This window comes from Bidens hawaiensis, unplaced genomic scaffold (assembly GCF_021521415.1).
Source record: "Bidens hawaiensis isolate Kalapana, Puna unplaced genomic scaffold, B.hawaiensis_p1.1 tig00003393_1, whole genome shotgun sequence".
Classification (NCBI taxonomy): Eukaryota; Viridiplantae; Streptophyta; class Magnoliopsida; order Asterales; family Asteraceae; genus Bidens; species Bidens hawaiensis.
This window is the reverse complement of record NW_027491189.1, coordinates 442,800-514,888: the sequence shown is the minus strand read 5'-3', so window position 1 is coordinate 514,888 and position 72,089 is coordinate 442,800. Positions and strand designations below refer to the sequence as shown.

At 37.1% G+C, this 72,089-nt stretch overlaps 1 protein-coding gene and 2 pseudogenes across 1 annotated transcript; 1 reads left to right on the top strand and 2 right to left on the bottom strand.

Annotated features, from left to right (window-relative positions):
- Positions 1–1,377: 1,377 nt before the first annotated feature.
- Positions 1,378–1,755, bottom strand: LOC143623352 (uncharacterized). Its single transcript, XM_077094284.1, has one exon. It carries the CDS (start codon positions 1,753–1,755, stop codon positions 1,378–1,380), a length of 378 nt encoding a protein of 125 aa, XP_076950399.1.
- A 32,028-nt stretch (positions 1,756–33,783) lies between these two features.
- Positions 33,784–62,873, top strand: LOC143623351 (uncharacterized; annotated as a pseudogene).
- A 3,881-nt stretch (positions 62,874–66,754) lies between these two features.
- On the bottom strand, positions 66,755–68,789 carry LOC143623355 (UDP-glycosyltransferase 75C1-like; annotated as a pseudogene).
- Positions 68,790–72,089: the final 3,300 nt, after the last annotated feature.

Here is a 72,089-nt window from a genome sequence, read left to right as displayed (position 1 = left end):
TGTAATGGATACCTCTCCTTTTAAAGAGAAGGAAATTGGTAATTCCGAAGGCCCCTTTATGTCATCCTCCTTCAATATCCATCATTGCGTACGGGCGTCAAGCATCCCCGTCTCCTCATGAAGAGGAGGCTGCAGTACATCATCCGCATTTGTCCTTACGCCAAAATTCAACGCTTAACGACACGGATGTACGTTTTGAGTATTTGCGGGAAAGCCTTCCTCATACGGAGAGAGAACGCTAACGCAACCGCATTCGCCAAGAGTTGCTGAACTCTTATTCTTACTGTATGGCGAATGCTGTTTCTACCAGCCAGGAGATATGCCGAGACTGGTTGAGTATGAATGAGGCGTGGGATGACCTTGAAGATAAAGTGGCTGAAGCTAAGAAAGAAGCCCTCGGGGCTATGGATGAGGCCAAGGAGAGCCGTCATGCTCTAGAAGCGGAGAAGGCTAATCGCTCTACCGCTGAGGAAGCCAAACTGTTCTCCAACAGCAGCTGGATGAACATGATGAATTGATAAAAACTTTGGAGGCTGAATCAGCAGCCAAAGACGAACGCCTTACCAACCTTGCCACCAAGAGCCGAGAACAGGCCGGAATGTGCTGGCCATAAGATGGAGCTTGTTCGAGCTAAAGCGGACAAAAATGGTTGTTGGCGGAAGGAGTTCCCCAGATAATTTTACCTCTCTGTATTGTCATAATCATATGTGACACTTGCTTATATCTATACTTACCAGGTTATTGCCCATATCCGAGCAGGTGATGAACTCGGGAACTGTGTTGCCATACTTCTAAATGCATCTTCCCAAGCCGGCCGTCTAACAAGATTCCAGGAAGGTTTCAAATTTGCAGAAGAAGGCAAACTTCCAGAGGAATTTGTTTTGCACGGCCAGGATACTGCCTAGATTCTTATTGAGAAAACCAATATTTTTGATAACTTGAAGTTTTCTATTGAAGGGCAGATAACCGAGCTTGCGGATAAAGAAGACGGTGTAGACTAGTTGAAAGCTCTTCTTGAGACTGAAGAGGAAGATGAAGAATCGCAAGGTGATGCGGAAGGTGAAAACGCAGAAGGTGAAGATGTGGCATCATAGATATAGATTTATCTTCTCTGTAATTATCATCTTTTTCTGTAATCCCTTTTGATAAATAATAAGAAGTTTGTGTTATCCAGTACACTTACTCTTATGCTTCATAATATAAGTTTTTGTAGGATCTTCTTACTTGTCAATAAAGGATTGCATACGAATGAAAACACGTATTCCATGATAATAAAATTTTCATAAATTGGGCGTAAGCCGGATGAAATTACAAAAGATAACATTGCATATTTTTCCACTAATCTATGTTAGCACTCAGGCCAAAAAAGAAAACGTACTATATGTAGCACTTCTTTAACTGAGCCCCGTTCCAAGTTCTAGGAACCTCAGTTCCGTCCAAATTTTCTAACTTGTAAGCACCTTTAGATAACATTTGTTTAACCTTGTAAGGTCCTTCCCAAGTTGGGGACAACTTGCACGGAGGTTCCTGTCCGAAAGCCTCGTTGTTGTGGAAGACAAAATCTCCCGCATCAAATTTGCATTTTTGGACCCGCGAGTTGTAATATTTCTGCAATTGGCGTTTATAATTGTGCTCGCTGATCGATGCCAGTTCCCTCCTCTCTTCAAGAAGGTCAAGATTCATCCGGAGTTCATGATCATTATCATCGATCAACAAAACTCTTGTTGATGGAATCCTGATTTCGTCTGGGATCATGGCCTCAGTGCCATAGGTTAAACTAAAGGGCGTCTCAGAATTACTAGAATTCTTTTAAGTGCGGAAGGTCCAAACTCCAAAGTACATAGGGCAGTTCGTCAACCCAGCCCGTCCGTTTAGTTCCTAACCTCGCTTTGATCCCTTCCTTAATTGTTCGGTTGGTCCGTTCAACCTGACCATTTTCTTGCGGATGAGCTACAGATGTAAAGTTTTGAATGACTTGAAGTTCTTTCAGCCATTCTTGTAGTCCGCTATCTGCAAACTGGGTCCCATTGTCACTTACCAGTTCATGCGGAAGACCAAACCGGCAAATGATGAATTCCCAAAGGAATTTCTTAACGCTTGAAGCCGTTATTGATGCAACTGGTTTGGCTTCCACCCATTTGGTGAAGTAATCAATGGCCACTATAAAAAATTTGACTCGTCCAGGGGCTTCTGGGGAAGGTCCCATAATGTCAATAGCCCATTTCTGGAATGGCCAAGCAGACGTCACCGGTATCAACTCATTTTTTGGACGCAGGGTGTTGGGAGCATGCATGACGCTGACAAGAATCGCATTTTCTGATTTCTTGTACGGCGTCTAACTGCATTCCTGGCTAATAGTACCCTGCGTTCATGATCTTTGCTACCATCATCCTTGGGCACTCGTGTAAGCCACAGATAACCTCATGAATTCTCTTATCAGATAGTTCGCATCTTCCGCATCTACACAACGTAATAACGGGCCCAGGAAGGATCTCCGGTATAAAACGTCAGCATTCATCTGGCAATTCAAGGCTTTGTGTTTTATCTTAAGAGCCTCGACTTTTTCTGCCAGGAGGGCCCCAGATGATAGATAAGCTTTGATCGGTGTCATCCATGATTCGACGCCCGTTTGAATTACCAGAACTTGATTTTGTGGAACAGACGGGTGGTCAAGGACTTCGACACGAATGTCCTTAGCAAAGTGCTCAAAATTTGTTGAAGCCAACTTGCTAAGGGCATCCGCTGACTTGTTCTCGCTCCTCTTGATGTGGATAACGTTAAAAGAGGGAAATTGACGGATTAACTCTTTTGCTTGCTACAGATAAGAAGCCATGGGATCATTTTTTTTGCTTCGTAAGTTCCGTTAATCGGTCCCGCAATCAGCATAGAATCCGCCCGTGCTTCCAAAAGCTTCACCCCAAGCTTTTTGGCTATCCTCAGGCCTACCAGAAAAGCTTCATATTCCGCCTCGTTGTTAGTACTTTTGAAGTCTAACTTTATGGCGTACGTAAATTTGTGGCCTTCGGGATTGACTAGCCTAAGGCCTGCGCTAGATCCCTCACTGCTTGAAGCTCCATCCGTGAACAGTAACCAAATTTGTCCTTGTTCAGGAGGTGCTTGGGGTTACTGCTCAATCAAATATTCTTTTTCTTTGTGTTGCGGAACCTCAGTGATGAAGTCCGCCAACACATGTCCTTTAATTGCTGGCCTGGGTTTATTTTCTATCACATGTTCACCCAGCTCGATGGCTCACTTCGCGAGTCGCCAGACAATTCTGGTTTACTCAGAACGTTTTTGAGTTTGTATCCAGTTAACATATTGATGGGATGCCCCTGAAAGAATATGCGGAGACGTCGAGCAGCATAAACCAGTGCTAAGACTAGCTTTTCAAGCATTTGATATCTGGTCTCCGGGTCTGACAGCGTCCTAGTGACATAGTAAATTGGAGTTTGAACGTTCGTTCTATCTGTCAGAAGTACGGCTCCAATGGCGATGTCAGAGGCGGACAGGTATAGTGTCAAAGGTTCTCCCGCATATGGTGCTGTCAGAGTAGGCAACTCCATTAAGCACTTTTTGACCTCCAGGAAGGCTTGTTCAGCTTCCGCGGTCCATTTGAAGCGTGCCTTCTTGAGGCAATTTCTCAATGTTGAGACAAACGGATAGGACTTGGCTGCATGATTTTCTAAAAAGCGATTCAGGGCAACCATTCGACCGTTAAGTGTCTGAAACTCTTTGAGGGAAGAAAGAGAAAGCATGCAGGCTACTGCTTGAATTTTATCTGGATTAGCCTTGAAACCCGCACCAGTGACAATTACTCCAAGAAATTTTCCTTCTTCCATCCCGAATGAACATTTGGCTGGATTAAGCTTCACGTTGATACCCCTTAAGGTTTTAAATGTCTCTTCTATGTCTATCCACATCTGATCTTCTTCAATGCTTTTTATTACCAAGTCGTCCATGTAGACTTCCAGGTTTCGGCCAATCTGGTTCTTAAATGCTTGATACATTAGCCGCTGATACGTGGCACCCGTGTTCTTTAATCCAAAGGGCATCATTTTATAGCAAAATGCTCCCTGGTCAGTACGAAACGCTGTTTTATCCTCATCACCCGCCGCCACGCGGATTTGGTGATAGCCTTTGTAGGCATCGAGGAAGCACTTAATCTTGAATGGGGCCACATCGTCTACATTGAGATCAATATCCGGCAATGGGTAACAGTCTTTCGGACACGCCTTGTTCAAATCTTTGAAGTCTATACACATCCGCCACGTTTTGTTACTCTTTGGAACAATGACCGGATTAGCCACCCATGTTTGGTACTTAATCTCTCGGATGATTCCAGAACGAAGAAGATCTTGCACTTGCTCATTCATCGCTTTTGTCTGTTCTGGACCCATCTTCCGCTTTTTCTGGACAATTGGTGTAAACATCGGGTTTACACTTAATTTGTGTTCCGCAATACTCCGCGGGCTGCCAAACGAAGATGTCCATATTCTTGGTCAATAACTTCTTTAAGATATCTCAGAGATAGCAGGTCCAATCACAACTGTCTGATCGGGGAACTTCTTATTTAACACCCAATTTTCCGGCTCGGTCCTCTGAGTTTGCTATGGAACTTTGCTGGGCTTTGAGCTTTCTGTCACGAACTAGTGTCGATTGACATGAATGATGGCTACGCCGGTGCGGGTTGGAACCCCTACCGCACCATGAGCTGTGGACAGGTGGGCATTGAAGTCGCCAATTGCTTCCCACCCCAAAATAATTTCATGCTTGGAAGTTGCTGGTAAGACCAAAAACTCAACTTCCCCGGTTCTTGAATGAGTTCCATCACTGAGCGTGACTGGAAAAGATATAACCCCTCTTGGGTGCATCACCTCTCCTCCAAAACCAGATAGTGGAGCATGAATAGGTTTTAACCATTCATTGTCTTAATCATCGAGTTGTTCGAAGCACTATTCGTACATAATGTCAGATGTATTACCAGTGTAGAAGAAGACATACTGTGATCTGTAATGACCAAAGAGAGCGGTGATAATCAAGGGGTTCTTGTTACATGGTCCGCCTTTAATTCTTGGGAAGATCACAGGTTCATTCTTCCAATCTTCATCCGAAAACTCTCTCCTCTTCCCGCCGACTTTATGTCCTCCTTGAATCATGTGGACATTTAAGTCTTTGACTTGTTTTTTGGATGGGCCCTAGTTAACTCGTTTCGGGAAAGGTGTTGTTGCTATGCATGCTATGAACTTTGGCTTTTCAGCAAAGGCTGCTGGGCAATATGGTTTAGTAAAGTCTTCCTCCGCATCACTGTGATACTGAGTATGGCGGACTACATCTCGCGGACGACTGATCTCCTCCCGCGAACGCAGTCTGCTATCACAACTGTAAAAACTGTAACCACCTGGGTGATAAGTTGAATCATAACAGTCGAGCTCATCTACGTAAGACGGAATCCGCATGTCCATACGAGGACGGGGACGTAACCTCCGTATTTCAACAAAATCTTGTTCCGCTTGTTGATTGTAACGGATCCGACTTCCTCTCACCGTTGGTGGAGGAGAAAGAGATCTTCTGGGAGATTCATCATAAGTCAGAGAGCAGGCATGGAAACGTTCGTTGCGCACTCTACGCTCATATTCGGCTGCCATATTCTCTTGTTGAATGCGGAGCCACTCCTCTGGAAACAGTGGTCCCCTAGATCTGGAATTATGGCGATGAGTTCTCGCCAGATCAGAATCTCCAGAATCATCTTCCAGACCAAATTCTGAACGAGTCCGGCGAGTCTCCCTCATAATTCGTCCGAGGTAATCCAAATTCGAACCTTTGGGTGCTGTGACATGTCCTAAATTGGTAGGAGTTAGTCCGACTGGTGCTGTAACACGCTCGAGGGTATGACCTCCTGGTGTTATATCAGCAGTTCGTGAACCAGGAGCCGTGATACGTGCAAAAACACTTGAAGCAAAACCTTCAGGTAATTCTGTACCAGTAACACGTGAAGCAGGCGCAGGAGTTCCCGTCGGCCCTTCAGGAATTTGAATCATATGGTATCACGAACCAAAAACACAGAATTATTGTTGTTCTAACAAAAGCACGAATGGCACCAATGAAGAAAAACGGATCTGCTCCCCTTGACGGGTCTTAGATCCAATGAGTCTACATGGTAGGATATGGATAACACTCAATACGATACGAGCACAATTCCCTAAAGTTCAGTGACGTGAACCTGCAAAACCAACACCGTAAGCTCGTTTCGGGAAGGACAAGAGGGGGGTCTTCCCGTAACCACCCTTCGGCGTGAGAATAAGTACAATTCTGATGAAGATAAAGTACTAAAGTATTTTGAGGTAGATAGTAGAAAGTGAATGAATACCTCATGAAGATTGAGAAGGTATTTATAGCCGAAGGGTGTTGGGAAATGATTGGGCCAGCTGTCCCTTTCCAGAAGATGCTCTCGTAACCGTCTGGACACGTGTCTCTATGTGAAAGGTTGGGTTATACATTGCATGTGCATGTGTATAACAACCTAGACACACGTTCTTATGTGATAGGTTGGTGAATAACCCTGGCCATGTGCACGGTTATAACGGCCTTGCCAGGTGTCCTTTATTCATTAGCTGAGAGATCACGTATTGCCCAAGAAAGCATCTTGGTAAATCTTCTAGAAAGTACTTAGTTAACTACAGCTGTCCTGATGGCATTGCCTCTGGATCTTTTTAGCGGATGAGGGTTTTATCATGCGGATGACATATGAGGGTGCCTAGATGTTTCCGCTCATGACATAAGGATATTCTTTCCTTATATTGTTATGCGGGTGATCCATATGTCCCGCGGGTGAATCATAGAAAACTTCCCATTGACCCGCGGGTGATACTTAAGGGTATTTGGGTCTTTTTGGTACCCTACCTCTATAAAATCTTTTATATATACATTTCCATTTTAAAGAAAATATATTTATGACATGTAATTATTATATTAATATTTTTTATATATTAAGTATATTTAGAATATAATTTATGCCATTAATAATTCAATCAATGGAGATTGACCAATTAATACGGTATGTTATATTTATAATAAATAATATATTTAGAACCGAGATATTTTTTTTCTTTTCCATCAATAGAAGGGAGTGATTTTGGCGGGAATTTGATAGTGAAAATTAACCTCGGAATGTCATGTGTCCAGAATTGTTTTCTTTTATTAGTATAGGTAGATATTAAGTTAGTTTACATTGTATATAAGTTTTGTTATTATTTGAACTCTTGAGCAAGTTGTATTATTTTCTTTCTTCGTTCACAACGGGTTGTGAAGAGTCAATCTTCTAGAGAGATCATATTTCAACCATTTGGTACAAGCCACTCGCTAGAATATACCCCAGGAGTATAAAATTGTCAATAAAAAATATATGGTTTCTGTCCAAACATCGGGTAAGCCACGAAATCAATGAAGTTTGCCCTAATTTATGAACTTGTGTTAGATTTGTTATCACATGTAACAGCCTTCATTTTAAAAGACTTATTGACTTAATTTAATCATGGAATTCGGTCCGAAATTATTTTCTTTAAATTGTAAAATCAAAATTTTACTTGCAATATTTGCGTATCAATATATATTGTTCGAATAATTGGATCAAAGACACGATATTCTGTGAGAACTCCTTGCGACTCTTTCAATATTATTAATAACGAAAACCACACAAAATACAATGATCATATACCTCTATTTATACTAATCAAAACTTGTTTCATACTCCAACTCAACTCCTAATACTACTCAAATAAATAATAAAACAAACTTTATCTTTAACTCTAATAATTATCTCCTAACAATAACAATTTAATTTATTCTCTAATCTTTATTCATCAGATTATCTATTCGATTTACCCATTCTAATTATGGGTTGTCATAATTAACCCTTGTAAAATCACGATTATATCCTTCATATGATACTAACAAAAATATCATGGTTTAGTTTAAAGAGTAAGTCTAACATTTCAACCTTCGACACTTGTACAAAATATAAATATGATTTTAGAATGTGGTTATTCTTGAAACGTTATGATTGCGTCCCTTTTTAAGAGATTTACTTAAGGTATTATAGCACCACAAGTTATTATTGAAAGTAAATAAGTTACTATTAAAAGTGTATAAGATCATATTTTTCTACAAATCCATCTTATGATCCATTGCATGGGTAATGGCCTTGATCAATTCAAGATCAGCTGCTCCAGAATCAACACAAAACAATGTTGAAATATCACGAACATCAAATTCTAGAAGTTTAATGAGTTCGTGAAATATATCATCCCTCTTAGCTTTCCCTTAAAAAATCTGCTTCCTATTCAGGTCAATAACATCAAGAGTGAAGTTATCGTTAAAAACTTGCTCTCTCACTTTATCAATTATTTCTTTTTAGGAAACAGAGGACGAAGTAGAAGAGGAGGGAGACGTTTTTGTTCTATAAAAAGAAAGGTTTGAAAAGTGTGAAATTGATCTGGTTTGGTAGTATCCTTTTTATATAGCTAAATAACATAATTATATTAACTGCTTTTAAATAATTAAGTTGAAAAATACAATATTTTCAAAGAAGAATATGAACCATCGAATTCATAATTACAATGAGTAACATAAAAACCGGTGTAAGTATGTTAAACTTTTTAAATGGTTTACAAGAAACCGACATATTTTGTGAGTACTTTTTAAAATTATGTACAGTGGTTTTTTTAAAAAACTAGTGTATTTTATACTTTAAATAAGAAAACAACATTTAAATTAAAAAACAATGTAACATGTTGAACTTTTAAACACAATGTACATGTAACCGATATAAAAAGTTATAAAAACGTACTTCACACTCGCGATGTAAAAAAACTTTTTTAATAGTTCGCGCTAAATAGTTAACCATCAAAAGTGTATGAATTGGTATAATCAACCTCATATTTTATTGAGGATTGTATTGACTTTTATAATCACATTTACAATAATCACTCCATAATCTTAGGAGGAAAATAAAAGAAATAAAATAAATACAATTAATGTAAAATAGTTTCTATGATTATCTAATACCCCCTTCAATCGGAAAGGTTGCGGTCCAAGACGTAACATAGTACGAAAGGCTTCAAATGGTACAAGCGAGAGACTTTTGGTGAAGATGTCAGCCACTTTAAGATTGGTAGGAACAAACCATTTATAGAACATGCCAGCAGTAACCAGCTCTCGGATAAACTGGTAATCGAGGTCAATGTGTTTGGCACGTTTATGAGAGACCATATTTGACTCACAAAGAGAGCACTCTTATTGTCACAAAGAAGAATGGGCGATAAGGCGATAGGGCATTTAACTGTTGTAGTAAGTGAGTAATCCAAACGACTTCGGCTGCAGTATTTGCCATTGCCGATACTCAGATTCACAACTAGACCGAGATATGGTGGGTTGTTTCTTGGCACTCCACGACACAAGATTACCACCCAAAAAAATATTATAACATAGGTGGATCATCGTGTTTCAAGACATCGTGCCCAATCGGCATAAGATAACCAACCACGGCATCAGATAACCAACCAGAGAAGTTCTAAGCGGGCGGCTAAAGGTTAGCCCAAATGAGACAGTTCCTTTCACATAATGAAGTATTATTTTAACGGACTGAAAATGATCATTAGTTGGAGCATGTAGAAATTGGTAAACGTGATTGACGGCGTAAGAGAGGTCAAGCCTAGTGATGGTCAAATATCGTAGAGCACCAATGAGTGACCGATATAAAGTAGGATCCGAATAAGGTTCCCCAGTGGTGACAAAAGTCACGTGTAGTGCCAGTGGTATACCAACCGGTTTGGAATCAAAGAGAGCAACACGTTTGAGGATGTTAGTGGCATATTTAGCTTGTGTCAAAAAAAGACTAGTGTCCGTGTAAACAACCTCCAAACCAAGAAAGTAATTTAAATCACCAAGATCTTTGACAGAAAACTCAGCATTGAGCTTGGAAATAAATATACCAATGATCAACTCGTGATTACCAGTAAGAATTAGATCATCCACATAGACCAACAGGTACACGGTGCAAGCAGCCTGACGAATAATGAAGTATCTGTCTCACACCCCGAACAAAGACGGAGAAACATGCCGGGGTGCAACGGATTGCCCATGAACCCAAGACACTATTAAAGTTACAATATTTAAACAACTCATTAATTTTATTCAATCACCAAAAGTACACATCTTATTCATACAAATAACACAAAATATAAGAATTTAATTGTTCATTCTTCTAATAACCTAAACGGTCTCAAATAAGATACATCTTCAAACTCCAATCAACCAATAATTAAACCTGTAACAATTCATAAAATAATATTTGTCAACATGAATGTTGGTGAGCAATTTCATAGTTTTGAGTATATATAATATGAGGTGAAATCCACAAACGTATATGAGACTATAAATAAAGGCAACAATTGCGATATATAAATCATAAGTAAATGAGGATCATTTGTACTTGGTAACAGCCGACATACTCGGATAATGAGGCCCTATTCTACTAGCACAAGGCTAAAGTAGTTAGGGGTGCATATGATCATACTTATTGAGGCTCCACAACAACATAAAAATAAACACTCGTGCACATAAAGCATATGAAACATATAACACACAATAGAGAAAGTATTTTAAGTATCATACACCCTAGAGTTTATGGTTTGAGGATAGAGTGTTATAAATCATTATTGTTTTGAATAAGTATGCATGTTACCCCCAAAGTATAAAAAGAAAACGAGGGATGAAATGTACTCACGTGAAATAAGTAACTTGAAGGATAGTTTGCAATAAAATGGGGAAGGGTAAGTTCAACGGGCAAGACCTAGATTAAAAAGGGTCTTTAGTTAGTAGATGGTTTTAAAAGCTTTAAAGTAAAATAACTTGACAAATAAAATAAATAATAAAAGTTTGAGAGTTAAAGTGTAAATACATAAGAATAAAGTAATGGTTTTAGAAAAGTAAGTTTACTCGAAATTGGGTCTCGGTATTCTATTCATTAGTTTTTTTACTTAACATTTGTTAAGTAAATATTTTGGTATAATTGAAATATTGCAAAGTTATATAGATACCTTAACGAGATTTTACGAGTGTTCGGATTTGTCGGTTCAAGTCTTGATAATTGGTTAAGCTCAAAGCCAATATTCCAAAGTATTAAATATTATGAGATTACTCAATGAAATCAAAGAAGCTTAACAAAGTGTGTAGTTCTATTAAGAAGAACCTCGACGTCCGTCAAGCGAGTGTTTGGTTTTGTCGGTCCAACCTTGTTATAAGATCATATTGGATCCGACATACCAAGTATTTTGAGAAAACAAGTTAAAATTTGTTTATAATATAGTTTTTGAAGAAAATGAGATTCGGTTGCCCAAACACACTTGTGTGTCTTAAGTGAGTGAACTCGGTTTAGTTCGGTCTTGGTTCAGTCCTTGACTCGGAATAAAACCGAGGATTTTTGCCACATATCCAATACCATAGAACTTTATTAAAATAATTTAGAAATGATGATACTCAAGTTTACATACATCATGTTAAAATAAAGTGTTTAAACAAGAGTTCGGTTTCGGTTCGGTCATTGACTCAGAATAAAACCGAGGATGGTTGCCACATACCTAATACCATATAACTCAGTAAATAAGCTTAAAAATAATAATAATATCCAAGTCTTTCATACTATATGTTAACAATAAGGTATTTAAACAAAAGTTCGGTTTTGGTTCAGATCTTGACTCGGGCTGAAACCGAGAATGGTGGCCACATACCCAATACCATAGAACTTATGAAAATGATTTGGAAACTAAAGTAATTAAAAACTAAACAACATTAGTAAGCTTGCATAAATTAAAGCATAATGTAAAGTGCTTATCAAATACTATAATAGTCCTCCATGTAGTCTTGCCTTGTAGCACAACACTTCAACCAACCGTAACCGGAGAAGTGAAAGCCGAAGGAAACAAGGGGTGTATATTATATATTTGTTGCAACATCAAGCTTTTAAGTAACAAGAATTAGTTAGAAACAAAGATTAGTATTAGTTTGGCCTTGAAGAGTCAAACTATAAGAACTTGAATAATGGATACTTGGATCTTAGTTTGAGAGAATTTGGAGAAGAGGGAGAAACCAAAATGGATGCATGAGGCTTGATTTTATAGTATGAAAAGTATGGTTTACACATAAGAGGTAACTTGAATTTCATTGGTTAAAATGGTCAAACATTGCACAAAACAAATAAGAGGTGTTTGACACAATTAGTTCTTTAAGTTTGTTTTAAGTCGTTTTTAGCCATAAAGAAGTGTTTTAACGTACCTAAAAGGATGTTTTCTTGATCTGACATTTGTATAACATAAACGAACATAAAACCCAACATTTTATTAATAACAAAGGATCCGAAAGACCAAAATGGTTCGGTTTTCCAATACAAAAAAATACAAGTTAACCAAAAATGACGAATGTCACAATCTGCATGACTAAAAGTGAACCCGTAGGATAAAAGAAACGAGCTCAAAAGTTGAAACCATGCGCGTGGAGCTTTTTTTAAACCATGAAAGGCTTTTGATAACTTGCACACATGGTTAGGAAAATCCAGATTAACGAAGCCGGGTGGTTGTTCCATGAAAACAGTTTCATTCAAGTTGCCGTTTAAAAAAACATTTTTAATATCAAGTTGTTGCAACTTCCAGCGATTTAAGACCGCGAGTGAGAGCACTATACGAACAGTGGATGCTTTAACCACAGGACTAAATGTATGCGAGTAATCAAGACTTGGTATTTGCATATAACCTTGTGCCACTAGACGAGCCTTGTACCGTTCTATAGACCCATCAGAATTATATTTAATCCGATAAACCCATTTAGACCCGACAACATTAGTAGCGGGTGGTCGAGGTACCAAGTTCCAGGTGTGATTTTGGTGTAGAGCATGTAGTTCTTCATGCATGGAGGCTAACCACTTGGGATTCTTTGTCGTGATTTTAAACCCACGTGGCACAGTGATAGAAGATAAGGCCACATGTAGGGAATTGGTAGTAAGAGAGGCTAGATCAGTAATATGTTTTGGTTTAAAAATCCCCACCTTAGACCGAGTGGTCATTGGGTGGATAGAGGTGGAAGGCATCAGGTCTGATTGAGGATGAGAAGGTGTGGCAGTTAAGGTGTTTGCATCTGGAGTGGGCTGGACATTTAGCATTGTAGGGGAGGGGTTGGCTTAATGGGCTGGACTAGATGGGGAAGAGTGGTGAACGAGTGAGGTTGGAGTAGGTGGGTCTGGGCAGGGATTTTGGTGTGTTGGTGGAGATGTTGGTGGAACCGTTGGTGTGGGATTGTAGGCTAGAGAATTTGGGTTGCAAAGAGAACGGGAGTAGGATATGTTACGGTTGTGACATGTGTTGGGCTGGAGAAAGAGTTTGAGGCAGTGGAGGTTGGTTGGGTGGTAGATTGGGATTCGAAAGGTGGGGAATGTGGGCTGGTTGGGTTTGGGTTTGTTGAGGTTAGGCCATTGAGTTCTTCTAAGAAGGTTGTAATATCAAGTTCAGATAAACCAGTAACATTGGTTGCACCTTGGAATGGAAATACCATTTCATTAAAGCGGGCATGACGAGTGACATAAACACGAGAGGTAGATGAATCAAGACATCTATATCCTTTGTATTGTGGGCTATACCCAGTAAAAACACGTGGGATACTTCGTGGAGCAAGTTTGTGTTTGGAGTAGTCTCGCAAGTATGGAAATACCTGGCACCCAAATGCTCGAAAATTGGCATATTGCGGTTCTTGATAAAAAATCACTTGAAACGGAGATTTGTTGTTTAATAATGGAGTAGGCAATCTGTTAATAATATAAGTGGCAGAAGTAAAGGCATCCACCCAAAATGAGGCATGGATATGCGCATTGAATAACATAGCCAAGCCCGTTTTAACAATATGTCTATGTTTTCGTTCTGCTCGGCCATTTTGTTGAGGCGTATATGGGCATGAATATCGATGAAAAGTACCATTTATCTTCAAAAATTTTGCGAACTGTGTGATTAAAAAATTCGGTGCCTCCGCCACTTTGAAAAACTTTGATCTTTATTGCACATTGTGTTTGGACAAGATTTATAAAAGCGGGTAGAACCATATATAAACCTGTTTTGGTTTTAAGAGGATAAAACCATGTGAACCTGAAATAATTATCAATAAATACGACGTAATACAAATAACCATCTTTAGATCCAATAGGTGTCGGGCCCCATAAGTCACAATGAACAAGATCCAATGGATTCAAAGATCGTATTAAATTAATATCAAAAGAAAGTCGTTGTCCTTTTGGAAGTTGATAAGAAGTACAAATGTTTGATTTGGGCAAAAATGAAGTAACAAATAAAGCCCTTAATTTATTTAAAAGAAAAATAATATCAAAAGCAACATGGCCTAAACGAGCATGCCATAACTCATATGAAGCTCGGTTTGAAATTGTAAAAACCAGAGCTTGTGGGACTTCTTTCAGAACGTAAACATTTTCACAACTTCCTTTAGCGAGCACCCTTTTTGTCATCTGATCCTGAATTTAAAAGAATTGTTTCAAAGAACATCAACTGGATAGTCAGACGTTAATTTTCCGACAGATAATAGCTTCTTTGTGAGATTAGGGATGACAAGTACATCATGTAATTTGGTACGGTCAAAAATAATAGAAATGCCCGTATGTGTGACAGGAAGGGATTTACCATTGCTAAAAATAACACATGTATTATATTGATAAGGAGAAAACTGATTTAGGGACTCAAAATCAGGTGTCATGTGCGCAGTTGCCCCAGAATCAACATTCCAATCAAGAGTATTACTGGTAACGTGGCATTAGGCATGAAATGCTTTAGCCAAGGGTTCATCAGATGGAGACTTTTATGTGGAATATGTGAGCAAGATGGAGCAGAGTGACATAGTTATTGCATAATTGACAGCTGGCACGATTATTGTTAAGACCTTTACTGTTGAAACCCCCACTGTCACACCCCGACCAAAGGCGGAACATGCCGGGTTGCAACGTGATTGGACAAATACACAAGACACTATTAAAGTGAAAATATTTAATCAACTCATTTATGTCACAAATCAATAAACAACACATCTTGGTCATACAAACAAATTGAACACGAGTAAACTAATATATTGTTCGTTTTACTAATATCCTAATAGTCTTGGGAACGTTTTCCGACAAGTCCTCAAGTCGATAAAAGTCAAACCTGTAACAATGCATAAAATAATATTTTGTCAACACGTATGTTGGTGAGCAATTTCATAGTTTGAGTATATATAATATGAGCGAAATCCACAAACGTATAAGAGACTATAAATAAAAGCATCAATCGTGACATATAAAACATATGTAAATGAGGATCATTTCTACTCGGTAACAACCGACATACTCGGATAATGAGGCCCTATTCTACTAGCACAAGGCTAAGTAGTTAGGGGAGCGTATGATCATACTTAATGAGGCTCAACAACAACAAAAAAATAAACACTCGCGCACGCAAAGCATATGAGGCATATAACACACAAAAGAGCAAGTATTCTAAGTATCATATACCCTAAGGTTTGTGGTTTGAGAAAAGTGTATAATAAATCATTCTTGTTTTGAATAAGTATGCATGTTACCCCCAAAACATAAAAGGGAAAACGGGGGATGAAATGTACTCACCTCGATTGACGAATCGAAAAATAATAAATGATCGAAATGTAGAAAGCTTGTGAACGAAACGAACGAATCCAACTTAAAAGCTAAATGAAAACGAATAAATAAAATATATTAATGAACTTGAACTTTAGTTGAAACTTCATTTGAAATATTGAACGAAAAGGTTCGGTTGTTAATCGGGTTATCGGTTAATTTGTTAACGATTAGGGACTCGTACTTAATTGGTAATTTAAAATAAAATAATATTATTTTATTGGGGCTTTTAAATAACTAAACCAATATTAAAAGAGACAAGACGGGTTTTAAATCAAGGGTTCGGTTTTATAAAAATGAATTGATAATCAAGTTTATAACAATATTATTAATGATAAGATATTAATGATAATAATAATTCTAAAAGATATGTGGGATATATATATAGATATATAAGATAATGATGTTAATAATAATAAAAATAATTATTTTTAATAAAACTAATATAGTATAATAATTATAACAATAATTATTATTAATAATACTAATGTTAATAGTCACATAATAGAAATCTTGGTATTAGTTAAAGTGTTGTTGATAAAAATAATAATAATAATAAATAATATTGATAGTAAATAATGATACCATACTTTATGTTGGTTCGATTTCTAAACGAATTTACAAAATAAGTATAATAATATTATTGTTAATAAATAATGATAGAAATATGATTTTTAATAAATAATAATAATATGGTCTTTATTAATAATAATAACTTAAATATTTATAAGAATAATGATAATAATAATAATAATATTAATGATAAATAAATATAATAGTAAGTTATATGTAATAATACTAATAATAATCTTTACGTAGCGATATTAGTATTAATAGTAACAATAAATTTTATAGTATGAAAATATACTACCAAAACCGGCTAGGACGAGACCCGAACCCGAGACCTCTCGTTCAACAACTTATGTACAAACCAACCAAACCAAAATAACAATTGTTAATTTAAACCCATAAGAAAATAACATATATTCATTTCCCGGGTGTTCATCTTTTCCCCAAGCCAAACCAACTCCATACCCAAACCGACTCATTTCAAAGTATATAACCAAATATATATAACCGGTTATTAACGAATTTAAATCTTAAATTTGATATATGAAAATTAATAACACCGACACCCAAATTAATTTACCTATTAGGTGATCGTGAGGTCGTGGCTCTACACCGAGAAAAACCCGAGCCGAAACCGCCGGAGATTTGTGATCGCGGCCGGAGAGAGAGAGAGAGAGGAAAAAGAGAGCCGAGGGAGAGAGATAGAGAGAGAGACAGAAAGAGAGAGAGAGAGAAAGACGGTGCACGGCGGTACCGGTGGCCGGTTTTCCGGTCACCGGAAAAACGTGAATAGGGAGAGAGCTCGCCGGAATTTCGAGAGAAGAGAATGAGAAGGTGTTGGAGGTCGCGTCGGGGTTGTTTGGGGTTGGAAGCTGCGTCGTCGAAGTCGCCGGAAAAACGGTAAGGAGGTGGTGGTGGCGGCTGGGTGATTTGTTTGTGATGTTAAAGTTAGGTTTAGGTTTTTTTATGGTGGTCGGTGGGAGGTGGTGGCCGGAGATGGCGTCGCCGGAGCTCGCCGGAATCGACGTCGCCGGAAAACGGCTCAAGAGAGGAAGTGGCGGCTGGGATAATAATATGGTTAGGGTTAGGGTTGTTAGTTTATATAGGTGGGTATAAAAGTTACATTTTTGGTCCCTCAAGTTTCAATAATGGTTTAATACGAGCTTAAAGGTTTCTAATGCTTATAACAACTTAATGAAAATTAATTTGAACCCCCCCTTATGTTTTTCTTAACGACACTATAATGTGACAAACATCGTTTTATTTATGAGCGAGATCAAAAATATTATTATATAATAATTAAATAAGTTCTAAAAATGTTGAGTCGATTTTGAAAAAAGGAATAAAAGTTTACAAACTAATACAACGCGAGACTCAAATTTGACGGATGTCACAGTATCACCAACTTTTTAAAAATTTCGTCCCGAAATTAAAATAAATTTAAAGAAAAAGGTAATTACTAACTAATGTTGTATTTAGTAAGATAATTGCATGAAAATTTTAAGCAAACGAATGACGTCAGATCCTTCCATGATTTGAAAAAACGCTACAAATGAGAAACATAATAAAGACACATATATAGGATATACCAGCGGCGTATCCACCATGCCCTTATCATGATTTCGCATCTTTCTCGTTTTTCTGCCATCATTCTCGGGTCTGAGTTATCGCACACAAGTGTACTTACTATGGCTTTCATATGCGGATTTCGATAATTAAGTGTGCACCCAAAATTATCTAGATCGTCGTATGGTCCACATGGTTCTTTGTGTGGTTTAAGAGGCATATTTATTTTGAAATATTTAAATAATAAATATGTAAATAAATTTGTTAAATTTTAACACTATTGATAAAACAGTACTAGCGGTTGAAAATTTCCGGGATTGACTTTTTTTATAAGTAGGAAAATGGGATACATAAATGAAACAATTAAAATCTTAAAGTATAACCAAGGTGAAAATAACTATTTTGGTTTAAATTAGGTAAAGACGATCGAATAATATAAAATTTTTGGGTAAACAATATGAAACGAGATTTGAAGTCAAACGTCCTCAGCGTGAAGGAATAAGTAAATCATTAAAATCCATAGTTTAAAGTCGGGTCACTAAATTAGTATAAAATATGACGAGTGAAAAAAAAATTAATTAAGAGAACTCCGATAAATGGAAGTGAGAAGTCCAATAAATGAAAACGAGAATCCAAATAGTGAAAAGCGAAAGATCCGATAGGTGTAAATGAGAAACCCAATAAGTTAGTACATGAGGTAAGGTTAAACTACGTTACAATTTCAATAATGTCGTGCAATGAGTTTCATACGTGTACAAACTTGAGGTTATAAGTAACTGAGAATTCGATTGCGTGAAATCACGAGAATGAGGTGAGTTTCTTTGGGGTGATGCATACATGTATCAATATAAATAAAATAGCATCTAGTTAACAACCAAAACAATCGATGAAATGTGATAAAACGTGAATACGGCCACTATTGTGAAACCATTTATATAATCGTCATCATAATAACGGTTTCTAATAGCGCCAAAACTTGTAGACAACCACACATAGGCCGTTAATAGATTAGATAAAATGATATAGAATAACATATAGAATCGTGTTTACATAAATGCTCAAATATAAATAACATAGTCATGAAAATATCATTTAAAAGGTAAAAGAGATTTTTTTTTTTAGCGAAAACTAAGGTTATGAAAGTATTGCACAAATTGTTATTGAATAGTTTGCATTCGGTCCCGAAAATCAAAACACAACAATGAAATCTCATGTGCAAAATATTGTCATCGAAACATCTCACCAAATGAAAAGAAAATTCGCAATAATTGTGAGATTCGAATTTAATGTCAAAATATGTAAATCGCGTAGCGTATAGTAGCCTAAAATTGCAAATGTGTAAGGCCCCGAACCCGGTAGCCCTACTTTTGCGTCGGATTTACTCATAAACACAGTTCTTCAAATCAGAGTTTATTAAAACTTTTCGCGGAATATAAAACATCAATCATTTGTTACAAAACGTTAAACCTTTTCTTTGATACCATAACACAAAACTTTATATTTAAAACATCTTTACTTCTTTCTTCAGATGCCAGCCGTTCAATCCATGCCGTGTGTCATCCTCATGCTAACTCTGTAATCAGCTCACCTGCGTGCATACTAAAAGTCAGCTACGCTGAGTGAGTTCTAGTTAATCGAACGTCATACAATACATACACATACATACATATCCGTAGATACATATCCATACTTCACTAGTTACCCTTCTGTTCTACTTACATACTTGCTACCATACATACATACATATCTACAATCACTAACCTCAGTCTACCGAGAGTACGTTCATAGTTCACCGTCTATACCTGTACTCAAGGTCGTGAACACGTACAAAGGTCCGCAGTCCTTACCTATGTTCACCCTTTATGGTACGTGCAAGGTCCGCAGTCCTTCCCTATACCATCCTACATCCACAACACGTACAAGGCCCACAGTCCTCCCCTATGTTGCAACCTAAACCATAGCACGTACGAGGTCCGCAGTCCTCCCCTATGCTACCACAATACAACTACAGCACGTATAAGGTCCACAGTCCTTTCCTATGCTGATGCCTATCTATAATACGTATAAGGTCCGCAGTCCTTAACTACGTTGTCGTCTATTATCTGTAACACGTATAAGGCCCACCGTCCCTATCTACGTTTACATCTATCATCTACTTTACGTATAAGGCCCGCAGTCCTTAACTACGTCATCACCAGCCGAGTCTATGTCCGACAAAAGCTAGAGGGATTTGCCATCCTAACTTACTATGTCGAACGTAGAACTCACATACCATTCGTGTACCTGTATACACCTACTTCACATATACAATAATTACATCATAGCATAAGAACACCCTAGGCGTTCTTTACATCATTCATTAACAACCATACCTCTTGTCGATACGTGCAATATCCGAAGATCGTTCACGCCCCGACAAGTATTCATTTGTAATGTTCATACATCTTCGATGTATAATATTCGTACCTTTATTTTTGACCTGACAGTACGCGCAATATCCGAAGATCGTTCGCGTACCGACAAGCAACCATTCATATCCATCACATATATCACATATGGCATACACTTATCACTTAGGATAAATGTATTAACAACACATCGAGTATGCACACAGCCCCGAAAACATAACACATAAATGGGGCTAGAAACTCACCTGAATACTGTTACGCTCTCCGTTAATAGTTATTCCCCTCTTGAGCTGTGCACGGCTAACTGTATAATATTTACACATATCAATTAACTACTACTACTCGTTTTGTATTTCTATCTATATATGACCCACAACGAACGGGGGTCCGGGGGCAGCGCCCCTGGCAGCGGGGTTCTAGGGGCGGCAGCCCCTAGCGGGGTCCAAGGGGCAGAGCCCCTGGCTGGGGTTAAGCTGCCAGGTCAGCTTGGAAAAATTTTATTTTCGATAACTGCCTTAACACATTTTCAATTAGGTTTTTAATTTATTTTATAAACGAACTTCGCTTCAGGCGAAGTTAAACCTTAGGCGAACTTGGCTTCAGGCGAAGTTATACCTTAGGCGAACTTGGCTTCAGGCGAAGTTAAACCTTAGGCGAACTTGGCTTCAGGCGAAGTTAAACCTTAGGCGAACTTGGCTTCAGGCGAAGTTAAACCTTAGGCGAACTTGGCTTCAGGCGAAGTTAAACCTTAGGCGAACTTGGCTTCAGGCGAAGTTATCCTTAGGCGAACTTGGCTTCAGGCGAAGTTATACCTTAGGCGAACTTGGCTTCAGGCGAAGTTAAACCTTAGGCGAACTTGGCTTCAGGCGAAGTTAAACCTTAGGCGAACTTGGCTTCAGGCGAAGTTATCCTTAGGCGAAGTTACGCTTGAAGGCGAAGTTACGCTTGAAGGCGAAGTTCATCAGGCGAACTTAATCTTGCAGGCGAAGTTGTCGCGCTGCAGATCTGTTTGCCCATAACTCCTTCGTTTCTTAGCCAAATAACTCGATTTTGGTACCCACGGAACCGTATGATCGGCGCCTACAAACCCCAACCATCAAATCGGCCTAAAATCGACGTTTTAGGGGTCCGATTTGGGCAGTTGGGTTTCGGGTCCGGTTAACCCATCCAATCCTAACCATTTTCAGTAATAATAGCTTTGTTAGATTAGTTCTTACCTTACCAACTCAGATCTATCAACAAATCTCGGGTCTCGGCTTCGAATCTAGATCGGTTAGAATGTGTGTGTTTTGAGGGTGTAAGGAGTGTGTGTTAGGGAGTTTGGTGAGAAATGAGATATTTTGGGATTTTGGGGGTATTTATATCCCTGAAATCCCATTCTCATTTAACCTATCTCAATTAACCCAAGTCCATAACCCACTTCCATTACCCGACACTAGCCCGACCCATACCAACTCCTATTCTTTTATTTATTTCCTGATAACCCGAGAAAACTTCCCATCTATTAATAAGTAATATAATTAATATTACCTTTGAAATTTCGGGATGTTACAAAATGAGGTCTTAGTAAGGCTGTTTTATTGTTTATAAGAAAATGAATATAATTATATCAATATATCGTGGTAACGCATTGCTAGGGAAAATATTTAAATCATTATTGAATGTAAATCTTGTAAGTCCAATTTGTTACAAGGATTTGTATACATAAAGTGGTTGTGATAAAAAAAAATTATTTATAAAATAATGCTTGCGATAATAAGAAGTAATAGTTTGCGTAAATCGTTATTGAGCAAAAACTTGTGTAACAACATAAAGTATTTATAAACGCGTCCCAAAAGATTTGAAAAGCCATGGTCATTGAGTTTATGCAATATGGTGAAAGTTGTAATTTATTACTAAATAAACCCCGCATTCAACATTTAAAATGAAACCTCGTAATTATAAAGTCTTTTTTGAGATTTATCACCTTAGGTGGCAATATTTATGATCTTGAAGTCACTCATATAATCGTTTAATAATCTTTTAAAGCAAATCCTCATAATCAAATTTTGTTGTCATGACAATATTACATTTTACAAAGATAATTTATAAAATATGGAGATAACATGCCAACCGTTACTCTTGAAAGAGTTTATAATCTATAAGTGATTATTTGAACACATGAGGTTGTTATAAATACGCTAGTTGTATGTAGGTATACATATATATATATATATATATATATATATATATATATATATATATATATATATATATATATATATATAAATTTAAGGGTAAAGCGGAGCTTGCGTGTGTATGGAGAGGTTTTAGGCATTCGGATGGTGAATGGTTTGGAAATTTGGTGAAGAGTGGGTATGTTTCGGTTGGCTTGCGTAGTTGGATTTTCTTGAGTTGGATTTATGGTGTTTGTTGAGTTTAGGTCGTTTGAGTGGTTTAGGCTTGGATGCTTGTGTGAGTAGTGGTTGGGCTAATAGGTGAGGTTTGTGGCTTATTTGAGTTCGGGTTAAGTTGATGGGTTGGATAATTTTGATCTTGGCTAGTTTGGGTTGAGATTTGATTTATACATGTATTTTGTAAGGAGTGTTTGGGTTGCTATTTGATATCAAACTCTATGGTTGAATGGGAAACATTGTGGCGATATGGTTTGTGACTCGACGTAGCATGGGTTGAAGGGTTTTGAGTCATAGTTGGGTAAACTTTGGTTTGTATAAGTTTCAAGCATTCGTGAATGTGTTTGTCGGTGTCTTTGAAGCATTAAGATGGTCATTTTGATAGGTGTTTTTTTTTTTTGGCGTAGAAGTGTTGGTAGTTAGGGCATTTTGTTGGGTTGAATTTTGTATATCTTGGGCTTGCATAGGGTTTGGGTAGGTGAGGGTATACTTTTGGGTGTCTAGATTTTGTTCATATTGAGGAAAGATTTGAGTGCGCGGGAAAACTTTTGAAGTGTAAGGATGGTTTGATTTGAGACGGTAGTTTGAGATGGGATACGGGTGTTTGGGAACTTGTGGTTGTGTTTAGGGTAATTTTGACTAATAGTAGGTATTAAATTGAAAATATCATAATTTATAAATTGAAATGTCCATGAAAATTTTGATAATTAAAATTACAAGTTAATATATATATATTATAATTAGAAATTTTTTTTATTATTTTTTTTACTTATGAGGAATTTAAAATACGTAAATTGAATGTCAAAATTGGTTATGAGGTCTCAATATTAAATGATGAATGTCGTTTTTGTGAATACAAAGTTGCGAAATATAAATTTTCTTTTACTAAGTTCGTTATTTAATATGGTGTAACAAAAATATTATGGTAAGTTAAAATGACCGGCATTGTAAATCGAGATATCCCGAGCAAACTATTTTTGTCTTTAAAGTAAAATTTATATGAAGTTTTGCATGAGAGTTCCAAGAAGATTACAAGCTATAAGTTTGTGACTTTCTTGGAAGACCATGACAAAACTATCATAAAAGTTTTAAAACACGGAAAATCGTATGATTTAAATTTTTATTTGCGAAAATTTATAACGAACCAAATATTGCATGATGAAAGTTGTTATGAAAATAAATTTGGGTCGCGAAATTTTTTTTACCACGTGTATTATATAACGTAGTATAATTAAAAATGTCGTGAGAAGTTTAAATAATTAAAATTATGAAGTGATCGTCCAAAATTAACAGAATAGTTATAAAATAAAATTTTATAAAATTTTTATACAAGGACTTTAAAGACAATTTAAAGTTTATACAATAGGAAGATTTACATGAAAATTTAAGGTGAAATTTATTATAAAACTTTCTTAATATGATGAAATTTATATAATAAGGATTTTGTATGTAAATAAACTTAATGAAAATAAATAGCATATTAAAAAATCATTATGAATAGATCGAACTAGCTATATATATACAAACATATATTTTTAACTTATATCAAAGAGATCATAATGAACGAAACTTGTAATAAAATCATTGTGAAATCAAAATGAGAAAATTTGTGTAAAACTTTACCATATAAAATCGAGATATAAAAGAATTATTAAAAAAATAAAAAAAAATTATAACATTTATAAATGTAAGCTTGTGATAAGGATTTATAACAAAATAAAGGGAAAATGGTTTAAATTCTCGAAATGTAATAATAATGTTTTATGATTTAAAGGCGGAAAAATCGTGCATGAACCACCATGACTTGATATTCCGACACTAAAAACCTTTATTACAAAAATACCATGTTGGAGTCTAAACGTGTAGCAAAAATAATAAATCAGAATACAGCGTCATGTCAAAACACTAGTCCACGAAATCACCATGGTTCTATTGTCTTAACACCGAAAATTAGAATGGCGGGCGGAACGCTCGCATTCGACTACTTAAAGTGGTCATCTCATATGAGACGATCTTTAAGGAGATTTGAAACAACGGGATCCAAGTTAAGCTCGTGATCCATAAAACACAATAAAAACTAACGTTTTTGCGTATTAAGGCAATGATACCTTGGAGTACTATAAAGTGTGTTTATGTGTATAAATAAAATTAAAAAAAAGTAAGGTAAGGATACCTTAGTAGTTTCGAGTATTTGTGTATATATACAATTTGATGAAATAAATAAGTATATAAATAAACAAGTGTATTGAACAATCAAGTAGGTTAAACACGTATAGGCAAACACGTATAAGGACCCTAAAGTAAAGACTATACTAGGCCATTACGTCTAACCACCTATCTTATAGTCTTGTGGCTCTGAAACCAATCTGTCACACCCCAACCAAAGGCGGAACATGCCGGGGTGCAACGTGATTGGACAAATACACAAGACACTATTAAAGTGAAAATATTTAATCAACTCATTTATGTCATAAATCAATAAACAACACATCTTGGTCATACAAACAAATTGAACACAAGTAAAAAAATATATTGTTCGTTTTACTAATATCCTAATAGTCTTGGTAACGTTTCCGACAAGTCATCAAGTCGATAAAAGTCATACCTGTAACAATGCATAAAATAATATTTTGTCAACACGTATGTTGGTGAGCAATTTCATAGTTTGAGTATATATAATATGAGCGAAATCCACAAACGTATAAGAGACTATAAATAAAAGCATCAATCGTGACATATAAAACATATGTAAATGAGGATCATTTCTACTCGGTAACAACCGACATACTCGGATAATGAGGCCCTATTCTACTAGCACAAGGCTAAGTAGTTAGGGGAGCGTATGATCATACTTAATGAGGCTCAACAACAACAAAAAAATAAACACTCGCGCACGCAAAGCATATGAGGCATATAACACACAAAAGAGCAAGTATTCTAAGTATCATATACCCTAAGGTTTGTGGTTTGAGAAAAGTGTATAATAAATCATTCTTGTTTTGAATAAGTATGCATGTTACCCCCAAAACATAAAAGGGAAAACGGGGGATGAAATGTACTCACCTCGATTGACGAATCGAAAAATAATAAATGATCGAAATGTAGAAAGCTTGTGAACGAAACGAACGAATCCAACTTGAAAGCTAAATGAAAACGAATAAATAAAATATATTAATGAACTTGAACTTTAGTTGAAACTTCATTTGAAACATTGAACGAGAAGGTTCGGTTGTTAATCGGGTTACCGGTTAATTTGTTAACGATTAGGGACTCGTACTTAATTGGTAATTTAAAATAAAATAATATTATTTTATTGGGGCTTTTAAATAACTAAACCAATATTAAAAGAGACAAGACGGGTTTTAAATCAAGTGTTCGGTTTTATAAAAATGAATTGATAATCAAGTTTATAATAATATTATTAATGATAAGATATTAATGATAATAATAATTCTAAAAGATATGTGGGATATATATATATAGATATATAAGATAATGATGTTAATAATAATAAAAATAATTATTTTTAATAAAACTAATATAGTATAATAATTATAACAATAATTATTATTAATAATACTAATGTTAATAGTCACATAATAGAAATCTTGGTATTAGTTAAAGTGTTGTTAATAAAAATAATAATAATAATAAATAATATTGATAGTAAATAATGATACCATACTTTATGTTGGTTCGATTTCTAAACGAATTTACAAAATAAGTATAATAATATTATTGTTAATAAATAATGATAGAAATATGATTTTTAATAAATAATAATAATATGGTCTTTATTAATAATAATAACTTAAATATTTATAAGAATAATGATAATAATAATAATAATAATAATAATAATAATATTAATGATAAATAAATTTAATAGTAAGTTATATGTAATAATACTAATAATAATCTTTACGTAGCGATATTGGTATTAATAGTAACAATAAATTTTATAGTATGAAAATATACTACCAAAACCGGCTAGGACGAGACCCGAACCCGAGACCTCTCGTTCAACAACTTATGTACAAACCAACCAAACCAAAATAACAATTGTTAATTTAAACCCATAAGAAAATAACATATATTCATTTCCCGGGTGTTCATCTCTTCCCCAAGCCAAACCAACTCCATACCCAAACCGACTCATTTCAAAGTATATAACCAAATATATATAACCGGTTATTAACGAATTTAAATCTTAAATTTGATATATGAAAATTAATAACACCGACACCCAAATTAATTTACCTATTAGGTGATCGTGAGGTCGTGGCTCTACACCGAGAAAAACCCGAGCCGAAACCGCCGGAGTTTTGTGACCGCGGCCGGAGAGAGAGAGAGAGAGAGAGAGAGAGAGAGAGAGGAAAAAGATAGCCGAGGGAGAGAGATAGAGAGAGAGAGAGACGGAAAGAGAGAGAGAAAGACGGTGCACGGCGGTACCGGTGGCCGGTTTTCCGGTCACCGGAAAAACGTGAATAGGGAGAGAGCTCGCCGGAATTTCGAGAGAAGAGAATGAGAAGGTGCTGGAGGTCGCGTTGGGGGTGTTTGGGGTTGGAAGCCGCGTCGTCGGAGTCGCCGGAAAAACGGTAAGGAGGTGGTGGTGGCGGCTGGGTGATTTGTTTGTGATGTTAAAGTTAGGTTTAGGTTTTTTTGTGGTGGTGCGGTGGGAGGTGGTGGCCGGAGATGGCGTCGCCGGAGCTCGCCGGAATCGACGTCGCCGGAAAACGGCTCAAGAGAGGAAGTGGCGGCTGGGATAATAATATGGTTAGGGTTAGGGTTGTTAGTTTATATAGGTGGGTATAAAAGTTACATTTTTGGTCCCTCAAGTTTCAATAATGGTTTAATACGAGCTTAAAGGTTTCTAATGCTTATAACAACTTAATGAAAATTAATTTGAACCCCCCCTTATGTTTTTCTTAACGACACTATAATGTGACAAACATCGTTTTATTTATGAGCGAGGTCAAAAATATTATTATATAATAATTAAATAAGTTCTAAAAATGTTGAGTCGGTTTTAAAAAAAGGAATAAAAGTTTACAAACTAATACAACGCGAGACTCAAATTTGACGGATGTCACAGTATCACCAACTTTTTAAAAATTTCGTCCCGAAATTAAAATAAATTTAAAGAAAAAGGTAATTACTAACTAATGTTGTATTTAGTAAGATAATTGCATGAAAATTTTAAGCAAACGAATGACGTCAGATCCTTCCATGATTTGAAAAAACGCTACAAATGAGAAACATAATAAAGACACATATATAGGATATACCAGCGGCGTATCCACCATGCCCTTATCATGATTTCGCATCTTTCTCGTTTTTCTGCTATCATTCTCGGGTCTGAGTTATCGCACACAAGTGTACTTACTATGGCTTTCATATGCGGATTTCGATAATTAAGTGTGCACCCAAAATTATCTAGATCGTCGTATGGTCCACATGGTTCTTTGTGTGGTTTACGAGGCATATTTATTTTGAAATATTTAAATAATAAATATGTAAATAAATTTGTTAAATTTTAACACTATTGATAAAACAGTACTAGCGGTTGAAAATTTCCGGGATTGACTTTTTTTATAAGTAGGAAAATGGGATACATAAATGAAACAATTAAAATCTTAAAGTATAACCAAGGTGAAAATAACTATTTTGGTTTAAATTAGGTAAAGACGATCGAATAATATAAAATTTTTGGGTAAACAATATGAAACGAGATTTGAAGTCAAACGTCCTCAGCGTGAAGGAATAAGTAAATCATTAAAATCCATAGTTTAAAGTCGGGTCACTAAATTAGTATAAAATATGACGAGTGAAAAAAAAATTAATTAAGAGAACTCCGATAAATGGAAGTGAGAAGTCCAATAAATGAAAACGAGAATCCAAATAGTGAAAAGCGAAAGATCCGATAGGTGTAAATGAGAAACCCAATAAGTGAGTACATGAGGTAAGGTTAAACTACGTTACAATTTCAATAATGTCGTGCAATGAGTTTCATACGTGTACAAACTTGAGGTTATAAGTAACTGAGAATTCGATTGCGTGAAATCACGAGAATGAGGTGAGTTTCTTTGGGGTGATGCATACATGTATCAATATAAATAAAATAGCATCTAGTTAACAACCAAAACAATCGATGAAATGTGATAAAACGTGAATACGGCCACTATTGTGAAACCATTTATATAATCGTCATCATAATAACGGTTTCTAATAGCGCCAAAACTTGTAGACAACCACACATAGGCCGTTAATAGATTAGATAAAATGATATAGAATAACATATAGAATCGTGTTTACATAAATGCTCAAATATAAATAACATAGTCATGAAAATATCATTTAAAAGGTAAACGAGATTTTTTTTTTAGCGAAAACTGAGGTTATGAAAGTATTGCACAAATTGTTATTGAATAGTTTGCATTCGGTCCCGAAAATCAAAACACAACAATGAAATCTCATGTGCAAAATATTGTCATCGAAACATCTCACCAAATGAATAGAAAATTCGCAATAATTGTGAGTTTCGAATTTAATGTCAAAATATGTAAATCGCGTAGCGTATAGTAGCCTAAAATTGCAAATGAGGTCTTAGTAAGGCTGTTTTATTGTTTATAAGAAAATGAATATAAAATGATGAATTTACAAAATAAGTATAATAATATTATTGTTAATAAATAATGATAGAAATATGATTTTTAATAAATAATAATAATATGGTCTTTATTAATAATAATAACTTAAATATTTATAAGAATAATGATAATAATAATAATAATAATAATAATAATATTAATGATAAATAAATTTAATAGTAAGTTATATGTAATAATACTAATAATAATCTTTACGTAGCGATATTAGTATTAATAGTAACAATAAATTTTATAGTATGAAAATATACTACCAAAACCGGCTAGGACGAGACCCGAACCCGAGACCTCTCGTTCAACAACTTATGTACAAACCAACCAAACCAAAATAACAATTGTTAATTTAAACCCATAAGAAAATAACATATATTCATTTCCCGGGTGTTCATCTTTTCCCCAAGCCAAACCAACTCCATACCCAAACCGACTCATTTCAAAGTGTATAACCAAATATATATAACCGGTTATTAACGAATTTAAATCTTAAATTTGATATATGAAAATTAATAACACCGACACCCAAATTAATTTACCTATTAGGTGATCGTGAGGTCGTGGCTCTACACCGAGAAAAACCGGAGCCGAAACCGCCGGAGATTTGTGACCGCGGCCGGAGAGAAAGAGAGAGAGAGAGAGAGAGGAAAAAGAGAGCCGAGGGAGAGAGATAGAGAGAGAGAGAGAAAGACGGTGCACAGCGGTACCGGTGGCCGGTTTTCCGGTCACCGGAAAAACGTGAATAGGGAGAGAGCTCGCCGGAATTTCGAGAGAAGAGAATGAGAAGGTGCTGGAGGTCGCGTCGGGGGTGTTTGGGGTTGGAAGCCGCGTCGTCGGAGTCGCCGGAAAAACGGTAAGGAGGTGGTGGTGGCGGCTGGGTGATTTGTTTGTGATGTTAAAGTTAGGTTTAGGTTTTTTTGTGGTGGTGCGGTGGGAGGTGGTGGCCGGAGATGGCGTCGCCGGAGCTCGCCGGAATCGACGTCGCCGGAAAACGGCTCAAGAAAGGAAGTGGCGGCTGGGATAATAATATGGTTAGGGTTAGGGTTGTTAGTTTATATAGGTGGGTATAAAAGTTACATTTTTGGTCCCTCAAGTTTCAATAATGGTTTAATACGAGCTTAAAGGTTTCTAATGCTTATAACAACTTAATGAAAATTAATTTGAACCCCTTATGTTTTTTTTAACGACACTATAATGTGACAAACATCGTTTTATTTATGAGCGAGGTCAAAAATATTATTATATAATAATTAAATAAGTTCTAAAAATGTTTAGTCGGTTTTAAAAAAAGGAATAAAAGTTTACAAACTAATACAACGCGAGACTCAAATTTGACGGATGTCACACCCACTTTAACCGTTTCCTGTATAATGCCTAGAAGAATTGTTGCCCCGATTTATTGTGAAAGACACCACGAGAACTACTGCCCCCCACGAGAATAACGAGTATGTTGAGCATTAAAGGCCGCCTGCGGTGTTGAAGTGCCATGAAGAGTGTGAAGAAATAATTCATGGCTCTCGATTTGTGTAACAAGATCACGAAAGGTCGGGGCGGGTCTGGTTGTTCTAATAGAAGTGGAAATTTTTTCAAAGGATGCACCAAGACCACAAAGGAACCAGTGAAACTTGTCCATCTCCAGAACAGTCTGACCAATAGCAGCCAACTTGTCACATATGGCTTTAAAGCGGCGACTGTAGTCGGTGACAGAGGCTGTGCCTTTTGATAGTTGTCGGAGACTGTCACGCAACGAATAGACCCGCTCAACAAATGAATTAGTGAATGCCTTTTTCAGGACTAGCTAGAGATTACGAGCACCGGTGATACTAAGAACTTCAGCAGCAGCCTCTTCGGTCATAGATGAATTAATAAGGACAACAACACGCTGGTCATTTTCTGCCCAGGTTGATGCTTCAGCATTAGGAACAATCTTGTCAGCCACAATTATGGTGTCCGGCGACTTCGGTGAAGACCTATCAATATGGCCTATGAGTTTGTGAAGTGTAAATATGGGTATCATATGGTTGCTCCATAGGAGATAGTTGGTAGAATCGAGTTTGATGGTGATGAGATGCATGACAATACTCATATTCTATTGAGGATCATATCGCTGATATCATGTAAGAATTGGTATGATCAACCTCACATTCTATTGAGGATTGTATTGACTTTTATAATCCCATTTACAATAATCACTCCATAATTTTAGAAGAAAAATAAAGAAATACAATTAATGTAAAATTGTTTCTATGATTATCTAATAAAAAGCATTAAGCCAATTATACTCTTTGTAAAGTTTTCAAATCATATTTTTGTAATAATATTTACAAGTCAAAAGATTTACTATTAGTAGGCTTATTGATTGCCTGACATGAATTAAATAACACGTCTATATATAAAATTAAGAAATGGCTCATAAAAGTTCTGATGTAAAAATTAAGAACATGACGATGGACTATCTCATCACGACTGTTGATGATGATGCGTAGACGACAATAGCAATGCAAACTCTTATAAAGTTTGCAGATGAGAACGCTCGTTCAAGCCTCGATGCATACCAGGAACAACTTGATAGGTCAATAGTGCAACTTAACAACACTATTGACCTCCTAAATTTGGTTTACTACAGATCTCAAATCCAACAAGATGAAAAGATTAACAAGGCTATGGATGAAGTTAACAAGGATGTCAAAAAAAGAAAACAACTATGAAGATCGATTTCCTGGATAAACTATGAAATGAGGATTTTTGGGGATTTTGTTGTTTTTTCTTGTATTATCTATGTTTATATTTATATGTTTAATTATATGAAATGAAATATGCATATTTAGTATATTCAACCGTTTAGTTTAAAAATTTTTGCTACAATGTATGAATATTTGAAACGGTTTATTTGTAAACATGAAAGTTTCATTATGCTGAAATTATTAACCACTTTAAAATACTCGCCAAAAAACGGTGTTATAGACTTTTTGTTCATTACAACGCTTATTGTTTTCTAAGTAACAATGGGTTTGGAAAATTCTTCTTTTAAAACGGTTCTTCATATTTTATTTCAATGGTTGAACTTCTCACCGTTTTAAATACTAGTTAAAAACAGGTATATAAACTTTGGTTCAATAAACAACGCTAGTATCCTTCTAATTTATAATGGGTTTGAAAAATTCTTCATTTTATAACGGTGTTTAACATATTTTACAACGGTTGGCATTCACATCGTTGTTAGTTTTATTTTTCAACGGTGTTTATAGACGATTCTATAGTAGTGATATGCGTGTGTATGTATATATTATTTTTTGTTTTTTAATGATTTTTAAATAAGCTATTTTCCACATACATAGCACGCTACATCAGCAAAATTGTCACGTAAAAAAAAAATTACGGAGTTAGGATTCGTTAAGTTTGAGAGTGAGAGAAGAAAACAAGTTACAAGTTGGAAGTGGTGAGAGACAAATCGTTATTGTTATCGTTCAATAAGTGAAAGTTGAGAGTATTAAAAACCAACATCTCTATTTTTTTCTTCTTATTTTTTTTACCAAAAGCATATAAAAATCATTGCAAGTTGTATGAGGTTATGGGTTAAGTAAGCATAAGTCTGCATAACTTTGTACCATAACTCTAGCGTGTTAATGTAAGTGTATGCAAAAGAAAGTAAGGATTTGTATCATGCATGTAATTTGCAATATAACAACAGAATAATAATATTTATAACTTGAATGACATATCAGTGTGGTACTCTTATCTGTTAACATAAAGCTAGCTTTTGAAGAGTTAACTATTTACACTGACATGAAGGGTACGGGAGATTATACATGATGTCTATATGTACGTAGCAAAAGACAAAAGTGCATTCATTGCAAGTTACCATAGGATGCTTAGAACATACATACGGTGTTGGCTTTAAAGAGACGGTAAAGGAGTGGCGGGACGGGGGTGGAACATTGCGCATGGGCGGTAAGGCCATATGTAGTGGGCGAGAAAGGACGCGAACACCACCCCCAGCGATATGTGGGCGAACTGGGGCGGGGGCGGGGTTATATTGTCGCCAGCGAGAGATGAAAATAATAATATAATAATAATTATACCGTTGGATAACGGCTAACTAAAAAAATTAAATTAAAAACTTAATATAAATATCAAACCAATTAAACCAATTTTAACATATCATACACAAACTCAAACATAAAAATACCAATCATTTTAATCATTTCATACTTCTTTAAACTCAATGAGTTTCCCGGATTCCACGAATTCTGCCGACATTTAGGATCAATTAATCAACGAGAGTCGAAGAATTCATCATAATTCATCAACAAGTGGCGGAAGAGCATTTAGAGGTCACGAACATGATTCGGGCTGTCGCCAATAACATGGTGTCCGGCTCTACTAGCTATACGCCACCACGTAGACGGTCATATATCCTTCGGGATCGTAAGCAAGCGAACGCTCGTTTGATGAAGGACTACTTCAACGACACACCTACATACAAAGACGTTATGTTTCGACGCCGTTTCCGGATGTCCAAGCGTTTATTTTTGCGCATCGTTGAGATATGGGGCGGGAGTATAAGTATTTTCTACAGAAACCCGAGGCAAGAGGATATTTAGGATTCTCCGCCATCCAAAAGTGTACTTCGGCTCTACGCATCCTCGCATACGGCAACACGACCGATATCAATGACGAGTATTTAAAGATGGCTGAGAAAACAACGAGAGATGCGTTGGAGAATTTTTGCATCGGTAAAATTTAAATTGTTTGTATTAACTATTGTTTTTAATATATATATTAATAATTTATTTGTATAGGAATAATACAATTATATTCTCGTCGTTATCTGAGGATTCCTAATTCAAATGACCTGAGTCATATGTGCGATGTACACGAAAGCAAACATTCTTTTCCAGGCATAATCGGGAGTATAGATTGCATGTATTGGGAGTGGGCCAACTGTCCAACCGCATGGCGAGGTCAATACACTCGTGGTGACCATGGAGTGCCAACGGTTAGTCTTCAAGCCATTTGTTCACATGACCTCTGGATTTGGTCAGCCTACTTCGGCTCAGTCGGGTCCAACAACGACATAAACGTTCTCAACGTGTCACCCGTGCTAGAGTATTACATCAGCCGTAGTATACTGGTCTTACTGTTTTATGCCAACGATACCTTCTATCGTCACGGATACTATTTGGGAGATGGGATATATCCAGAGTACTCGATCATCGTCAAGACGCTTCAAGACCCGATCGAAGAAAAAAGAGATTATTTTAAGAAGAAGCAAGAGTCCGCAAGAAAGGATATCGAGAGGTGTTTCGGGGTTCAAAAAAAATGTTGGCATTATGAGAAAAACCCTTGCTGTGTATGGACGTTGGCAAAAATGAGCGATGCCATGTATACGTGTATCATATTGCATAATATGATTTTAGAAGACGAGGGAAACGTAATATGTCAACACTATATACCAGGAAGCGTTCCAGAACAGTTCCCTGAACCAACCCAAGGCCAACGAACGTATAACATTCACCAGCTCACATCAAGTGATATACATAACCAACTGAACGCGGATTTAGTTCAACATGTGTGGGATAATCGTCCCATTGAGGATGAAGAGGAGGACGAGGAGGAGGACGAAGACGAAGATGAAGACAAATAGATTAGTTTTTTTATTTGTATTTTTATATGTATTTGGTTGTGGTGTGTTTTTTTTATTATAATTTATTTTATTATTGGCGTGTTTTTTTAGTTTTATGTATTTTTGTGTATTTATTTTTTAAAATTTTAATACATTTTTATTTAAGTATTTAAATAAATTGGTTTTTATTTAATTAGTTTAATTATAGAAAGAAAATAATAAAAAAGATATTGTGGGCCCAACTTGTAGCCCCTACACCATTACACCACAAAAACAAATTCTTACCCTTTGCTGACTGGGCGCCACGTGTCACAATTCGTCCCAATTTGTAGCCCCTCCACTACGCATAGCCTAAGGCCATATGTAGTGGGCGTGAGTATGGGCGATTTTTAGGCGCGAAGGGGCTAGAACACCGCCCCGTGGGGCGATTTTTGGGCGATAAGGGGCGGGGGCGAGGTCTTCTCGTCGCCTGAAAGAAAGGGGTGGTGGGGCCGGCATGTATGGATGTGTGTGTGTTATATATACATATATATTATATATATATATATATATATATATATATATATATATATATATATATATATATATATATTACTAGTTCTAGCCCCTACACCATTACACCCCAAAAACAAATTCTCGCCCCTTGCTAACTGGGCGCCACATGGCGCAAAACGCCCCAATTTGTAGCCCCTCCACTACGCATAGCCTAAGGGCTTAGGGTTTTATATAGATGAAGGACGGTATAAGAGAGGTATGGTGGGGCCATAGGATGCTTTTCACTCTCTCTCCCTTATACACATGCATACATATATATGTATATATATATATATATATATAGTGAGATGGTAAAGAACTTTAAACCAAAACGAGACTTTATAGATAATGTAAGGCCCCGTTACCGGTGCCTCACTTTGGACGTTGGATTTACTCATCAACGAGACTTTGGATGATTGGGTGGCATAACCGACAGCTTGATCGGGACGGCACTCGCTAATGCGGATAATTTTATCCATGGCGGCTATCCATTGAAGAGTAGTGATTGCGTCTCCCAAACCAGTCAGCTTTGGCGGGTCACAACCCTTAAAGGACTTATAGTTGCAACCACCTCGGCCTTTCTTCCTATTGTCAACTTTCACAGACTTAACCACACTCGAGGCCTCTCTTTCTTCTTCATCATCTTTCCTACCACCTCCTCCCGCTCCTTCGGCAGTTCTTTCACGGTCTCCAGCGGACCTCTCCGGGTTCAAGTTCTTCACAGCCGTGGCTACTGCTTGGACAATAGCTGCTTGGATTAAGGGATATAGCTGAACCCCTTCATTGTTGTTAAGGTTTCCTCCAGCTGCGCTTCCTTCTTCTTCTTCTGTGTTGGAAGTTGTTTCTACCGAAGGTTGTTGGACACGGCGAGGCCTACCACGATGCCCAGTGCGGCCACCTACTCCAACAACTGCCCTAGATCCAGCTATCGTATTCTGGAAAGGAAAACACAAACGTCGTCACTCAAGGAACTATTTAGTACAAGGATAGTAAGGCTAACAGGTAACAACAGTGGCCAGTTGTGATTAGCTGATCACGTTACTTTTCGTGTCCTATACACTTCCTCTTATGAGTCTATTTGTGCTGGTTCTACTCTAAACAGTTAATAAATCAAACAATCAATTAATCCTATCTCTAACATTCACGTATCCTTTATTCAGCAATTAAGCTAACATTAACATACATATTTAACCATACACTTTACCTTTACCAAGCTTGCTTGAGTGACACATGGCTATCTTGAACTGGCATCTTCTTTCTTTTATTACTTTAATCTCATTATCTGTTCGAGTCTAAGCATGTAGGATGCTTAAATCTCTTGAACTTTGCTCTGATACCAACTTGTAAGGCCCCGTTACCGGTGCCTCACTTTGGACGTTGGATTTACTCATCAACATAGTTCTAATCATCAGAGTTAATAAAAACATTCGCGGAACATAAAAACTTTCATAAAAGATTTCATAACAATCCAAAACTTGTCTTAAACAAACAACTTGTCTTTCAAAAACTTAAGTAATTTAAACATAACACGTCTTGAGTCTTCCGATGCCAGCCTCTTATTTAATACCACGTGTCCCCTCAAGCGAGCTGCCTCATTCTACTCACCCGCGTGCATACTAAAGGTCAGCTACGCTGAGTGAGTTCTAGTTAATACAAATAACATACAATACTTTCTTATATTACATACTTAACCTCTTTTACTTTCTTTCGCACATACATAAGTATATACCTTCGTTCTTACTTTCATACTTTCTTTCTTTCATACTTCATACTTTATATTTCTTTACAAACATAATCATACATTTTAAAGAGCCTTTCGCCCTATAACCTCACAGATACTAGTAGGGTCTGCCACCCTTAAAGAGCCTCTCGCCCTATAACCTCACAGATATTATTAGGGTCTGCCACCCTCTTTCACAGATATTATTAGGGCTGCCACCCTCCTTCACAGATATTATTAGGGTCTGCCACCCTTTACCGTCAATTCCTTTATATCATACTTTCCTTTCTTTTCATAGATTTTAAATACATTCTTACGTACTCGTTAATCTATAACATACATACATCATACATACAACATATATAAACAGTCACTTCTTTTAACTATCCCCCTAACAGTACATGCAATATCCGAAGATCGTTCATGTACCGTCAAGCATTCATTCATAACTTTCACAAATAACATAATAGGCATACACTTACCACTTAGGGTAAGTGTATTAACTAATCACATTGAGTATGCACACAGCCCCGAAAACATAACAAGGAAATGGGGCTAGAAACTCACCTGAACACGGTTACGTTCACCGTTAATTGTTATTCCCTTCTTGAGTTGTGCACGGCTAACTGTATACAATTACACGTATCAATCAACTATCGCTATATATATTGCGTTTCTAGTTCAATTATAACCCACAACGAATGGGGTCCGGGGGCAGCGTCCCTGGCAGCGGGGTTCTAGGGGCAGCAGCCCCTAGCAGGGTCCAAGGGGCAGAGCCCATGGCTGGGGTCGAGCTGCCAGGTCAGTTTGGAAAAATTTTATTTACATTAACTGTCTTAACACATTTTCCATTAGGATTTTAATTTATTTTCTAATTCGTTATCTCATTCTTCGTGACGAATTAAGTCTGATTCGCTATCCGATTCGTTACCGAACTTAACTTACGCGAACTTAATTGTAAGCGAACTTGTATACAAGCGGAGTTATATACAAGCGAACTTAGCATTTAGCGAAGTTAACTACAAGCGAACATATTCACAGGCGAACTTTATACGTGAGAGAACTTAGAGTGGCGAAGTTGTTTAGCAACGAACTTATACCTCGGCGAACTTGGTTTGGCGAACTTGGCCTGGCGAACTTAGCTGCAGGCGAGGTTAGCTGCAGGCGAAGTTGCCCAGCCGCAGCAACTGTTCACTCTAAACCCCTCCCATAATCTTCTCCGTTTAACGTGAAATCCATAGATATGGTATTTAACTACCGCGATCATTCCTATGGTCGTTTTTTGATATGATTTGACCCGAAAACAAGTAAAGTTTGGACCTTTAAGGTCAAAAACGTTCAATACTAGGTTTAAGGGTTTATTAATTGAGCCGTTTTCATTTTCGGGTCCATTACACTCATATTTATTATCAAGTTTACAACTTTATGTTTCGTTTATACCCGATCTATTTTAGACTCAGTTTCAAGGTTAAACGTTAATAAAAACGTAAACTTTAAGGTAAAAGACATGCCTTTATTGCTCGTTTGGATCTCGTTTAACTTGGTTATGAACTCTAGATCTTATATATAGCTTGTGTGATAAAGATCTAATACGAGCTAGCGTCCGTTTGGTCTCAAGTACCTCTCGTCTCTCTCTCGGCCGAATATGGTGTAGGATGTGTGTGTGTTTGGAGTATGTTGAGATTTGGATGGAAAGAAGTGAGGATTTAGGGTTTTAGGATGGTTTAAGGGGTATTTATATCCCTTAAAGCCCATAGACCTAAGGCTCATTATCCTTTTCAATCAATCAATCAATCAATCATGCCCAGTGAAATCCCACCGACAGCAAAGCTATAAGTAGGGTCTGGGGAGGGTGGGATGTAGGCACACCGTACCTCTATCCAAAGGAATTAAGAGGTGGCTTCCAGAGAGACCCTCGGCTCTAAGTACACGTGTATGAAGCAAAATAAAGGAAATCAAAGTTTAACAGTTATATAAAAACTACTACTAATTATAATAATATTAATAATAAGTTCACAGTTTAACAGCTATATAAAAGCTAATAATAATTATAATAATAATAATAATAATAATATATGTAAGGGAAATACCATTATGGTATGTGACCTAAATAAGTAAAGTCTAAGCCCTAAGGTATTCAATTCTCTCTAAAAATCCTTAACTTTAATTCTACTTCTCCACGAATTCCTATCCTCAACCATGTCCTCAGAGAGGTTTAGGTCTATCAAATCATGCCTAATCCTCTCATCCCAAGTCAATTTCGGTCGTCCTCTACCCCTCCTCCCCTCTATAGTAATGTTTTCTACGGATCTAACAGTATTCGTCGTCTGTCTTCTCTTTACATGTCCAAACCATCTCAGTCTCCACTCTCTTATCTTGTCTGCTATGTTTGCCACCCCTAATCTCTCGCGAAACACAACGTTTCTTATTCGGTCTAGCCTTGTGTGCCCACACATCCAACGTAGCATTCTCATTTTTGCTACCTCCATCTTCCGCACTTGTGCCTTCTTGATGGCCCAACAATCTGTTCCATATAGCATTGCAGGTCTAACTGCCACCCTATAGAATTTTCCCTTTAGTTTAGTCGGGAAACTCTTGTCGCACAATATACCTGTGGCTGCTTTCCATCTACACCATCCTACCTGAACTCGGTGGGTCACATCACTGTCTAATTCCCCATCGCTCTGTACAAATGATCCTAAATACTTGAACTTCGTTACCTGCGGGACCACCTGCCCTTCAATTGTGATCTGTGCGTCTTCATTGTCGTTTATCCCACCAAAATCACAGTGGAGGTACTCCGTCTTAGATCGGCTAATCTTTAAACCTTTTGTCTCTAAGGCTGTTCGCCACTCCTCAAGCCTCATGTTTAGATCTTGTTTTTTCTCAGCAAGTAACACAATATCGTCTGCGAACATCATGCAGCACGGGAGAGTCCCCTGAATCGACTTTGACAACTCATCCAAGACTACTGCAAAAAGAAACGGGCTCAACGCTGACCCCTGGTGAAGACCTACCTCTACAGGAAAGAAATCAGTATCCTCCACTGGCGCACGGACACTTGTTTCACTCCTGGTATACATATCCATAATTATCTCTATGTATTTCCTTGGCACTCTTCTACCCTCCAAGCACTCCCAGAGCACCTGTCGTGGCACACTGTCGTAGGCCTTTTCTAGGTCAATAAACACCATATGTAGATCACGCTTCTTCTCCCTATACTTTTTCATTAATCTTCTTATAAGGTGTATTGCTTCTGTGGTGGAACGCCTCGGCATGAAGCCAAATTGGTTGACCGTAACCTGAGTTTCTCGTCTAAGTCTAACCTCAATCACTCTTTCCCATAGCTTCATAGTATGACTTAGTAGTTTGATTCCTCGGTAGTTACCACAACATTGGGCGTCTCTTTTGTTCTTATAGATAGGAACTACAACGCTGCTCCTCCACTGGTCTGGCATCTTACCTGATTTGAGAATACTATTGAACAGAGTAGTTAACCACATGACTCCTTCTTCCCCCAGACACTTCCATACCTCGATGGGTATGTTGTCTGGGCCAACCGCCTTAGACCTTCCCATCCTCCTAAGTGCATCCTTCACCTCCTCTCGTGTGATCCGTCGGCAGTAGCAGTTATTCGATTGTTGTCGTTGAAAGTTTGTGTTGTCATGTTCTTCTTGGTAAGCTCTCCCATTGTTAAAAAGATTGTGGAAGTAGGTTTGCCATCTTAGCTTGATGTCCTGCTCCTTGACCAGTACATGCCCATCTGTATCCTTTATGAACCTCACCGGTCCTAGATCTTGCCTTCTACGCTCCCTGGCTTTGGCAATCTTAAACATAGCATGTTCCCCCTCTTTTGTTTCTAGACTTTCATACATCCGTTTAAAGGCCGCCTTCTTTGCTTTCGCCACTGCCTTCTTCGCCTCTATCTTGGCCGTTTTGTAGTTGTCCCTCAATTCCACTCGCTCCTCCTCATTCGTGCACCTCATTAGCTCCCTCCACTCGCTCCTCCTCATTCGTGCACCTCATTAGCTCCCTAAAACATCCTTGTTTGTCCCTTATCTTGTCTTGCACTGCGTCATTCCACCACCAAGACTCCTTATGCCCACTTGTCTTTCCTGTTGTGACCCCGAAAGTCTCCTTTGCTACTTGGATGATCTTTGTCTCCATAGCTTCCCATATATGAGTTGAGTCTCCATAGCTTCCCATATATGAGTTGAGTCCTCATTATCCTTTTAATCCATCTTAATTAATCCAAGTCCATGACCCTTTCTTTATTTAATACTAGTTAATTATTTTCGCCCAATAACTAAACGCGACTTTCTTTTATTAAATATGAAAATTTAGGATGTTACAGATAAAAGCTTTAAAACCTTGTTTTCTACATGACAGTGACATGGAGAGACGGTAAATTAAGCCCCTCCATAACAGATAATCTTACAGTTTTTATGTACTTATTACTAATGAGCAATTTTATTTTCACAAAAAATTCTTAAAAGAGCCCTTTTGAGAAGTGTGATTCTCTATATGACCCATTTTTTACAAAACTTGTTAGCGGCGACAAGTTTTGAATCAAATCCAAGGATGTCGACGAGTTTTGTTTGAGCCAACTAAACCAGCCAGCACGTGTTCCAAGTTTTCGACGCCTATAAATTTTGATCGAAATCCGTTGGCTCCGACAAATTTTAAACTAAACCCATTCTCACGACCAAATGTAACTCGATCAATTTATTAACCCATTTATATTGATTATTTAAAGTACTCTTTTTTTTCTATATACACAGTACGTTGTAAAAATAAAAATAGGTAAGATCTTTGTAGCATTTGATTAATTAACGTATTATATCGTCTTTGAATTGCGCCTCACTGAGTTAACTTTATAGTTTTTTATTACAACCTCTTGCATTTAAAAAAAAGTGTTAACTAGACGCGTCATATAGAGCATAATTGACATTTTGCTCTTATACACACCGTCTAGTTTTATACATGACATAGTTAACAAAAAATTAGGTGTTAGTATGACATTCTAAACTCGTCGTATGACCCTATAAGGCTGTGTGTACTGGGCGTCGGTTCGGGCGATTTTGGGGCGCGAAGGGGCTAGAACACCGCCCCCTTCCAGCGATTTGGGGCGGGGGCGGAGTTCTTTTATCGCTTGGAGAAGATGAAGTATATTATTATTATATTATATGTTATTATTATTATTATATTACTATTGTATATATATGTATATGTATATGTATATATGTTGTGTGTGTGATATATATATATATATGTGTGTGTGTATGTATATGTATATGTATATGTATATATGTTGTGTGATATATATATATATATATGTATATGTGTATGTATATGTATATATGTTGTGTGTGTGTATATATGTATATACAAAATGAATCCTAGAAACAACCCGAACCACCAATTTTCTCATTTCGGTCAACACCATGGTTCGCAAAACCAACCGAACGTGAACTTACAATGGAACCCGATGAACCTAAACCAACCGAGCTATCCGTTTCAATTTCCCGACCCGAACCTAAACATGTACGCCAACCGAGCTATATATTTTTTTATATTTTTAGTGATGTATTTTTTTTGTATTTCTTTTTAATTTTAATGCATTTTTATTTAATTATTTAAATAAATTGGTTTTTATTTAATTAGTTTAATTATAAAAAAAAAATAATAAAAAAAGATATTGTGGGTCCAACTTGTAGCCCCTACACCATTACACCCCAAAAATAAATTCTCACCCCTTGCTGACTAGGCGCCACGTGTCACAATTCGCCCCCAATTATAGCCCCTCCACTATAATGAGTGCCTGAATAAGATGGAAGAGTGTCAGGATAAAATAAGCCTAATAATATTTAATTTGAATGATATATCAATATCACCGTGGTACTCTTCTGTTGTTGGCCTAGCTAGGTTTTGAAGAGTTGTCAAAACTATTTACACTGACATAAAGGGTAAATAGTATGAATGGGGGTAGCTATTTCACAAGTCCACTATGCATGACAAAAGGTACGGAGGGTGTATTCAAGAAACCATCGTTTTAAAGGTGCACAGATGCATTTATATAGTTCATGTCCCCAATCTATATAGAACTCATTATGTATTGAAAACGCTCCTACTTGGCTACCTGCAGGCTACATACATGCACATACTTACGGCATACGTAAGGTATGCATGTTCAAATGAGAACTGTGTGTAGTGGCGGATCTAGAATTTTTTTTACAGGTTAGCTGTCTAACACTAAATATAAAAAAAAGCCGGTACTTCAAGGCGGGGCGTGTCACATTTAAAATGATAAAACAATATTAAATTATAAATTCAAAACAAAATTACATCAATCAGAGAGAGCATTATGACAACAAGGCCTTGAGTCGATGCAACGCGCACCGACTTACATATGCAATAAAAATATAAATAAACTTTATATTATTATATAGATATTTTTATATAAGCAGCTATTTAGCTAGGAATTTTTAACTTATATATAAACTTTATATATTATAATATTTTAAAAATAAGCATAATCAGTTTTTGTTTAAGTCATTTATTCGAAAAAAAATAGTAGTTTACTATGCCTCAGTTAACAAAACTAATTAATTCAAAATATTACTTTAGATTTATTATTTATATATATACTAGTTTTAATCCCCCGTATTATGGGGGTTGTTTTATATTACTTGTTTCTAATATTTATTTATTATTAAAAATTTTATTTTCTTTATTGTATGAAAGTTAGTAATATACTTATTATTTGATGATAAATTGTTTCACAAATAAATGATATGTTATAACTCGGTTAAAAGCTATATGGGTGTGATGAGACCCAAGACCTATTTATTTTTTTACTATAAAATTGGTTTTTTTAATTTAAATAATATATTTCTTTTTTTAAATAAATCATATATTAATTTTTAGTATATCCCTACTTTATAGGATTTTTATATCAAATATTTGGTGAGATTGGTTTTTAATTTAATGAGATGTTATAACTCATTTAAGAAATATATGGGTTTAATAAGACATATACCCGTGAATTCGGGTCAAATGCATGAGAAACCTTCATTTAAATATTAAGCAAATCTGGTGACTCCTAAAAAAGAGTAGCGACCACATCGCGACACGTAGGATTTTTATTTGTTTTATATAGTTTGTTCTAATATTTATTTATTTTTTGAATATATAGTTTTTTATTGTATGAAAGTTAATAATATACTTATGGTTTAATGATAAATAGTTTCACAAATAAATGAGATGTTATAACCCGGTTTAAAAGCTATATGGTTTTGATGAGACCCGAGACCCGTTTATTTTTTTTACTATGAAATTGATTTTTTTTAATTATAAATAATATTTATGAAAGTTAATTATATACTTATGGTTTGATGAGACCCAAGACATGTTTATTTTTTTTACTATAAAATTGGTTTTTTAATTTAAATAATATATATATATTTTTTAAAATGAATAAGATATTAATTTTTAGTATATCCTATCTTATAGGATTTTTACATCAATAATTTGGTGAGAATAATTTTTTATTTAATGAGATTTTATAACCCGTTTAAGGAATATCTGGGTTTGGAAAGACCCATACCCATAAGTTCGGGTCAAATGCATGAGAAGCCTCCATTTAAAAATCAAGCAAATCTGGTGACTCCAAAAAAAGGGGGAGCGACCACATCGCGACACGTATGATTTTTATGTTTTCGTTTATATATATTATAGATTATTGATATAGACAGAACAAAAACAAAAAAAAGGATATTGAAAAATGTGCATACATACTGTCTCCCCCAAGACTTCCCTAACTCTCACTCGTCGGAATTTTCTTCGGCAATATTGCATCTTCTCTGTTATATCTTTTTTCCTTCTTATTTTCTCAAAATTTTACAGAGGTCGGTGTCAAAATTTTACAAGAGTTAATCAGGCTTTTCTCGTATATATAACACTAATATATTTTTTTCACAAGGTACGACGACCCCTGTGGTGAAGGCGTAGGTCCGCCCCTGACTGTGTGTGAAGGCTACTTAACCAAACCATGCATGAAGTCTTGTTTAATAATCAAACCATGCGTGAAACTGAGTTTGATAACCAAACTATGCATCCCCACCATTTTTTGAACAAAAATTTGCATCCCTCTACCTTTTTGAAATTGTGCATCTCTGTCATTTTAAAGTTAATTTTAAAATTTATATGATTATAAATATTATAACTAATTTTACGAACATGGTGAACTTATAAAACCATTTAATTTGATAATATATATATTTTTAAATTTAATCATTTAACTTTTATAACATAATTATATTTTTTATAAACATCCCGTGTTTAAAGCTATGGTAGTATATATTATCTAGAGTGTGTGTAATATGTAATGTGTGTTTGGAGGAAAGTGATGAGAATCATCTATGCATGATGGATTGATGGGTATGGGAAAACTTGTGCTTGGAGGAAAGGCTTGACCTTCCTTTAACATGAGCGTGTGTAGGGTTTATTAATCCCAATGGGGGCTGAGGCCCGGATGGTATGTTTGGGTCAGTCACCCGCCAACGGTAATCTCTTTGGTTGCTACTTAAAAGATAGATCCGAATGGAATTGAGCCGGATGCTAGTCAAGTAGTTAGTCCGGACACGACGTCATTTACATTAACATCAAGTAACAAACAACACCTAATTAAACACACAGATTAAGAAATAAACAATACACCATTGTAGAAACCCCAATTGAAATCACTATTGACTGTGTGTGTTTGAGTGTGGCGTGTAAGTGTATAATTGTATGAGGTTTCCCTTTGTTAACCTCTAGTGAGATGACCATGAACAAGATGGAGTAAAAGAGAGTTATTTTATTATTTTCATCATGGTTTGTTACAAAGAGAATGCACACATATATAATATCCTAAGGGAATCTTCCTCCAGGACCGTTGCACCTCAGGCTCTCTCTATTGAACATTGGTCCCTCTGACTGGGGTTGGAGGCTGGTTATTATCCGCTGGACAATCTTTTCCCTCCAAGATCCTGTCCACTTAACCTCTGAGATATTCAGGTTAATAGGGACAGGTCTGTGGTTGACTGATGTGTAGTAAAACACACTTACTTTCCTTATGATTTTATCATGGTTTTTATGCTTAATTGTTTATTTTATGAAAGTATTGGGGGTTAAGTGCAATAATTTACAAAGTTTAAATGTTAATTGTAGGTTTGTGAAAGATGGTGAAAAAGGAGTTACTTTGGAAGATTCTAGAGGCCTTGTTGGTCAAGTTTTAAAGCCACAACTCAAGGCCCAACTCAAGCCCACAAGTTAGAAGCCTTGTATAATATTATATTAAGATAATTAATTGAGTTTTCAGCCATTATTCCAGCAAGAAACCCGAAAATAAAAAAACCCTAACTCCTATAATAAGTCCGACCGGCAGCAGGCAAAAGGAAAAGAAAAAAAAAGAAGAAAATGCGGCTGTGGAGGCTATGACTGCTGGAGAGGAAGAAGAACATCAAGGAGACTCTTGTGCAGCTGCTAGGCATCAAAAACATCCATAATCTCAGCCCTATAACCTTAAGTAATCATCTTTAAACTTTGTTTATTGTTCAAGAACCCTAACTTTGTTGAATCGGTCTTTTGCTTTGGATTGTTTTGCAAGTGATTGATAGTTTGACTTGTGATTGATTGTGTTTGAATCTTGAATGTATTTGATCATGTTTAAGTTGATGTTTGTGATGTTTTTCTTAAGTAAACATGGCTGTCCAAAATCTATGAGTAGCTAATCTTGTTTGTTCTACCTAGGTTTGATGAATATTGTTAGGTTTTGACTAGTAATATGGATTGTTAATGATCATGGCTTAAATTGTTAATGTAAAGTTTGATTTAATAGTAAATTAGATTGTGTTTGGTGGCTGTGTTTTGTTTGATTATACCTAATAACCTCGTGCTTTAATTAATTGAATCGGTTTTGATTAGTTGTTGCATGTTTAAGGCTCTTTACTTTGTGTTTAGGGTTTAATTGCGGGGTGTACAACCGTAGGGATAAGTGGGTAAATTAATTAGATAAAATCAGTTGTGAAACACCTTTTTAGAGACCGGGAGGTGATAAGAAGTAAACTCGTCTCATTACTTTTACTTGTTAGAATTAAGATCGCGCGAGAGTGGGTTTTGTTCTTGTCGGGTTTGGGTGTTTGAGCGATTAGTTGGTCTAGTTTAAGTTAAGTTGAATTGTTCCTCTATCCTTGGTTTCGTAGTGTTCGTTTCCATTAGGCTAGTGTGTCGGTGAGACCGAGAGGTGAGTCGGTATTAGAACACGTTAATAATTTGTTTTCCCGGTTTGTTCTTAAAATCAACTAAAATAAGTTAGAGTTTGTTAGTGAGATCGAGAGGTGATCTGACCTTCTTGAGCGAACCTTAGTTGTGTCATCCTTTAGAACCGGTGTCGTGAGAGTTTTCAATCCATTGTCTTGTCATCTCCTTCAATATGATTCTTACCTAGGTAGACGTTTTTATCACTGCAGTCAAAGTTTCCAAAGTTTTGTCAAAAGTTTTCATTTAGTTAAGTTAAGTAGTTAAATTAAATCTAAAAAAATCAATTAAATATTTTGGTGAGTCTTGGTTAGAGTTTAGTGATTATAAACGTTTTCACGTGTCTTCGAGTTCGATATCCGGACTTTCCTCATCTGTGCTATACGCGACCGGTACACTTGCCGTTTGTGTGAACTAGGATAGATCGTTTGGTTTTTAAAGCTTAGTTGCGACTTGTGTTTTATTTATATATATATTTTCGCACATCAAGTTTTTGGCGCCGTTGCCGGGGACACGGTTTGAGGCGCATTAAGAACGACTCGAGTTAGGACTTGCCTTGTTTACTACTTGTCTTTCTTATTTGTTTTGTTTGTTATTTTAAAATAGTTTAGCTAATTATAGTTTCTTTTATTTATTTTAATAGTTGTATGCGACGTACTCGATCTCTAGGACCACCAGAAGTTGAAGGATTTCCCGAACCAGAGAGATAGCTTTTTGAGAGACGTCGTACAAAACCGTCTTCCAGTTCATCTACATCCGTCGGTAATACGTTATCTTTTCCTACTTTTTCTGAACCTGTCATTAGGGATAGGATTATGGGCAACGCGAATCCACTACCGAGGAGGACAGTTGCAGACCGGGCCCGTCCGGTCGATGCTGGCGCGAGATCCAGCATTGCTCCACCAGCTATAGGAGTTCAAACGACTTGGCAGATTCCATCTAATGTTCTGAACACGATTGCTCATTCTGCTCAATTTCACGGGTTACTCCATGAGAACCCACATGCTCATATCACTCGCATCACACGAATTTGCGACACGTTTCATCTTGCCGGCGTATCCGAAGACGCCATCAAACTCTGAATCTTTCCTTTCTCACTCGTTGATCATGCGGGTCTGTGGCTTGAGTCCCTCCCACAGGGATCAATTGCTACTTGGGCTGCCATGCAGACCCAATTTCTTGAAAAATACTATCCTCCGGCTAAGGCCTCTCGTTTGCGTAACCAAATTCATTCTTTCCAGATGGAGGACACCGAGAGCTTCTACGAGGCTTGGGAAAGGTTCAAAAATCTACTTGCGTTATGTCCAAACCACGGCCTACAAGACTGGGCGGTCGTTGAGAAGTTCTACAACGGAGTGACGTACGCAACTCAGAGTATGCTCGACACAGCTGCAGGAGGTAACCTACTGACAACGAAAGATACGGATGAGTGAATTGCATTGTTTAACGGTTTAGCCATGAGTGGATACCAGCGACCACCAGCTAAGAGTACCAAAACCGTTGACTCCTTATCACGCGGCATGCATTCGGTTGACACAAGCACCGCACTTGCGGCACAGGTTGAAGCGTTACCAAAGATCGTGAAGGACTTGCAGGTGAAAAGTATGTTATGCGAGATCTGTAGAGGGGGGCATGATACCGTTCAGTGCCCCTTAGGTTTCCAGGAGGAAGCAGTAGACTTCGTTAATAATCCAAACCGAAATCAAAACTCTTTCAATTCTTATAATTAGGGGTGGAGAGGTAACCAAAATTCCAACTGGAGGAACGAAAATCAGTCCGGCTTCCAGCAACGTCAGAGCCTATTCCAGGATTCCGGTGAGGGAACGAGTAGTGGGGAGAAGAAGCCCACGTTAGAGGAGATGATGGCACAGCAGACACAGATGCTGTCGCAGTATATGACTCGGGGGGAATCCCGTCACAAAGAGACGCAAGAGAAATTTCGGGGCACGAGTCATTCATGAGAAATCAAGGAGCGTCGATTCAAAATCTTGAGCGTCAGATGGGAGAGATAGAAAGTCGTCTAAATGAGAGGTCGCCAGGTACACTTCCAAGTAACACTGAACAAAATCCGAAGGCGTTCGCGAAGGTTGTGACGACGAGGGGCGGTGCAGGGGCACGTAGTGAGCCCGTGATTCAGGAAGCTACGAGAGGAGTCGTTAACGAACCTGCGGTAGATGTAGAGGAGCAGGTAGACGAGGAGATTCAGTTGGAGTCTCCACCGGCCAGGTGCATCAGAGGCACATCCCAGGAAGTACAGCACAGGCCGAGAACCAGCCACTACCCAGCACACCACCGAGAGTCTACAAACCTAGACTCCCGTATCCCGGGAGAGTACGTAGGGATAGAGACGAGGAGCAGAACTCCAAATTTCTTGATCTTCTGAAGCAACTTCATCTTAATGTCCCATTCCTTGAGGCACTCACGCAAATGCCCAAATATGCAAAGTTCCTTAAGGATATTCTTTCGAACAAAAAGAAGCTAGCCGAAGTCTCCTCCATTCCCCTGAGTGCTGGTTGCTCTGCAGTCTTGCAGAGAAAGTTACAAGAAAAGATGTCCGATCCTGGGAGTTTCACGATTCCCTGCATCTTGAGTGATAATATGGTTGTTCATGCGCTGGCGGATCTTGGTGCCAGTATTAATCTCATGCCGTATTCCGTGTATCGCAAGTTGGGTCTAGGCGAACCGAGGCCTACTCGTATGAGTATCCAGCTTGTTGATCGTTCTGTGAAATACCCTCGAGGGGTGGTCGAGAACATGCTTGTTCGTGTCGACAAGTTCATCTTCCCGGTGGACTTTGTCATCCTGGACATGAACGATGACGATAGTGTCCCTCTCATCTTGGGCCGACCATTCCTTGCCACTGCACAGGCATTGATCGATGTCTGCGAGGGTAAATTAATCTTAAGAGTTGGGGATGAGAACGTCACCTTTGACGTTCGACAGTCACTGAAACACCCCAAGTCTGCTGATGACTCCTTATACTTCATTGATACCATCATGGAGCATGTCGGGGAGTTTCTCAGCGAAATTTGTGGAGGATCTGCCTCCGACACCCAGATTCTCGATAGGGAGATTCCGGAGATTGAAATGGTTGCCGTAACCAATCAGTCCTTAAATGACGACACCGAGTCGCATACCCCTGAATCTGGTTTGTCTGCTAAGATCGTACGAGAAGATCCGATGGACCAACCTTCGGTCGAGATTCCTCCTTCTTCCTTAGAGATTAAGGATTCGCCTGCCCACCTTGAGTATGCGTTTTTAGATGAAGAGAGGAAGTTGTCGGCTATCATTGCATCTACTTTGACGGAGGTCAAGAAGGCGAATGTGGTTATCTTGGATATCGAGGGTTGTCATGAAGAGCTTGTGGAGGATACCTCTATGGAAGTAGATGATACGAAATTTGACACGGGAGGTGACATTGAAGGAATAGGAAGATTAATTTTCAGGGAGACATCACAGAAGAGGGAACATGTATACTTGGATCAAACGAACTTGAAAGTGAGGATACGACATACGAAACAAAATAAAAAGTTGACACACAGCAAAGATGACACCCTCCTTCATTACACGACTCGTATAAAGTTTGGTCCGGGTAAGTATAAGTCTTGGTGGTCCGACCCGTTTCAGTTTTTCAAAATCTCTTTAAATTTTTTTGGTAAGTTTTTCCCAACTACTAGTAGACAAATAAAACGAAACGGGTCGAGTGGGAAACGGATAAAGGAGAAGCCACCTGATTGAAATTGAGATTTGGGGTCAGGCTGAGGACCCGTTAAACTAAGCGCTCTCTGGAGGCAGCCCGAGATTTAGAGTTTTGTTTTTCTTTTATTTTTGTTATTTAAAAATAGAAAATACAAAAAAAAATTAATTAAATATTTAATAAAAATAAAAAAAATTCAAAAAAATCAAAAACACAAAAATATGTTTATTTTTTATGTTTTTGTTTTCTGTTTCGTACGCCGCTACATGCGAGCGAGTTTGAGTTTTTGCGGGTATTATTATGCGCATGGTAGCTCTAATGGCGTTTTGGAACTGGTTCACCCGAGGTTGCGGCCGCGAATGAAATGCTATACGGTCGTTCGTTCGAGTCATACACAGCTGATGAAGAATTTGCATCTAAACCAGGGGAGTAACCCGTTCTCTATTTTAATTTCTGTTCTTTCAAGTTTTAATTTTATGCTTTACGTTTTATTTTTATTTTATTTCTTTTCCTTGTTCTCATCGAGGACGATTTCGTTCTAAGTGTGGGGATGAGAATTTATTTTATTTAGTTGTAGAAAAAAAAATTTAAAAATAAAAAAGATTTCACTTGTTTTTTCGTTTTCGTACGTTGTTTTAAAAAAAATAATAAAAAATAATAAAATAAAATGTCCCTTGTTTTTAGTTTATTTTGCATTAAAGTGGGAGATGATGATATTTATCGGAAATCGATTTTTCAAACTACTAATAATATGAGATAAATAAAAGAAAACGCACTTAACTTGGGATGTGTCGGTAGGCTCAACCTTGAAAATGAAAGGGCAAATTTGATAAAACGGTTAAACGGAAATCTTTTGTGGGAAAAGCGTTTTGTCCGTGGAAAATAAGCAATGAAAGGTCGGGCCATACTCAAGCCTCAAATTTTGGTATGAAAAAAAAAAAAAGTGGTAGTATCATGAGTTTTAAAAATTTTAATACGTTATCATATGATGCTTGGGTAGGTTTAACGTTAGAGTATGCCGTGTAGCCTGTGATATAAATCTTAACTGCTAGTTGATGTGTGTATAATGATGCTCTCACAACTAAGCTTTAAATTTATTAAACGAAAATCTTAAAGAAACCACACAAAACCGGCAAGTGTACCGATCACTAATAGTATAGCACTAAGGAAGTCTGAGTATCGAACACAAGGACACTTGAAAACGTAAAAGATACTTAACCCTAACCAAGACTAACCTAAAAATATTTAAATGATTTTTAAGATTTAATTAACTACTTAACTTAACTTACTTTAACTAAATTAATTAGCTAAACTTAACTTAACTTAACTAAACACTTAACAAAACTTGGAAACTTAACTGCAATCGGAGAAAACGTCTACCTAGGTAAGAATCATATTGAAAGTATAATAAGGTAATGGACTGAAGAATCTCACGACACCGGTTCTAAAGGATGACACAACTAAGGTTCGCTCAAGAAGGTCAGATCACCTCTCGGTCTCACTAACAAACTCTAACTTATCTTAGTTGATTTTAAGAATAAACCGGGAAAACAAATTATTAACGTGTTCTAATGCCGACTCACCTCTCGGTCTCACTGACACACTAGCCTAATGGAAACGAATACTACGCAACCAAGGATAGAGGAACAATTCAACTTAACTTAAACTAGACCAACTAATCGCTCAAACACCAAACCCGACAAGAACAAAACCCGATCTCGCGCGATATTAATTCTAACAAGTAAAAGTAATGAGACGAGTTTACTTCTTATCACCTCTCGGTCTCTAAGAAGGTGTTTCACAACTGATTTTATCTAATTAATTTACCCACTTATCCCTACGGTTGATCACCCCGCAAACAATCTCTAGACACAAAGTAAAGAGTTCAAACAAGCTAAAATCAATCAAAACCTATTCAATTAATCAAAGCAAGAGGTATATGAGTATAACTAATAAAATCACAGCCACTAAACACAACCTAATTCAATGTTAAACCAAACTTTTCATTAACAATTCAAGCCATGATGATCAACAATCCATATTACTTGCTAAAACCTAACAATAATCATCTAACCTAGGTAGAACTAACAAGTTTAGCCAATCATAATCAATGAACAGTAGATAAAATAGCTATAAATGATAAACATGCTCATATAAATCTGATTACAAAAGATTTGAATGCTTAAAAACCAAAAACGAACTCACAAACGTTAAAATAGTCAAAACCGACAACCGAAGGATAAAAGATGTAACCGTAAGCTTGTCCTCCTTGGTTTCTCCTCTAGAGCAGGTGTGGGATGGCTGGAAACTTGAATAATTTCGTTCATAGGGTTTTAGGGTTTATATATATGTTTAAACACATCCTTCCTAATATAAAATAGGTTAAAACAAGCCCACTAGGCCCACTAGAAGACAAAATAGACGTGGTAGCTGATTCTTGAACATTCTTGGCAGCCTTGGGACATGTTGGAATCTACCACATGCTTCTTGAATGGTATGACCTGGTCGCGTAGCTCGAACATGACATTTCTGACGTTTTTCGACTTTCAGCTCGTTTATCTTCTTTTTTGCGTACCGGCTTCATCCGAGCTCCGTTTTAGCTTATTCTTTTTCCATTTGACTCGTTTTCTCGCTCTCTTCAACATGGGACCTATCACATACACAAACATGTAATTTCATGCAAGAAAAATTTATATTCGTAAACGTTTTACGCACAAAACAACCCAAAAACGGGATAAAAACGCTATGTGTATTGCAACACATCAAATATCCCCACACTTGAACCTTTTTCGCCCCTGAAAAAGAAATCTACACAGGATCATAACCAAGTAAAAAACAACAAACTCCCAGATTATTTAACATTACTAAAGCACAAGAAACAGCTCGACATATTGACCGCGATTGCCGATATTGTTGTCCACTTAAACCCAACCACCAGCCAATCAAGCCCCCCTTTTGAATTTAACATTTAAAGGCCAAAAATTAAGGCTACACTTACCCTATCTCAGACAAAGAGAGCTAGAAAAACTAGAGTCGAAGCAAACTGGTTCGACAAATCACCATAAGCCAAGGACTCGTTGATAGTACTAATTAGATGCACTCGGTGAAATTTTGATGGATGAATGGTCATGTGGAGGTCGTACGAGCTATTCCTAAATATTATTGGACTTTGTCCTATAAATTCCTAATTTTTATTTATTGAATAAGAACCTCGAGCCCCAATAGTGTATCCTCAGAGTCACCATCCCCAAGGTAACACGTAAACTCTAAGTCCCGTATAGTATGTGCATCTTTGGCCTCTTTTACTAACTTTAAAGAATGCTTCTTTGGCATTTTGCAATACATAACTTTCTTCACAAGCATTTTGCTTTTCTTGAACAACTTTTGAGAATACACAAACATAACTTTCAATACATACTTTTTTTTTCTTTTCTTTTTTTTTTCTCTTTTTTATTCTTTTTTTTTCTTTTTTTTTTCAATCTTTTATATCACCATAAAATATATAACTATTTCTAACCTCGTAGAAAGATGGACATGTGGTGTGTGCTGGTTTTGAGTGCATCTAAGTATAACCATCTCAAAGTTTTCAGATTATGGTAATCCTCCCTAAGCATCGAAATTCGGTTTCACCGTTTTTCATATTATTATATATATAAAAACTGCTAAAGAGGACTATCAAAACTAGTTGGGCTTACCGACACATCCCAGATCAGATATGCAAACCATCCCTTCTTTTATTAGTATATTATATATTTTTCAAAGTTCCGAGAGTTCGTTAACACAACGGTAATAATATCATTTCCTGCATAACGTAGAAGAAAAACAATTTTCAAGGGACATTTTTCTTTAAATTTTTTACTTTAAATATTAACTCTCAAGATTTTCAATATTCTTTTATTTTTCTTAAAATGAAAACGTCAGTTCCCCATCCCCACACATAAATTTCACATTGCCCTCAATGTGAGACAAGGAAAAGACAAAACTAAACATAAAGAAAAATAAAGTGGAACAGACTCCCCTGGTATATGTGATCTGCAAGTGTGCGGTGAATCATGTTCCTCGCCCTCCTATTCGAACGCAAGCTTAAAACTCCAGCGCTCTCTATTAAGCTATCACTAACGAACGAAAGCGGAAATCCTTAAGCATATTGCATCCCCACACTTGTTTAAAACTCCAGCTCATCAACAATCATCAACCAACCAAGGAATAACCTGCAAGTAAGAGAAGAAACACCCGGTAAAACTCGGAAATATAAATAGAAACGAAAATAAAATAATAAGGAAAGATATTACCGGGTTGCCTCCCGGGAAGCGCTAAGTTTATTGAATAGTCTTCAGCCGGACTCGCTCCCGAAACCTCAATCAGGAGGCTTCTCTTTTATCCTCTTCTCATCAATGCTCCTCAATACTCTCCTCTTACAATTGGTCAGGAAGAAACCAATTGCACAACTCTCATTAGCCCGACCATATGAATTAAACTCGGCCCACCAACTCTTGAATTCCCCCAAAAATGGTTCAATGAAGTGAAACGGGGAAGTCAATCTCTTCATCACACTACGATTTCTTCGCCCAGAAATCCTCCTTCTAGTTCTTTTAGCCAAACTTTTAAACCTTAACACATCCCGAATGGAGATTGAGTACGGTTCATGTTTTGGTTTTTCACAATCGAGGTGAAGTATCGGAAGGACCAAATCACTAACTACTTCATGGCTCTCCTTACAAAGCTCCTTCTCGATCCCCACACTTGGCTCGTTATATATTAAATCTTCAAGCAGCATTAGATCACCAAGTGGGTCAAACTTGCCTTCATCCATAGTGGCAAAGTCCATCAACTCTTCACCAAACTCATCCTTAAATTCTTCCTCCCAAGAGGGAACATACTCCTCTACTCTATGCTCCTCCATTCCGGTATCTTCAATCTCACTCAGGGTTTCAAACAAAGGTGGAATATATTCCAAATCATTTCTAATGGCAAACAATACATCGTCCATTATTGATTCCAATTCTGGGGTTGGCTCTAATATATTTCCCGATAAGTCTTTATACCCTAAAAAGTTCCCTATTTGATCATATGCAAATTGGTATGGAGGAGGCTTTGCCACAAGTGATTCCCATGGAGCTTTCTGTGCCTCGACTTCTATCCTCCTTCGCTCATAAGCATCATGTACCCAGTGATCTCCGCCACACACTTTGCACCATGGCGTTCCAACGTGTCGTCCGAACATATTTCCTTTAAAGAACACTCAAAAGAAAAGGATCACGGGCACCAGATAAAAACAGAATAAATTACTTAAAATAAAATTAAACTAAAACTAAACTAATTAAAATAACTAATCTAATCTAATATACGAAAATACAATAGGTAAATCTTAACTCGGGTCGTTCTCAATACGCCTCTAACCGTGTCCCCGGTAACGGCGCCAAAAACTTGATGTGTATATAATGATGTTCTCACAACTAAGCTTTAAATTTATTAAACGGAAATCTTAAAGAAACCACACAAAACCGTCAAGTGTACCGATCACTAATAGTATAGCACTAAGGAAGTCTGAGTATCGAACACAAGGACACTTGAAAACGTAAAAGATACTTAACCCTAACCAAGACTAACCTAAGAATATTTAAATGATTTTTAAGATTTAATTAACTACTTAACTTAACTTACTTTAACTAAATTAATTAGCTAAACTTAACTTAACTTAACTAAACACTTAACAAAACTTGGAAACTTAACTGCAATCGGAGAAAACGTCTACCTAGGTAAGAATCATATTGAAAGTATAATAAGGTAATGGACTGAAGAATCTCACGACACCGGTTCTAAAGGATGACACAACAAAGGTTCGCTCTAGAAGGTCAGATCACCTCTCGGTCTTACTAACAAACTCTAACTTATCTTAGTTGATTTTAAGAACAAACCGGGAAAACAAATTATTAACGTGTTCTAATGCCGACTCACCTCTCGGTCTCACTGACACACTAGCCTAATGGAAACGAATACTACGCAACCAAGGATAGAGGAACAATTCAACTTAACTTAAACTAGACCAACTAATCGCTCAAACACCCAAACCCGACAAGAACAAAACCCGCTCTCGCGCGATCTTAATTCTAGCAAGTAAAAGTAATGAGACGAGTTTACTTCTTATCACCTCTCGGTCTCTAAGAAGGTGTTTCACAACTGATTTTATCTAATTAATTTACCCACTTATCCCTACGGTTGATCACCCCGCAAACAATCTCTAGACACAAAGTAAAGAGTTCAAACAAGCTAAAATCAATCAAAACCTATTCAATTAATCAAAACAAGAGGTATATGAGTATAACTATTAAAATCACAGCCACTAAACACAACCTAATTCAATGTTAACCAAACTTTTCATTAACAATTCAAGCCATGATGATCAACAATCCATATTACTTGCTAAAACCTAACAATAATCATCTAATCTAGGTAGAACTAACAAGTTTAGCCAATCATAATCAATGAACAGTAGATAAAATAGATATAAATGATAAACATGCTCATATAAATTTGATTACAAAAGGTTTGAATGCTTAAAAACCAAAAACGAACTCACAAACGTTAAAATAGTCAAAACCGACAACCGAAGGATAAAAGATGTAACCGTAAGCTTGTCCTCCTTGGTTTCTCCTCTAGAGCAGGTGTGGGATGGCTGGAAACTTGAATAATTTCGTTCATAGGGTTTTAGGGTTTATATATATGTTTAAACACCTCCTTCCTAATATAAAATAGGTTAAAACAAGCCCACTAGGCCCACTAGAAGACAAAATAGACGTGGTAGCTGAATCTTGAACATTCTTGGCAGCCTTGGGACATGTTGGAATCTACCACATGCTTCTTGAATGGTATGACCTGGTCGCGTAGCTCGAACATGACATTTCTGACGTTTTTCGACTTTCAGCTCGTTTATCTTCGTTTTTGCGTACCGGCTTCATCCGAGCTCCGTTTTAGCTGATTCTTTTTCCATTTGACTCGTTTTCTCGCTCTCTTCAACATGGGACCTATCACATACACAAACATGTAATTTCATGCAAGAAAAATTTATATTCGTTAACGTTTTACGCACAAAACAACCCAAAAAGGGGATAAAAATGCTATGTGTTTTGCAACACATCACTAGTTTAGTGTTTTACACCTCATTGGCATATGATTTTATAACCTTAAATCCTGTATTGATGGGATGCTTTGGGTCTGGAGATCATGGGTCTGTATGCAATCTATTTATCTGGGTATTCACGATTCCTAAGTGGGGTTGTGGATATTTAAAAATAAAGCCAAAGAGCAAACCCTTATAAGTCTATAAACATGATCACAAAAAGTACAAAAGTACAAATACACTACAGACTTGATCATCCACGCTGTTAGCCATGTGGGGTCCCATTGTTCACGTCTCATTACCATTAAGAAACGGACCACAAGGGACACGCTACATGTAAGCCCTACAGATAAAATTTTGCATACTCACCAATGGTGATGGATTTGGGGTATTGCTTGATAACGGGGGTATGTCATGTTGTGGGGAGTACTAGCTATAAATTAATTGAACCTTAATCGTATCTAATGGCTGCTTGGTAGACTTTGATGCTTAATCTTAGGTGGATAAACAATACCCTTAATCGTTTTAAGTATTCATAAATATTGAGCAACAAAGTTTTAAATCTGCCAATTTTGAGGTTTAAGTCAAGTTGGGGTGGTCTGGTCCGGTAAAAGCTGAAATAAGCGGGTCTTAATTGTGTAAACCACTAAATTATTATTGTTGGATCTTATTTGTCCCGGTAAAGATTAAGGCATGGGTTTAGGTGGACAACAATATCGATGATCGCGGTTTTTGCATTTTTCTGAGCTTTAAAATCTAACCTATATGTTTGATTTAACTTTGATTTTCCGATTCTGATCCAACTGCAGTCAAATCTTTTTCAGGGACGAAAAAGTCTTAAGTGTGGGGATGTTTGATGTGTAGTAAAACACACTTATTTTCCTTATGATTTTATCATGGTTTTTATGCTTAATTGTTTTATTTTATGAAAGTATTGGGGGTTAAGTGCAATAATTTACAAAGTTTAAATGTTAATTGTAGGTTTGTGAAAGATGGTGAAAAAAGAGTTAATTTGGAAGATTCTAGAGGCCTTGTTGGTCAAGTTTTAAAGCTACAACTCAAGGCCCAACCCAAGCCCACAAGTTAGAAGCCTTGTATAATATTATATTAAGATAATTAATTGAGTTTTCAGCCATTATTCCAGCAAGAAACCCGAAAATAAAAAAACCCTAACTCCTATAATAAGTCCGATCGGCAGCAGGCAAAAGGAAAAGAAAAAAAAAAGAAGAAAAGGCGGCTGTGGAGGCTGTGACGGCTGGAGAGGAAGAAGAACATCAAGGAGACTCTTGTGCAGCTGCTAGGCATCAAAAACATCCATAATCTCAGCCCTATAACCTTAAGTAATCATCTTTAAACTTTGTTTATTGTTCAAGAACCCTAACTTTGTTGAATCGTCTTTTGCTTTGGATTGTTTTGCAAGTGATTGATAGTTTGACTTGTGATAGATTGTGTTTGAATCTTGAATGAATTTCATCATGTTTAAGTTGATGTTTGTGATGTTTTTCTTAAGTATACATGGCTGTCCAAAATCTATGAGTAGCTAATCTTGTTTGTTCTACCTAGGTTTGATGAATATTGTTAGGTTTTGACTAGTAATATGGATTGTTAATGATCATGGCTTAAATTGTTAATGTAAAGTTTGATTTAATAGTAAATTAGATTGTGTTTGGTGGCTGTGTTTTGTTTGATTATACCCAATAACCTCGTGCTTTAATTAATTGAATCGGTTTTGATTAGTTGTTGCATGTTTAAGGCTCTTTACTTTGTGTTTAGGGTTTAATTGCGGGGTGTACAACCGTAGGGATAAGTAGGTTAATTAATTAGATAAAATCAGTTGTGAAACACCTTTTTAGAGACCGAGAGGTGATAAGAAGTAAACTCGTCTCATTACTTTTACTTGTTAGAATTAAGATCGCGCGAGAGTGGGTTTTGTTCTTGTCGGGTTTGGGTGTTTGAGCGATTAGTTGGTCTAGTTTAAGTTAAGTTGAATTGTTCCTCTCTCCTTTGTTGCGTAGTGTTCGTTTCCATTAGGCTAGTGTGTCGGTGAGACCGAGAGGTGAGTCGGTATTAGAACACGTTAATAATTTGTTTTCCCGGTTTGTTCTTAAAATCAACTAAAATAAGTTAGAGTTTGTTAGTGAGATCGAGAGGTGATCTGACCTTCTTGAGCGAACCTTAGTTGTGTTATCCTTTAGAACCGGTGTCGTGAGAGTTTTCAATCCATTGTCTTGTCATCTCCTTCAATATGATTCTTACCTAGGTAGACGTTTTTATCACTGCAGTCAAAGTTTCCGAAGTTTTGTAAAAAGTTTTCATTTAGTTAAGTTAAGTAGTAAAATTAAATCTAAAAAAATCAATTAAATATTTTGGTGAGTCTTGGTTAGAGTTTAGTGATTATAAACGTTTTCACGTGTCTTCGAGTTCGATATCCGGACTTTCCTCATCTGTGCTATACGCGACCGGTACACTTGCCGTTTGTGTGAACTAGGATAGATCGTTTGGTTTTTAAAGCTTAGTTGCGACTTGTGTTTTATTTATATATATATTTTCGCACATCATTGACCTTGGACTTTTTCTGGAGTGCTTGGGCTGCCATTGGGCCAGGTTTCTTGGGTTGTTTGTTGGGCCTCATCTGACCTAGTCTCTTCAAGTCCCCCAGTCTATTATCGTTGTTATTTATGACAACGGTAATAGACTTGTTTCAAGTCCAACTTCCTTCTCATTCCTCAAGTCTTCTGGCCTGGGGCTGACGGTTTTTTGGGCTCCTTTATAGGCCAAGCCCATTGAGTCCCGGAGGAATCTTTTCTGGGACCGATACCCTAGGGTCTCGCCTATTATCCACTGGTTATTTCCCTCCCTCTCTGACTTCCACAAGAGGCTTGCTTTTGCCCGCCGGATATGTCCTTTGCTCCTGGAATACGTAAGCTCCAGCTTTGTCGGGTTCCAGACCAACATGACTGGTCCCTCGTTGACCTCAGTCTTTGTCTTGGTGTGCATTGGGTATCCCTGGACTGGGCCTTTTATCTTGGGCTCGTCTGTCTTGATGGTGCCTTTTGGGCTTTATTGGGCTAAATCCGGGGTAGTCTCTTCAGGTCCCCCAGTCTATTATTCTTGTAATCTATGACAATGATAATGAACTTAGTCCAAGTCCGTCTTTCACTTCCTCTCCAGTACTCCCTTTCTTCTCTTCCCCCTGGGGCTGTGGCTGGCCTCCTTTTATCTGCTGGATATTGTCTCGCCCCCCTGGAGTATGCGTGTCTTGGGACCTCCCCCAAGTCAGGTGCACCGTAACTTTTGGCCCCTTTGACTTAGTCTTTTATCTTATTATACCCTTTGTCCTTGGGCCTCTTTTCTTGGGCTATCTATCATGTTCCTTACTTAATGAGTTGTGACCCAGCTCAAAGAGCCCAATTCCCAGGTAGGCTCTTCAAGTCTCCCCAGTCCATTATGCTCGTTATCTCTGACAAGCATAATGGACCCAAAACAAGTCTATATTCGACCTCTTGTATGATCCACCTTAAACTCCGATCGCCTAAATGGTTGTGAGTGTTTATTCTTTCATGTTGGAATGGGTGAGTACGAATGGAAGATCCCCACTTTTTATATAGCCCTGGGGGCATATTTGATAAAAATAACATCCATAGAACTATTACATGCTGGTTATTGTCCTATAAGCTTTCTCCTGGGCATTGTTTTCTTTGACTTAGGCTTCATCCATTCCAACAACATGGCATGTTACATTTGTTGTTTTAACCCTTCCTTTTGGGCTGATTCAACTAATTTATTCAGATCAATATGATAAGTCCTTAACCCCCTAGAACCTTTTATTTAGTTTATTTTCTTTGGGAGGTCTTTTAGATATTCTCTTTTAGACTTCCTTACTTTAGCGACCCTTAATTTGAGCTCGTGTTTGCTACTGGACCTATTCATCTTGTCATTTGGGGAACCCTTTTCAAGGGTGGCCTCTTCAAGTCTTCCCCGTCTACTATCCTTATAACTCATGATAAAGGTAATGCTCATTCCTTTTACTCCTTTTAGACCCATTCCTTGGGCCAGTTTCTGTTGAGGTTCTCTTTTTATATTTTTGTTGAGGTAGATGATATTTAGTTTCCAAAACTCTTCTTGACTTGATTCTCTTGACAATTTAAATCTACCACGATATAAATACGTTGTCCTTTTTCTGTTTATACTTATCAAATTTGGACCCAATAAAGTTGAGATAGCTAAGTCATGGGATGAAATAAGGATCGAGCATATCTAAATTCATCACCATGTAATGGGCCCGGTCCTGGAACTATCTCTTCAAGTCCCCCAGTACCTTATGCCAATTATTTATGATTGGGACAAAGGACTTTAGGCCCTAGTTTCTTTAACATAACCAAGAAAAGGGTAACTTTTGTTTCTGAGGTAGCTATGTTGGTTGTACGTGATCTCTTTTTCTTATTGAATAACCCTGCAAAGGTTGTTAGTAGCCAATTAACAAGCTCTAACAATGATCATGTTGTTCTTGCTTTATTAGGATTGGACATAGAAACGGCGATATAAACAATTTCAGCGTGATGATATCTTTTGAAAATATATCAAGCCCCCGACATTAAGTATGATGATTCAAATTCTTTCTATATGTTTCTTTTGCAAGGTCTTTCCGGTTAACATAAACAATCAAGTTAAAAATGTTAGGGGGGCGTATATGTATGGTGTCCCCTTTAGTGGGAAATTTATAAGTCGTGAGCCCTCTATTAGGGGCCATATCTCACTCGGGGGAATGTAGATTTTGAGCCTATTAGAATGAGCTATTTTTCTCTGAGGAAATTATAAATATTGAGCCTCGTGTATTGGGCTATTTTTGTATATGGATCCAAGCCCCTCAGCCGGGCCTTCCTTTCACACTTGTGAAGGAGAATTGATGTCATTTTCCCATCTGGGGGAGTTTTAAGTGTTGTGCCTCTTAAATAGGGCTTTATCCCATCTGGTTGAGTTATAAGTATTGTGCCTCTTAAAGAGGGCTTTATCCCACCTGGGGGAGTTATAAGTATTGTGCCTCTTAGAGGGCTTTATCCCATCTGGGGGAGCTATAAGTATTGTGCCTCTTAGAGAGGGCTTTATCCCATCTGGGGGAGTTATAAGTAATGATCGAACATTTATATTTGTTATTCATAAATATAAAAACATAATCAGTTTACCACATGTTAGAAGTGTTACACATGAAGGTTGATGGAAAGGGCTAATAGAAGGGACACCCCCTTCCTATATGCTGATGTGGAAGCTTTTTCACCATGGGAAATTCTTGGAAGGTAAAGTGTTGCTACAGGAGGTTGTTTCCTTTCCTAGAGACTTTGTCATTCTTAGGAGGGGAATTCTTCTTCTTCAAAATGAAACTCTAGAAACATGATATGTGTTGTAGAAGGCTCTCCTTCCTCATAGAAGGAACTTCTCAAATACTTCCTTCATCGAAAGGGGATTATTCTTCTCGAAAAAATCTGGAGGAGGTTCTTTTCCTTTGTCAAGAACTCCTGTCCAAATGATATTTTTCCTTCCTGGGTGGGGGGGATTTTCAAACAGCCAGTTACATAACCGGAGGAGGTTTTCCTTTGAAAAAGATTCTTGTAATGTGGTATGGGGCTTAAGTATGAATTTTCTGGGGCTTTTGAAATGTAAAGTGTTGCTGATTGAGGCACTTTCTCTCTTTATGGAATGAACCTTTCTTAACCACCCTATCCCCCGGAATGAGCTTCTTCTTCTTTGGATAAGCTCTTGCGATGTGATGTTTGCGAAGCTTGTTTCTTTAAAATCTTGCGGTTACGGAACTAATAAAATAACACTTTTCGAAGTTACTTTCCATATCTGAAACCTCCTTCATTGCTTATAAGTCTTATATTATGCCAAATAATTTGATTCTTGTCATGTTTACCCAAGTTGGTTAACGAAGAATAATGATACGACTTCCCTTTCCAGGGAAGGGACTTTCCATATCCCTTGTCGTATAGATGGGTTTATTCCCAACCTTAGGAGAAAAATCGCGGTCCCTCATGAGGGATTATTCCTTCTTGAAAAAAAAATTCGAATCCGTATAAGTTGTTTCTCAAATTCGTCTCAAAATTTCCTGTGAAACAAACTCAAGAATTGTCTCCCGTACGGGGGGTTTGAGTATACAATATAAGTCATATAGCATGCAAAAGTTGGTATGACTTTTTTTTTTTAACTTTTAAACAGAAAATGATTATCAATTCAACAATTGTTTCTAATCATTGTGTATCATTAGCTTGTATTATTTTAATATCCAAATATATAATATTTTTCTTTAGCACCAACATTTTTATCTATTTATTTACCCTTTATTTTAAGAAATGGTTATAAATAAAAAATGTTAAAATCTTGTAAGGTAAAGTGGGCACTAGAGGTTTGACCCAATGGCATGTAAGTATACAAAAGGATGTATGTTTGTGGGTGAAGTCACGTCAGCTTTTAAAAATGCAGACTTCCCATCATTTTCTTTTGTTAAGCGTGAAATTTGTGTTTGATGGGTCAAACATACATGCTTCCCCATGTGACATGTCTCCTCTTTTGCAACACATCCATATTAAATTAATACTTTTACAAAAGTGAATTTCCTAGGCATATGTAGGCTTTGACCTTATTTTTCTTTCCTTTTTCCTTCTTTTACTTTCACTTTTACTTTCTATTTTTAGAGGCCATATTACATGATAACTTTTAAATAATTAATTTTATTTTTTTTAACTGACATTCGCTCTGCAGAAGAATGTAGAGTACATAAATGATAATGACGCAAACATTATTGAGTACATAATTTTTCCTTTTTAATTACTTAGTTAATAATAACATTAAATGTATGCGGATTATATAGGAAGATAGTAGTCTAATAAAATAATGTGTGCTAAGAGAGAGTAACATTATGCATGGTCTTTTCATAAATTAATCACCCCTGCTTTTATTTTTGCGTTCCCTTCACACGGTCAGAAACTACAACCATGTTTTTACTAACAAACAAAAGGAATCTTTGACTTTGAAATAAATGATCGAGTTTATTACTTAATAGTCAGTAATAATACCTGATGAGTATCCCTTAAATGTTACCAGAGAGATTGTGAACCTTGATGACAAGGACCGTCGAACCATGACGTGTGTCGCTAGCTCGTAGATGTTAGTTCAATCACGAGCATCGACGAGTTTCCCTCTCATAGGCCGAAAGGGCTTCGTAGCACTAAAATTCAATCTAATCTATTGATGAAAGATTTGAATAGCTTGCGGCTGTGATATCTGCAACTTCCCTATCGTATTGTTTTCAAACGAAACTGCTCCACCGGTATTCTTTATATCTTCCAGGTATGGATGTGCACTTGTGGGCACTGTGGACTTGGTGACGGGGTTGGTTCCGATGGAACCGGGGGTGGTGGTTGCGGTGGCGTGTCGCCGGAGTTTTTGAAATTAATAATAGTAGGCGAGCATGTGTTTTACTGGTTGAAAGCATTCATCATGTATGACTTTTCAAGACTCGCCGGAGAATATTTCAAGGTTCTTGACTTCATGAAGTATTCTGAAAAGTCAGAAAAAGATCTCGACGACGGAAAGGACGCCTGAGAACCCGAACCGGGTTGGAGCTTATTTACCGTAATAGTGGGTGAACAGCTCAGAGAACCTTTTGCCTCAAGGCACTGGTGGTGGCGGTGTATTTGATGGTGGTCATCGGCCATTCTTTAGAGGTTGTGGGTGGAATCCTTTTGCCGGAGCTCAAGGTCCCACGGATGGCGCCAATGTAGAAACCCCAATTGAAATCACTATTGACTGTGTGTGTTTGAGTGTGGCGTGTAAGTGTATAATTGTATGAGGTTTCCCTTTTTAACCTCTAGTGAGATGACCATGAACAAGATGGAGTAAAAGAGAGTTATTTTATTATTTTCATCATGGTTTGTTACAAAGAGAATGCACACATATATAATATCCTAAGGGAATCTTCCTTCAGGACCGTTGCACCTCAGGCTCTCTCTATTGACCATTGGTCACTCTGACTGGGGTTGGAGGCTGGTTATTATCCGCTGGACAATCTTTTCCCTCCAAGATCCTGTCCACTTCACCTCTGAGATAAGGTCTGTGGTTGACCTTGGACTTTGTCTAGAGCGCTTGGGCTGCCATTGGGCCAGGTTTCTTGGGTTGTTTGTTAGGCCTCATCCCACCTAGTCTCTTCAACCATCGTTGAAAATGATACATGCCACAAGAAACCTAATCAAATACATACATAGATTGAGCAACAAACAATACAACATGGATCACTGCCGTACATAATAAACCACACGAAACCTAAGGAAATGCATCCAGCAACAAATGAAAATGGTATATCAATCCATTCTCATTGGATGCCTTATTCTAACAACAAACGTCCAAACGCATGCATGCAATGCAATGCTACATTATTCATGAAACACACAACATCGATCTAACTTCAAGCATCATCCAAGAAAGCTTGGAGGTTGAGGGCGGATGATCCGCCATTATCGATAGCTTCACTTGCCAACTTCTTCCATTTTAAAACATTTTTGCTTATCTCTTCATCTCCCATCACCATTGTTACACACCTCACAATCTCCTTCCCTTCCACCACCCCACCCCCCTCCCTCCTAACCCTAACTCCTGTCTTCCACACACCTTCGATCATCTTTGCGTTTGTCGGCTGATCCGTCCACTACGGATAAGCCACAATAGGAACGCCAGCGGCCAACGCCTCCACAGTCGAGTTCCAACCACAATGCATCAAGAAACACCCGATTGCTTCGTGGCTCAATACCTCCACCTGAAACTCGCCGCTTATTAATTTCTTATAAGTTGCTTCACATTTAAAAACAAAAGTTTTTTTAATCCAAAAAATTAATAAAATAAAAACATCTAAAGAAAATGATTTAATACACGCAATACTCCGGTTCCATTTTTTTTAGGTAATGGTTATTTCGGTTTCATGCACACCCTTACCTGACAACACCAAGTCACAATCAACCCTTGTTTCTTCAATTCACTGATCTTGCTCAGTTTTGCTGCTTCATCAGCGTTCCTTATCACCCATAAAAACGGTCGACCGCTTTCAAGCAACCCAGCGGCTATGGCCTCCGCTTGATCACTCGATAAACGAGACAGACTTCCAAACGAAACATACACAACAGACATTTTTGGTTGTGTGTTTAACCAATTGACATAACCATTACCATTACCACCGTCTGGTTGAGCATACGAGTCCTTTTCGTTTAAGGGTCCAATAGGAAGGTACTTAAAGTGTTTGCTTGCTTTGATGGAATCAACTTCTAGTTCCTCAATAGTGTTGACAAGAACTCTTTTCCCACTTTTGATTACGTCAACATGTTCCTTATAAATTGGTACAAGAAACTCGTGTTCCTTGGGACTTGACTGCAACAAAAAAAAAAAAAATAAGACAAAAAAAAATGCTAAGAATACTTTTCACTTTTAATGTTTAAATCCAAATCCAATTTCTTTTTTTTATTTTAGGTTTTTCACTTTTGGTGTTCCCTTGAAAACAAAATAAAAACTGAAAAGAGGTTGGATTTAAATGCTAAAGAGTGAATAAAAGTTATAAAATTTTAATATGTCAAGTTGTCAACCTATAAACCAAAATCCTTTCAAATTAAGATACGTTTCCGAGAATCGAGATCGGTTTGTGAAAAAGCTCGATTAAACCAAGCTTAAACAAGCCCGAGTCTAAGCCTTAAAATAAGAATTTAAACGTGTCGATCATTAATATAATTTTTTAAAATAACTATATTATGCTATATATAAAACATGGTTAATAAATAGTAAACAAGCCGAGTTCGAGCTCGATGTAAGTTAAACCCAGATAAATAGTTAAGAAAATCTTGCCGGAAAGAAAAAGGAGGGCAGATCAGCCAGAGTTAGTGGTGGCAGCCCCGGCAAGTTGATCGGAAACAGTGGGTTGTGTTTGTTAGCAGATATCAACTCTTGAAACCCATTGAAGTAGTGATAGTAAATATCCAACACAGTAGCCGGTTGGCACCACAAGAGAGTGGATTCAACATTGTGAGCATCCGCCACACGGGCTACCCACGGTACGATGGTGGTGTAGACCACGTGATCAAACGGTTCGCCTGCTGCTGCCGCTGAGGTGATGATCTGAGCCACAGCAGGAGCCCCACATGTGGCAAACTCTGAGATGTGTTGTTCTAGGGTGGTGGGTGGGTTTTTACCGATGAAGTGGTCATCGTGGCCGTCGGAGAATGGGGCGAAGGTTAGACCTTGTGGGACGGTGTGTTTGTCGATGCATTTAATGACGGAGAAGCTGGTGGTGAAGGTGACGGAGGTGGCTACGCCTGCTTTGAGAAGGCGGCTTGCGAAGCGGAGGGATGGGCTGATCAGGCCTTGGCCCGCATAGGTGACGATCAGGATTTTTCTGGGACCGGTCATTTTTGCGAGAAGAAATGAGTGTTGATGGTTGGCTTGTGAAATGAAATATGAACATGCACGATATTTATAGGCAAAGGAAGCTTATATTTGGTTTTTATTTTAAAATGCAACCATATATAAATGAATAAAACGTGCTTGATTTTGCTCATTTATGGAAATTATCTATACAATGTTGCAAAAACAAAACGATTTCTTAATTAAATCGTTGTGAAGGAATTTTTGTAGGGTGGACGTACGGAGTGTCAACCGGATGGATGGCAGTGCCGCTTTGGCTCCAGGGGGATCATCGCCTCGTTGGCATCGATACCAAGAACAAACGATCCCGAATGACATGGCTATCTTGTTGGTCCTGAGCCCTAAATGGTTTCAAATTAAAAAATAACACTAATAAGAACACAATCCTTTTTTCACAAAATAGCTCACTTAAGTAGCCACTTAAACGAAAAATGTGGGTTTAAACTCCGTTAGTAATAAACTTCCAAAAAAATAAAAATTTTGAAATTTGAGACTTTGGTGATACATTTTTAAAATATGACGATTATTATAATCCAATATATCCTTTTGTTTTTTACATAACGTCAATTTTATGTAAAGGTTCTTTTACATTTGTTTGTAGTAAAACACATTTTTTATCAGATGTTCACACCTAATTAAAATAATTCAAAACATTTGAGGATTTTACAAACAACATACTCGATATAATCTTTATTATAAAAAAAGTTATTTGTAGAGTTTTAGGAGGGTGTGACGGTGACGAGCATTACTTCTATGCTAAGAAATTGATAGGTTTCCCCTGCTAAGACTCTCCAACTCAAAGAACATTTTTATTTTATTATATTTTTTCCCTGTTACAATTTGTTTATAGTATAGTTGTTCATATACAATAAAATGTAGGTAAGAAGAAACCCTAATCCATCATTACGAAAAAATCATGATTAAGTTGTTACAATTAATGTATGCTCTAATATCACATGTATATTATATCTTAACAAATGAGAAAACATAAACCCACTTGTGTAGATTCAGTTGTAAACAATAAATTAGAGATCAAGATAGTGGAACTTAGAAGTAGAAATCAATTCATTGGAGAGAGAAGATTACGATGCCATAGATCAATTATGATTTGATTCCTACTATGTCACTGATTGGTAGAGAATTTAAAGAGAAAAGTGTTGCTAATTTAAAGAGAAAAGAGAATTTATAACGACGTCAAAGAGAAACCTACAATTACGTGACCAATTAGGTTATTTGAATAATTAAATAAATGGTTTGAGGCCCCATTTAAATGAGCTTTTTCGAGCATTGACTAGATAACGCTAAGAGAGACGGGGCTAAGAGAGACAGGGCACCCATATAGGTAGTGCGCATGACTTTTAAACCACATGACGTACAATATTGTCGCCACCCTATGTGAATAGCTTCATTCTGTGGGAAAGGTTTAACACATAAAATTGATTCCAAGACAAATGTTAGATAATTAAAAAGAATTAATATTTAAATAAGGTATATTTGGTTTTATTGATCCAAACTATTATATTTTGGTCGTTGCCGCTCCCAATTAACGAATTGGCAGCTGACAGTTCCATCTTTTAGCATGTTTGTTCCCAACGGTCTACGACTACTAGAATTCTAACGCCATTATTTGCAGGTCGCCAGAAAAATCCTTTCGCTAGAAAAGTCACATTTTTTAGAAAACTCAACTTGAACACCACCTAAACACCATCACTAACAGACTCACCACTAACCAACCACTACCACTTGAGCACCACCTACCGACCATGACGATGGTTCTATGGTTCCGACGACCTCAATAATTAGGGATTTTGCTACAAAAAAGGTTCCTAAAGGCCCGATCCAATGTTAAAAAGATGTTTGTGACGATAATGTTGAATTTTCCTAAAAAAATGTGAGTTTTCCGGCCAAAAGCGTTTTTCCGGTGACTTGCAACTAACATAGTTAAAATTCTCTTAGTCGCAGACAGCTGGGAACAAATATGATAAAATGTGGGATCGTTAACAACCAATTCGTTAATTGAGACCGACATCGGCCAAAAGATGATAGTTGAGTTTAATAAAAACCAATACACCATTAATTAATCACACATGTGGGATTGTGGATAAAACTGCTAGTAATTCTGTAATTTACGGTTACTTAAAGATATTTGTTGATATGAGTGATACTCTAAGTGTCGCTTCCATCAACAATTGTTTCATGATTTTGGTTCAATGTCCCATGGATAATAAATGTTACTGTGCTTATGTTGTTGTATTACTATTGTTTACACGTGTAGAGTTAAATGATGAACCAGTGATTTTGATAGACATCGGCCTTTTATGCATATTTAAGGGAATATAATGGTAACATGTTTTTATTCAATGAAAAATAAAATGTAAGTTGTGGTTCATAGAAGCACTGAAGCAGTAGTACCTTGCTACTTAACTTTTAGGTAGCTAGGCTATGTTGTCTCTTTGTCCTCAACATGTCCGATGGCAGACAAAGCAAAGTCATGTCGATCAAAGAAAACCCAATAGAAAAAAAAATCTTAAAATAACCAATTTTAGAAGAGAGAGGTCCATTTGATCCAAAATTTAAAAAATATTTCAAAATGATCCATCAAAAACTTACGTAGGTGCTACATTTACAATTTTTAATACCCACTAGTTTTTTGACACGTGTTAAAATTCTGACCCACCCGATAATTTATTAAATAAATCCATCGGTCCCGTTATTTTTCGTTTAAAACACTTCTCCGTGAAAACCATCTCCTCCGTGATGTTTGATCTGTTTTCATCTCCTCCGTGAGTTTTCCGAATAAGTCAAAAATCGTGTTTTCTTGAAAATTATCTGACAAGACGAATTTCACGTGAATTTTGTCTTTTGACATAAAACCCACAACATGATGACTGTAACATTTCGGATCTTTCATATTTGTATTCGTATTCGATTACACGATTCGGGAATGTAATTCGGATCTTTCGTAGTTAATTGTGTTTAACTTATTTAATAATTTCATAAATTTCAATCATGCCAAATAGCCCTTAGAAACTCCTAGAATCGCTTAAAACGACTTAATATCGCATTTATAGAAGTACAAGAGCTAAAATTTCCAAAAATTAAACATTTGATCATCCCTAGCACGTCGAGCCGCGCGAGTGGTGAGACCTCATGCTCCGCGCCGCGCGGAGGATGGGTGCGCGGAGGATGGGTTTGCAACAAATTTTGGTTCGATTCACTCGTTTCATCCGTTTTAATTGTTAAATCGATTTTTTTTTGGCTTAAATCCCGTGTTTTTAGCTCCAAGAAAATCCCTTTAGACATGGT

What these genes read in the sequence shown, in the direction of transcription:
- LOC143623352 (XM_077094284.1), bottom strand. Translation starts at nt 1,755, where the DNA reads ATGATCCCAGACGAAATCAGGATTCCATCAACAAGAGTTTTGTTGATC.